The sequence below is a fragment of the Lactuca virosa genome, chromosome 3, assembly GCF_052849685.1.
Source record: "Lactuca virosa cultivar CGN04683 chromosome 3, Lactuca_virosa_CGN04683_v6, whole genome shotgun sequence".
Taxonomy (NCBI): Eukaryota; Viridiplantae; Streptophyta; class Magnoliopsida; order Asterales; family Asteraceae; genus Lactuca; species Lactuca virosa.
Window position 1 is genome coordinate 249,384,284 of NC_136428.1, and position 72,089 is coordinate 249,456,372.

General features: G+C 37.2%; 2 protein-coding genes, 1 non-coding gene and 1 pseudogene across 3 annotated transcripts; 2 read left to right on the plus strand and 2 right to left on the minus strand.

The window, feature by feature from the left end:
• Positions 1-20,625: 20,625 nt before the first annotated feature.
• On the plus strand, positions 20,626-22,775 carry LOC145162902 (elongation factor 2 pseudogene; annotated as a pseudogene).
• A 341-nt stretch (positions 22,776-23,116) lies between these two features.
• LOC145162903 (uncharacterized) lies at positions 23,117-23,686 on the plus strand. Its single transcript, XM_079081886.1, has 2 exons — positions 23,117-23,373; positions 23,458-23,686. Exons 1-2 carry the CDS (start codon positions 23,218-23,220, stop codon positions 23,680-23,682), a joined length of 381 nt encoding a protein of 126 aa, XP_078938012.1. The 5' UTR covers positions 23,117-23,217; the 3' UTR covers positions 23,683-23,686.
• A 619-nt stretch (positions 23,687-24,305) lies between these two features.
• On the minus strand, positions 24,306-26,146 carry LOC145164521 (uncharacterized). The gene is made up of 3 exons (XM_079083233.1): positions 25,455-26,146; positions 24,725-25,304; positions 24,306-24,653 (listed from the first exon to the last, which is right to left on the minus strand). The coding sequence occupies exons 1-3, from the start codon at positions 26,144-26,146 to the stop codon at positions 24,306-24,308; spliced, it is 1,620 nt and encodes a 539-aa protein (XP_078939359.1).
• A 24,247-nt stretch (positions 26,147-50,393) lies between these two features.
• Positions 50,394-50,500, minus strand: LOC145167934 (small nucleolar RNA R71). Its single transcript, XR_013741534.1, has one exon. It is a non-coding gene; the product is annotated as a small nucleolar RNA R71 (small nucleolar RNA).
• Between the last annotated feature and the right edge of the window lie 21,589 nt (positions 50,501-72,089).

The following is a 72,089-nucleotide window of genomic DNA, read 5'->3' on the forward strand; positions in this document are numbered from 1 at the left end:
CCGATCAACGACTACCCAAATCATGTCGGAACCGTTCTTCGTCCTGGGCAGTTTAGTCACAAAATCCATGATAATGTCTTCTCATTTACCCATGGGTACAGGTAAAGGTTCTAAACTCCCATACGGTTTCTGGTGTTGTGCCTTAACTCTCGCACATGACACACACTCGGCCACATACTTCGCAACATCGAGCTTCATCGTCGGCCACCAGTCGTAGGGTTTTAGATCCTTTTACATCTTAGTGTTGCCAGGATGAATCGAGTACATGGTCTTGTGAGCTCCTTCCATCAGAAGATCTCTTACTCCGCCCATTTTGGAATACCTTCACTTCTTGATTATTCATACCGAACACCAACGTTTTGCCTAAACGTCCTCCCTTTTGGTTATTCTTCTCTAAACTTCCTCATGAGCTTTCTTGATGCTTTCCACAATCGTTGCAACAACCTCTACCAATTGTTTCGGTTATATTTCACTTCAATCTTCTGGCCTAAGTCAGATGCTACATTGAACTTGGTTCTCTGGACCACGTAACATACTCATCCTAGTCGGACTCAATTGATATGACTACTAGGGTCAGAATAACAATTATCTTCTTAGTCATTACTGAAATGATGGTAACGATGGACATGAACAAAACAGAATCATTTACTAGCTTCTTGGTAACCTCGTGACCTTCCCTTATCCAAGTGTGAGTCCTGTGCTTCCGGTAGTATAGGCCTCGACTACCATTCACACCTACTCATACTTGTCCCAAGTATTGCCTCGTAGTTCTCCAAGTCACCATTCAAGAATTTCACACAATCATTTAACACATAAAACGACAAAAATCAAGGTTTTATATTATCTCTTGAAACGATTACATAGATGTTCACTTTCACCCTAGACTATGCCTTCTATATTAGGCTACATCACATGATCCTATTTATACGGATACTCTATAGATTCTTCCTCTTAATTCCTTGCATCGTCGCCTGCTTCATCAAGGATCATCTGAAATGCTCTTGCCTTTGGCGATGCATTTGGCTTCGTAGCTCCTTCCCTCTTTGGGCAGTCTTGCTTGTAGTGCCCTTCTTCATTACATCCATAACACACCCTTTTGTTGAATGTACACTCATTGGCGTAATGCCCATGCTTCCCACACTTGAAACATGTCACCTCATCGCCACATTTTCCAGAGTGTTTTTTTCTTGCACTTATCGCACCATCTCACTTCACCTTTTCTTCCTTTGAACTTCCTCAAACCAGACTTCGAGAATTTTCTCTTCTCGTTGGACCTTGAGGACCCATCTAACCTGCTTTTCTCACCGACTTCAGTTCCCTCCAGACCCCTTTCTCTTAACCGGGTCTCAACATTCTTGGCTGCTCTAACGGCTGCCTTCAACGTGCTTGCCATTTTGAATGTTGGGCCAAAGTCTGATGGTAATCCGTTAGCAAATTTCTCTATCTTGGCGAGTTCAGTCGGCACCAGGTATGGAAATAACTTCTTCTTTTCGGTGAATGCAACAACATAGTCATCAATTCTCATTCTCCCCTTCTTCGAGTTCTGGAACTCATTGTTTAGATATATCAGATCTATTTCGGAGCAGTACTGTATTTTCAACTGCTCAATGAACGCTTCCCAAGACATCTTCAGAGCTTCTCCTCGTGGCATCGTATATGCTAATAACTTCCACCAGCTTAAAACTCTGGTCTTCAGTTGTTTGACCGCAAAGACGGTTTTCTGCTTATCGCTACAGTTGCAGCTTTCAAATACCATCTCCATTTCGGAGATCCAGTCCATAATCTCTACTGGCTTTGGACTTCCGGAAAGACTCGGTGGTTTGGCACCCAAGAAGTTCTTATACATACATCCATCTTTGTCGATTTCCCTCTCCGGGTCATTCCTTCTCACCACTGGGGGTTCCACTACAGTGCGGCTGTAATTCCCTTCCTCTGACTGTCCGTCATTCAGTTCTGGTTGTTCAACAGGCATCGAAGGTTCGTCCCTGTTATTCAGCAATAGTTGTCTCATTTCTTCCCTCTGTTCAGCCATCATAGCCCGAATCATGGCTCGAATTCCAGCCATTGTGACTGGCTCAGGTGCAACTTCTACCATTGGCACCTGCTCAATCACTTGGGGTTGAGGTCGTTGATTCCTATTTTCATTCGCGTTTCCAGCTCCGCTTCGGGTTCCCACCATGTTGATCTATACACCAAAGTAGGTGAACTTAGATCTTTACTTACGATTGACGTTTAAATCCTCCCTATCACTCTGAAACGTTACATGCTAGTTCTAATATCGTAATCGAACGCTTAGAATCCTAAACACGTAAGGTTTCCAGATCCAGTCGGCAACAGACCATAGATCCGAACAAATAATAGCATATACGACAAACATAAAGCATTTAGCACATAAAAGCATTTTAGGCATCTTTCCTAAAATGAGCTAGTGCTTGTGTCTAAAATGTAGCAGACACTCATCTCACAATCATCGCTTAGCATTCTAAGTTTAAGTCTAGAAATCCTACAAATTCCTAGTTCGCTTAAACTAATGCTCTGATACCAACTGTGACATCCCCGTTTTCACGGCCAGAAAAGACCGATTTTTTTATGCTTCATTTTCAAAATCAGAGTATACTTTTAAAGAAAAGTGTTGCGGAATTTTTGTTCCCAGAAAAACATGATAAATCATTTCCGAAGAAATGTATTCTATTGATTTTAAACTTTGGGATGTCAACGTCAATACAGAAACATAAGCATAAACAAAACTTACATTCATTTACACTAGTGATCTACATCTCTTTAATCTCTTAGTGTAGTGCAACTTTATATCGACACCTGTGATACAAATAAACTGAGTGGGTCAGGTTGGGAAACCTGGTGAGTACATAGGGTTTTCAACCCACAATAATACAGTTATTATGTTTAAACATCAAACATTCAACCCAATTATCCATCCCCATTATCTTCTTTATTCGTAAGGATCTACCCTAAGAATCAGCTATCCTTCATTCATTCATTCCTAAGGTTTATCCTAGGGAATATGCGCGAAGTCCATTACTACTAATGTCATCTATTAGGCACAACTGCCAATATTATCCTTTAGGCGCAGCTGCCAGGATTGTGTTGTTATCACTTAGGCGCAACTGCCAATATCATTTATCTGGCGCAGCTGCCAGGGTTATGATGTTCTCTATTAGGCGCAACTGCCGATGTTATCAGTTTTGCGCAGCTGCTAGGATGTTTAGAGTGCATCGTAGTTCGAAAAACATCTATAGGATGTGGTGCAGCTACCAATATTCATCTATATCATCTTTCATACCTCATCATTTATCTACCCATGTTCTACCCAACGTATTTGTAGATATAAAATACATATATACTTTTAGATCTGAAGAAAAGGTTCAGATCTGGAAACAAAATACATCTACAGCCTTGATCTGAAGAAAAAGGTTCAGATCTGAAAACAAAATACATCTACAGCCTAGATCTGAAGAAAAGGGTTCAGATCTGGAAACAAAATGCATCTACAACTTAGATCTGAAGAAAAAGGTTCAGATCTGAAAACAAAATACATCTACATCCTAGATCTGAAGAAAAGGTTCAAATCTGAAAACAAAATACATATACGATTTAGATCTGAAAAACAAAGAAGTTTAAATCTTTCATTTAGCACAGATCTCAAGTAAATATGCACACATAGCACGTAATTTATATAAAAGACTTCATATCTATGTGTCAGATGAAAGTGACTATGCACTCACCTGATAAGGAGTGACTCGGACAACACTTTGCTTCTTCAAATAATTTCCTTCGACGAAACAGGGAAGTTTGCTTGAAAACCGGGCTCCGCGCGGGCACAGTTTCAAACCGAAAAACTCTTTTTCTTGGAGCCTTCGGGTTCTCCGAGGCTTTCCTCTAGTGTTAGGGAGGTTCCCTAGGCTTTGGGGGTGTTTTGGAAGGCTAGAGAGAGAGAGAGAGTAGATATTGAAAGAGAGTTGATAAAGTGTGAAAAATGGGGCTGCACCTCGCTCCCTTATATTGGCGCGAGGTCTCGCAGTACTCTGGGCGTACCCTCGGTGGTATGCTGCGCGTAAGGGGCAGGCATCAGAATTTCGGTGGAGTGACGAGGCTGGCTTCGGACCACATAAGTAAAGAGACCGTTGAGCATACTTCGGTCAATGCGGGGCGTACTCGTACGCGAGGCGTACTCGTACGCGAGGCGTCCGATGGTCTACGAGGGGCGTAGCCTCGCATCTAGCTTCGAAATTTACACCCCTGACTTCTAAAATTCGTAACTTTCGCATACGAGCTCCTTTTTTTAATGCTCTTTATATCCACGCGTAGGTAGGGACGTACTCTACAACTTTCATTTAGACTCTGTCGGCTAATTTTGAATCTATTTTTAAAGTTATATTTTTAACAGGCCGGGACAGGAAAAGTCTGTTAAAAATTCATAACTTCTTCACCCGACGTCCGTTTTCGTCTGTCTTTTTACCGTTGTGCTACTAATAATGAGATCTTCAATTCTCATTTAGGTTGCGTTGGCCAAAAACCGCTCGATCTAAAATTCGAATTCCGGGCTGTGCACTGCTATGTCAAATCTTAGAAAAATCATAACTTCCTCATACGAAGTCAGATTTGGGCGTTCTTTTTATGCATGCTCTCGGTTTAACGAACGCTACGACTTTCGTTTAGACTGCTAAGACTAAAAATCACTCTATTGTAAATTGACTATTTACGTCACGTAGTGTTGTGCCGGTGCTGTCGCGAAACTTCGACAAGCCATAACTTCTTTGTTATAACTCGGATTTCGGCGTTCTTCATATCGCTGAAATCCTTGTCACGACCACTACAACTTTCTTCATAGATATCAGGTCTATCTATATATTTATTTTTGGCGCTTATTTTTATTCTTGATTTATTATATCATAATAAACAAGCATAAAGCACATAAATTCACATAATTCACATAATACTCGAATAATTCCATTTTATTACTTCAAAATAAGTTATATTTATTGACCATAACTATTACATCAGCGCATTAATGCTTAGCCTCAAAACACGGGCGTTACAATTCTCTCCCCCTTAGGATGATTCCGTCCCGGAATCATGCATCAGCAAACAAATGCGGATAGCGACTCATCATGTCACTCTCCGTTTCCCAGGTGAGATTTGGCCCATTCGAATGTTTCCATCACACAAGCACTAAGTCGACCATCTTGCATCGCAACTTCTTAGTCTTACGGTCAACAATCGCCTCCGGTTCTTCAATTAGCCTCTTATTTTCATCCCTACTTAACTCAAAAATAAGAATTATGTCGGAAACTTCTCCCGTGAACTTCCTCAAATAACACACATGGATAGTGTTATGAACACCATCTAGTTCTTCTAGTGGTTCTAGCTTGTACGCTTGGTTCCCAATCCTCTGAAGAACTTTGAACGGTCCAATTGGACTCAACTTTCCTCTTTTCCTGACTCTTATAAGTCCCTTCCATGGTGAGACTTTAAGCAAAACCGAGTCCCCAAGTTCGAATGTCATCGGTTGTCTTTGCTTGTCAGCATAGCTCTTTTGACGATCCTGGGCTGCTAACATCCTTTCCCTAATTACCTTCAACTTTTCAGCAGTATGATTGACTATCTCAGGGCCCATAAACTGCTTTTCTCTAGCTTCAAGCCAACAAGACAGCGCACGACACTTTTGCCCATACAAGGCTTGATAAGGTGCCATCTTGATGCTCGAACGATAACTATTGTTGTAGGAAAATTCTACCAGAGGTAAATGTTTATCCCAGTTACCTTGATATTCCAGGGTACATGCTCTCAGCTTATCTTCAAGTGTTTGAATCGTCCTTTCACTCTGACCATCGGTTTGCGGATGGTAGGCTGTACTTAAACACAACTTTGTACCCAATTCCTCTTGTAGACTCCTCCAAAACCTTGTCGTGAAACGACTATCACGGTCTGATACAATCGTTAAAGGAACACCGTGAAGTCTTACTACTTCCTTTACGTAAGCATTTGCAAGCTTATCCATAGACCATCTTTCATTGGCTGCTATGAAGTGTGCACTTTTAGTGAACCGATCAACGACTACCCAAATCATGTCGGAACCGTTCTTCGTCCTGGGCAGTTTAGTCACAAAATCCATGATAATGTCTTCTCATTTACCCATGGGTACAGGTAAAGGTTCTAAACTCCCATACGGTTTCTGGTGTTGTGCCTTAACTCTCGCACATGACACACACTCGGCCACATACTTCGCAACATCGAGCTTCATCGTCGGCCACCAGTCGTAGGGTTTTAGATCCTTTTACATCTTAGTGTTGCCAGGATGAATCGAGTACATGGTCTTGTGAGCTCCTTCCATCAGAAGATCTCTTACTCCGCCCATTTTGGAATACCTTCACTTCTTGATTATTCATACCGAACACCAACGTTTTGCCTAAACGTCCTCCCTTTTGGTTATTCTTCTCTAAACTTCCTCATGAGCTTTCTTGATGCTTTCCACAATCGTTGCAACAACCTCTACCAATTGTTTCGATTATATTTCACTTCAATCTTCTGGCCTAAGTCAGATGCTACATTGAACTTGGTTCTCTGGACCACGTAACATACTCATCCTAGTCGGACTCAATTGATATGACCACTAGGGTCAGAATAACAATTATCTTCTTAGTCATTACTGAAATGATGGTAACGATGGACATGAACAAAACAGAATCATTTACTAGCTTCTTGGTAACCTCGTGACCTTCCCTTATCCAAGTGTGAGTCCTGTGCTTCCGGTAGTATAGGCCTCGACTACCATTCACACCTACTCATACTTGTCCCAAGTATTGCCTCGTAGTTCTCCAAGTCACCATTCAAGAATTTCACACAATCATTTAACACATAAAACGACAAAAATCAAGGTTTTATATTATCTCTTGAAACGATTACATAGATGTTCACTTTCACCCTAGACTATGCCTTCTATATTAGGCTACATCACATGATCCTATTTATACGGATACTCTATAGATTCTTCCTCTTAATTCCTTGCATCGTCGCCTGCTTCATCAAGGATCATCTGAAATGCTCTTGCCTTTGGCGATGCATTTGGCTTCGTAGCTCCTTCCCTCTTTGGGCAGTCTTGCTTGTAGTGCCCTTCTTCATTACATCCATAACACACCCTTTTGTTGAATGTACACTCATTGGCGTAATGCCCATGCTTCCCACACTTGAAACATGTCACCTCATTGCCACATTTTCCAGAGTGTTTTTTTCTTGCACTTATCGCACCATCTCACTTCACCTTTTCTTCCTTTGAACTTCCTCAAACCAGACTTCGAGAATTTTCTCTTCTCGTTGGACCTTGAGGACCCATCTAACCTGCTTTTCTCACCGACTTCAGTTCCCTCCAGACCCCTTTCTCTTAACCGGGTCTCAACATTCTTGGCTGCTCTAACGGCTGCCTTCAACGTGCTTGCCATTTTGAATGTTGGGCCAAAGTCTGATGGTAATCCGTTAGCAAATTTCTCTATCTTGGCGAGTTCAGTCGGCACCAGGTATGGAAATAACTTCTTCTTTTCGGTGAATGCAACAACATAGTCATCAATTCTCATTCTCCCCTTCTTCGAGTTCTGGAACTCATTGTTTAGATATATCAGATCTATTTCGGAGCAGTACTGTATTTTCAACTGCTCAATGAACGCTTCCCAAGACATCTTCAGAGCTTCTCCTCGTGGCATCGTATATGCTAATAACTTCCACCAGCTTAAAACTCTGGTCTTCAGTTGTTTGACCGCAAAGACGGTTTTCTGCTTATCGCTACAGTTGCAGCTTTCAAATACCATCTCCATTTCGGAGATCCAGTCCATAATCTCTACTGGCTTTGGACTTCCGGAAAGACTCGGTGGTTTGGCACCCAAGAAGTTCTTATACATACATCCATCTTTGTCGATTTCCCTCTCCGGGTCATTCCTTCTCACCACTGGGGGTTCCACTACAGTGCGGCTGTAATTCCCTTCCTCTGACTGTCCGTCATTCAGTTCTGGTTGTTCAACAGGCATCGAAGGTTCGTCCCTGTTATTCAGCAATAGTTGTCTCATTTCTTCCCTCTGTTCAGCCATCATAGCCCGAATCATGGCTCGAATTCCAGCCATTGTGACTGGCTCAGGTGCAACTTCTACCATTGGCACCTGCTCAATCACTTGGGGTTGAGGTCGTTGATTCCTATTTTCATTCGCGTTTCCAGCTCCGCTTCGGGTTCCCACCATGTTGATCTATACACCAAAGTAGGTGAACTTAGATCTTTACTTACGATTGACGTTTAAATCCTCCCTATCACTCTGAAACGTTACATGCTAGTTCTAATATCGTAATCGAACGCTTAGAATCCTAAACACGTAAGGTTTCCAGATCCGGTCGGCAACAGACCATAGATCCGAACAAATAATAGCATATACGACAAACATAAAGCATTTAGCACATAAATGCATTTTAGGCATCTTTCCTAAAATGAGCTAGTGCTTGTGTCTAAAATGTAGCAGACACTCATCTCACAATCATCGCTTAGCATTCTAAGTTTAAGTCTAGAAATCCTACAAATTCCTAGTTCGCTTAAACTAATGCTCTGATACCAACTGTGACATCCCCGTTTTCACGGCCAGAAAAGACCGATTTTTTTATGCTTCATTTTCAAAATCAGAGTATACTTTTAAAGAAAAGTGTTGCGGAATTTTTGTTCCCAGAAAAACATGATAAATCATTTCCGAAGAAATGTATTCTATTGATTTTAAACTTTGGGATGTCAACGTCAATACAGAAACATAAGCATAAACAAAACTTACATTCATTTACACTAGTGATCTACATCTCTTTAATCTCTTAGTGTAGTGCAACTTTATATCGACACCTGTGATACAAATAAACTGAGTGGGTCAGGTTGGGAAACCTGGTGAGTACATAGGGTTTTCAACCCATAATAATACAGTTATTATGTTTAAACATCAAACATTCAACCCAATTATCCATCCCCATTATCTTCTTTATTCTTAAGGATCTACCCTAAGAATCAGCTATCCTTCATTCATTCATTCCTAAGGTTTATCCTAGGGAATATGCGCGAAGTCCATTACTACTAATGTCATCTATTAGGCACAGCTGCCAATATTATCCTTTAGGCGCAGCTGCCAGGATTGTGTTGTTATCACTTAGGCGCAACTGCCAATATCATTTATCTGGCGCAGCTGGCAGGATTATGATGTTCTCTATTAGGCGCAACTGCCGATGTTATCAGTTTTGCGCAGCTGCTAGGATGTTTAGAGTGCATCGTAGTTCGAAAAACATCTATATGATGTGGTGCAGCTACCAATATTCATCTATATCATCTTTCATACCTCATCATTTATCTACCCATGTTCTACCCAACGTATTTATAGATATAAAATACATATATACTTTTAGATCTGAAGAAAAGGTTCAGATCTGGAAACAAAATACATCTACAGCCTTGATCTGAAGAAAAAGGTTCAGATCTGAAAACAAAATACATCTACAGCCTAGATCTGAAGAAAAGGGTTCAGATCTGGAAACAAAATGCATCTACAACTTAGATCTGAAGAAAAAGGTTCAGATCTGGAAACAAAATACATCTACAGCCTAGATGTGACGAAAAAAGGATCAGATCTGGAAACAAAATACATCTACAGCCTAGATTTGACGAAAAAGGTTCAGATCTGAAAACATAATACATCTACAGCCTTGATCTGAAGAAAAATGTTCAGATCTGAAAACAAAATACATCTACAGCCTAGATCTGAAGAAAAGGTTCAGATCAGAAAACAAAATAAATATACGGTTTAGATCTGAAAAACAAAGAAGTTTAAATCTTTCATCTAGCACAGATCTCAAGTAAATATACACATAGCACGCAATTTATATAAAATACTTCATATCTATGTGTAAGATGAAAGTGACTATGCACTCACCTGATAAGGAGTGACTTGGACAACACTTTGCTTCTTAAAATAATTTCCTTCGACGAAACCGGGAAGTTTGCTTGAAAACCGGGCTCCGCGCGGGCAGAGTTTTAAACCGAAAAACTCTTTTTCTTGGAGCCTTCGGATTCTCCGAGGCCTTCCTATAGTGTTAGGGAGGTTCCCTAGGCTTTGGGGGTGTTTTGGAAGGCTAGAGAGAGAGTAGAGAGTGAAAGAGAGTTGAAAAAGTGTGAAAAATGGGGTTGCACCTCGCACCCTTATATAGGCGCGAGGCCTCGGAGTACGCTGGGCGTACCCTCGGTGGTATGCTGCGCGTAAGGGGCAGGCGTCAGAGTTTCGGTGGAGCGACGTGGCTGGCTTCGGACCACAGAAGAAAAGAGATCGATGAGCGTACTTCGGTCAACGCGGGGCGTACTCGTACGCGACGCGTCCGAAGGTCTACGCAGGGCGTAGCCTCGCATCCAACTTCGCAATTTACACCTCCAACTTCTATAATTCGTAACTTTCGCATACGAGCGTTGTTTTCGACGTTCTTTATATCCATGTGTAGGTAGAGACGTACTCTACAACTTTCATTTAGATTCCGTCAGCTAATTTTGACTCTATTTTTAAAGTTATATTTTTAATAGGTCAGGACATGAAAAGTCTATTAAAAATTCATAACTTCTTCATCCAATGTCCGTTTTCGTCTGTCTTTTTACTGTTGCGCTACAATAATGAGATCTTCAAATCTCATTTAGGTTGCGTTGGCAAAAAACCGCTCGATCTAAAATTCGAATTCCGGGCTGTGCACTGTTATGCCAAATCTTAGAAAAACCATAACTTCTTCATACGAAGTCAGATTTGGGCGTTCTTTTTATGCATGCTCTCGGTTTAACGAACACTACGACTTTCGTTTAGATTGCTAAGGCTAAAAATCAGTCTATTGTAAATTCACTATTTACGTCACCCAGTGTCGTGTCGGTTCTGTCGCGAAACTTCGACATGCCATAACTTCTTCGTTATAACTCGAATTTCGGCGTTCTTCATATCTCCGGAATCCTTGTCACAACCACTACAACTTTCTTCATAGATATCAGGTCTATCTATATTTTTATTTTTGGCCCTTGTTTTCATTCTTGATTTATTATATCATAATAAACAAGCATAAAGCACATAAATTCACATAATTCACATAATACTCGATTAATTCCTTTTTATTACTTCAAAATGAGTTATATTTGTTGACCATAACTATTACATCAGCGCATAAATGCTTAGCCTCGAAACACGGACGTTACAATTAAGGTGGGTTGCACCTGATCCCACATCGGCTTGGAAAGAGAACAAAGCATTTCCTTATAAGGGTGTGGATACCTTCCTTGTCACAACGTGTTTTAAAGCCATGAGGGCAGCAGTTCCCATAAGAACTCTGCAGTTAAGCGTGCTCGGGCAAGAGCAATCCAGGGATGGGTGACCCCCTGGGAAGTTTTCGCGACGGGAGCCCAAAGCGGACAATATTGTGATATGTACTACAAGGGGATGCTACAAATGGTATCAGAGTTAGGGCACGGGTCGATATGTTCGACGGGGACATCAAACCCTATAGTGGGGGGTGAAGGTGGGTTGCACCTGATCCCGCATCGGCTTGGAAGGAGAACGAAACATTTCCTTATAAGGGTGTAGATACCTTTCTTGTCACAACGCGTTTTAAAGCCGTGAGGACAGAAGATCCCATAAGAACTTTTCAGTTAAGCGTGCTCATGCTATATCAATCCTGGGATGGGTGACCCCCGGGAAGTTTTCGCGCCAGGAGCCCAAAACGGACAATATTGTGATACGTGCCAGGGGATGTTACAATAACACTTTGCAGAAAAATATTGTTTTACAACTAACCACTCAACTCAACAGGTTTGCTTTTGTTTTATATTTTCAAGTTACTTTCACCATTTTACCAATCCATTCAACATACTTTTTTAACCATAAAATCTAATCAACTTAACATCTATTACCATTACAGAGCAAACTTTAATATTAGATGTATTAAAAGCTCTAAAAAGAAAATGTATGTTTTTTTTCGCTTTTTAATAATATGTTTTAGCCAAATTTCATGATATAGATGATGTTGCTTTTATTTTACAGGTGGATTTCATGGGATAAAATATATTTCACATGCAAGAGTCCCAATCTTGAAATGTGATAGTAGCAAGGACAATATCTCTTGTGCTATTTCCATCAACAATTTGACTGGTCAAATGAAGTCTAAACTATTATTTTGGACAAATGCATTGATGGGCATTTTTGTCATTTAGTTTTAATTGTATGTTTTTTTTTCTATTTTGTTGTACAATTGTAAACAAGAACTTTTTCAGATTTATTTTTGTAGCATTCATTTCACTTCTTTTACATATTTGTTTTTCATTTCAGACTTGTGAACCGACTTTAACTTTTAACATATATTGTGCACCGACTTTAACTTTTAACATATATTTGAAGGGCAAATTGCAGGAAATAGCAACCTACTTCACTATTGCTATTGTCCACAGTTTGCTCTATATTTTAAAAAATAAACCCATATTTTATCTTTCATCTTTATGTGACTTAAGACCAAAATTTTAATAGTAATAAGGTGTGAGAGCGGTTGCCGAAAAACACATTGAAGACGCATGTAGTTTGAGCATAAATAGGATTAAATCTAACAAGTCAAGAAAGGTTAACATAAGCTATTTCGCTGATCTTTTCCTTTCTTTTCTTGAAAAGGTGAGTTTGTTTTATTATTATTATTATTATTATTTATTATTCTGTTACAAGATTATAAATAATATATTAAATTGTCCCATATACTAACCCTATTTAACAATATATTTTATTTACTTAGGGGGTGTTTGGCTAAGCTTTTTAAAACAACTTATTAGTTTCCACACCACTATAAGTTAAAAAAGTGTTTGGATGAAAATAACTTATTCCGGTGGGGAACCTGTAATAAGTCATTTTTTCATAAGTTACCTTCTACTTCCTTATTAACTTATAAGCTAATAAGCTAATAAGTTATAAGCTAATAAGCAATAAGTTTTTTTGCCAAACACCCCCTCAATCAATATCATGTTTTACAATGGAATACCTTCTAACCCCCGCAACACCTTAATCAATATCATGTTTTACAATGGAATACCTTCTAACCCCCGCAACACGGATCCTTCTCTAGTTTTTAAATAAAAAAGTTTATTTATTTATTTATTATTATTATTTTAAATCACCTTTGATTTGAACTTTCGAGTTTCGACCCGTTATATATCCGCTTGCTCATTTTTCTCATTGATTTTTTGTGTGTTTTTTTTTCACGATTGGCGAGCTAGGGTTTTTATTCTGAGAGTTTATCTGATTTCAGGTACATTTGCAGATCTGTATTACTTTGTGTTCAAAAACGTAATGTTTGTTTTCGATAAAGAAGTTTTCGACGGATTTTAGAAACTTGTGTGATGTTTGTTTTTGGTTTTTCGATTTTTATAAGATGTCTTATATGAATCGTTAACATGTTATGATGTTATCCAAATGTTCAGTGATTTTCCTTTTTTGTTTTCACTGATCGACCTTCTCAAAGTTCCTAATTCCTTAATCACCATGGATGTTTGCATATAACTCCTCCAGTTTCCAATTTACGAAACCCAAAGTGAATTCCTACAGTATAAGAAAGTACGTAGCTTCTTCCTAAATTATGCATAAATTTGAAGGTTACACCAGTTCCAACCACCATTTGTCAACAATGAGAAAGTCTCAAGGAAAGTGGATCCAGACTATACTTTTAGGGAAAAGATCATCGAAATCTAATCTCTATCAAGTAAGAAAACGTTGTTTACACCCATCACTTATATGCCTTAAAATTCTTTTAAGTGATTGATGAACAATCAATTTGATCTTTATTTCTTCATTGTTGAAGGATACTACTTTAGGAAACAAGACCTCCATTACTGCTAAAGCAACATCAAACGATTTTGTTAATAATTCCATGATTTCAAGCTCAGTTCCTCTTGTTACGCATGCCAGTGAAGAACATACAGAGTTAGCGAAGACTTCCAGTGTGAACCTAACGAATAGTACAAGTGAAGTTGCAAGAAGTACCACTGGGCTAAATACTGAAAATGAAGATGAGTTCATCAGACTAGAGCAAGCTGCTATCAAAGCACAGGCAGCTGTCAGGGGCTATTCGGTAATATTTTTTGGTTATTGTGAAAGGAAAATGCTTCTTTATTTTATAATAATTTCAATTTGTTTCCTAGTTATGTGATATACAGTAGTCAAATAGGGAATGGAATGAAATATTCTAAAAAAACAATTTCTTTAAACCCATTATCTTGTTCATTCCATTCCATCTATACTAACGTGAATAAACTACATGTGAAGGCTCGTAGGACATTTTTGTCCCTCAACGGCATCATACTTCTTCAAGCTTACATTCGCGGTCATTTGGCTAGGAAACAACTTCAACCCCAAGTCCGCACACCAAATCTCGATGGCAATTTAGTCATTTCCGCCAAAACTAAAGAATCTAAACAAAGTCTACGCAAAATATCTATATCAATGGCTGTAGCTTCTGAACAGGGTCCACCTCAGCCCCAACCCGCGTCCAAGCCTAACTCCGAGCCTGAGCCTGAGGATGAACTGCCTATGAATGTTGAGTCAAATTGGAAAGAAAATTTAAAAACAAGTGGTGCTACAAAACAATCAAAAACATCCGACTTAAACTATACAATATCTTCGGATGCTTGTGTTGGATTTGACCTCAACGAGGATGAAATTGAAGAAAAAACAAAAAAGAAAGCTTCTTCGGTTGGTTTAACGGGATACAACACCTATTTAGAAAAAATGGCGGAGGAGTTTCATGTTTTTAATTCGAATTTTAATGTGTATATGGAGTACAAAAAAGAAAAATTACGTAAAAAGGAAAAAGCACGTGAAGAAAAGCAACGAACGGAAGATTTAAAAGTGTTGACAATGTGCGCCAATCATCTATCGAGAATTGAGCTTGAAACGGCGTTAGCGTTAAAAACAGAAATATTAAAAAAGTATAGGATGTCATAGTCTTATTATTATTATTATTATTTTTAAATTAAGAGTAAATTAGACTATTTGGTTTGGTTTTGTTTTGAGTTCAGTCCATGCCATCATAAAATGAGTACGTAGTTGTAGTTTTGATTAGTGATTTAATTTGCTGAAAAAAAAATATAATTTACTAGAAAAAATGCTACGTTCCAATTTATTTCCTTATTTTTATGAAAATATTGATCCTATCTTCCTTGATTTTCGATTGCTTCTTGATTTTCGATTGCTTCTGTGATCATCATTGTTTTGAAAAAAAAAGTTTGTTATACGGCTGCTTCTTGAATCGGATTCCTCATAAATCACGGAACAAAAAAAGGTTCAAGAATTGGATTTTTTTCATTTGGCTTCTAATTCAAGAAATCAAATTTCACAGATTTCACTAAAAAAAGCTTCAAGAAATTAGATTTCACAAGATTCGTTCAAGAAACCGCATTAAAGAAATGGGTTCATGAAATTGACCTCCTTCAAAAACTACAAATTCTTTGTTTTTTGGTTAAGAACACTTCCAAATATTTTTCTAAAACTTAAATAGTAGACATTGATTTCGTTTTTCAATTTTTCTGAATTTTAATCTTTGAGATTGTTTTTCCAGAGTTCGGAATTGGTTGTTTAGTCTTATTTGTTTCGAGATTTTATAGTTGCATTGTTGCTTTTTAGAGCTCAACATTGTTGGTGGTTTTGATTTTTCTAACTAATAGTAAACAAAATGGTGTTAATCTTTTATTTGGAAACATGGATCGTGGTTTTTAGCAGACCATAATGTTTGAAACTGAAGCAACTAATCAAACTATTGAACTACATATAACTTAAGATATTGACACAAATAATTTCATGGAAGCATCATATGAATTTGAAAAAAAAATCAAGATGTCGATGTGAACATTGAATGTGACAAACATGAAGTTAATGATGAAAGTATATTGGGAAAGGTTTTCGATATACCTAATGATGCATATACCGATTATTTGTTTTTACATGGCTTTGGTATACGTAAAGATGATATATTTAGAAACACGATAACAAATGAGCCTTATCGGAAGACATATGTATACAACAAAAAAGGTTTCAAATAGTTGGAAAAAATGCTTCAAGTGGAAATGAGAAAAAAAACGTTGTATAGATGTTAGAACCGAATGCCACACAATGCTTCTAATTACAAGACAGAAGGATAGGAAATGGTTGGTGGACGCATTTAATGACACGCACAATCACGAATTGAGCATGACACCAACGAAGGTGATGAAGCATCGGTCTCATAGCAAGTTCCATCGTTTAATGGAATGTAAATCTCTTATAATGGAACTTGGACAACCAGGGTTGAAACCTTGTTAGTTAAAAAAAGCTATTAATGCAATGAAAACCTCAAATGAAGCTGATGTTACTTCAAAGCAATGTGTTGATGTCTTATCTGAGCAACAAAAACAACATACAGGAAATGAGTTTTATGGACTTATAAAACATTTTCAAGATAAATCATTAGTAGATAATGACCAATATATTTTCTTGGATTGTATGATGATTGTTGTCCTAAAAATATTTTTTGGGCTAATGGAAGATCAAGAGACGCCTATAAGAAATTTGGAGATGTTGTTTTTTATGTCATTTATATAACAAACAAATTCAAGATGATTTTTTTCCCTTTATTGGGGTGAATCATCATGGGCAGTCTATACTTTATTGTGGGACATTACTAGAAAACGTAAAATGAAGAAACATTTGAATGGTTATTTGAGTATTTCCTCAAATGTATGTTTAACAAGTATCTAAAGGCACTTATCATTGATCAAGAAACATCTATGGGCAATGCAATGAAAAAAGAGTGTTTCCAAACACTCGACATCGTTTTTGTGCATAACATATCAAGAAGCATGAACCGGAACACCTTTGACCGTATGTTTCCCACTATGGTGATTTTCAAGAATCATATAGACAATGGGTAGAAAGTGACACCATTAAAGAATTTGAATCCACATGGGAAGTTATATGTGGTAAGTATAAACTAGAAAGTAATTATTGGATAAGTGGCATGTATAACCAATGAATACATTGGGCTAAAGCTTACGTGGGGGATATTTTCTTGGCTTGTATGACCACAAGTGGATGGAGTGAGAGTATTAATTCATTTTTTTGATGGATTTGTTAACTTAATAACCATTTTGAATGAACTTGTAGTACAATATGACAAAGCAGTTGCGTCATGAAGGGTCGCCAAAGAAGATGAAGATTTCAAGACTATAAAATCGAGGCTGGTTCTTTCCTTAGTACATCTAATCGAAGCAAAAGTAGGTGAGTGTTATACCAGAAAGTTATTTATATTTTCAAAAAGGAATGGACAGAAGCTATTAATAATTTAACTCATGAGACTCTAAGAAAAAGTACAGAAGAAGGCAAATATTGAGTTGGGCAACTCGATATTGATAAAACAGATTGGCACATTGTTACATTTTGTTCTTTGAGCTTCACATGTTTGTGTGCTAAGTATGTGTCATATGGAATTTTATGCAATAATAGTCTACATGTGATGAAGAAGAGGCATGTTGAAACACTCCTAAGTCATTATATTTTACCTCAATGAACCTTTAATGCTAGGTACAAGGTAGGTAATGATAGTATCAGACTCAAAGATATGAATATCGAAAATGGAGTTAGTTTCTTCAAATTATGGTGTGTCCGTTCAAATTTTACTAAACTAATTGAACAAACAAGAGACTCCCCTTTGGTGATACAAAATATTGCTTTAGATTATTTAGCCATTAATTATTCGATCCTTTTTGTGGGATTATTTGATATAAAGTTAACTTTATGCTTTATTCTGTTTTTTATGCATGTATTTTTTATGCACGTAGAGAACGCGCCACAAACATTCTCTAGATGCGGTTCAGGGTGTTGAAAAAATGTTATTTCTTAAGGGGTTGAGGGTTCAAGTCCCGCGGTGGACAAGAATAATAGTTTAGAAGGAGTAGAATTTAGAAAGTGTATGTTAGGTGTTATTTGTTTTTTAAAAAGTAAAATGTCTGTAGTCTGTGAAGCACATCTGCAGAGAAGATGTGGACCAAATGTCTACAGTCAGGAATAAAAAGACTGTTTGTTTTTTAGTGTCCGCAGGATGCTAAAATAAACTGAAATATATATAAATTGATTTTTAAACTTAAAAGATTTTTTCAACATTCAAATGTAAATAATTCTAATTTTACAACACTTAAATATAATTCATACAACCATAATAACAATTTTTTTAAAAAATAATATTCATTCCATATATTTCAAAATAACACATTGGGTTGTTCATATTAAGTAAATAACTCATCACTCCAACAAAACTGATGTCCTCATCTTCAATATAGTGATATTTTTGAATTTCAGAAACAAAAGAATTATTTTATAATTACCAAAAAAACACTAGAGTAATTTGTGTCTATTATAATCTCCATATAACTTTTTACAAATTCAAAACCTCTTATATTAAAAGCAAGATACAAAAAAAACAATCTAATATATAAATCTTATTGAAAAACCCCTAAAAAGGCAATTCAACAATTTTAGAAAAGATATTGTTTTTTTAATTTGCACAAAATTAATATAGTCTCTTTTTTTTTTAAATTGACATATAATATATTATGGTTTTATGATATTTACACACATTATATGATAAATAGATGTTTGATTCGTACAATGTCAATAAGTTACTGTTTCTTGTTTATACTATTGAGAAATCTAAAGAAAAATCCCAAACTTTTGAGAAAAGTTTCAATAAAATCCTAAAAGTTTTTTTTAAACAGAAAAGACCTGATTATATTTGAACAACAAATGACAGATTATATGATTTTCTCAAAATAATAGGACTTTACTGTTAAATTTTTTTTTAGGACTCTATTAAAACCTTTTTCCCAAAAATTTAAGACTTTTCTATAGATTTTCTTATACTATTCTATATTTGGATCATAAAAAAATATTATTTTATATAAAAGTCAATTAAAATATAGCCTTTCAAAAAATATAAAAGGAAAAAAAAAGTAAAACATCTTTAATTATATATAAAAAAATTTAATCATTATTTATTGTCTAAAAAATATCTGCGGAAAATATATTTCCGTCCATAAACTTTGATCTATGTCTTTTTAGAGAAGACGACATATAGATGTTTTAACTTTTGTAATTTTTAAAAAAACAAACAATTTGTAAGATTGCACAATGTAAATGTGTTTTCACCAAGATACATAAATACTCAAAAAAAAATATAAAAAAATAAATCAAAAAAAAAAAAAAAAAAAAACAAACAAACAAACAAACAAACACATCTTTAATGGTTTAAAACAAAAATGAAAAAAACGGGATTTGAGAGAATGCTAATCCCGGATGGTAACCGAACAACATAAATCCAAGGGAGTGGAACGATGCTTTTTCATTCTTGCTTCATTCATGCATACCAAACTTCACTCAAACTCTTCACCATTTTAGCTCTACTACAGTAGATGGTTCTCTACGTCTCAAACAAGCGTAAACAAAAATCAAGCAATAATTCACATCAAGCACCTACAAAATCTTGCGGATTCTCCAGTAATTTCACTTCAATGACAATTTTTTATCGAAATTGAAGGGGCGTTATTCTATTACCTAATGTTTTTTTTTTTTTTTTTTTTTTTTTTTTTTTTTTTTCAAGCTCCCTGATTCATCGCTGATGACATAGGGAGATGATGATTATCATTTATCACTGCATGAAATTTGATGACGATGGATCAGGATTGATGAAGTATAGTTATATCACGTCAAAAATTTTCACGAAATTAAATGAGAAGATTCTGATTGTTTGAGTTTGAACCTTGAGGAGCCTTTGTTTGATCACAAAGAAATCAATCTCGCCATTCTTATTTGTTTCCTTCAATCGTTTCTGAATTAACTGCTATAATCATCACCTTTTTTTCTATAGTTAGGTTTTATATTCATATGATTGATGTTTCTAAACTAAAAACGTTGTTGTTAATTAGTAACACGTTGGATTATCTCTTGTGTATTTGAAGCCCTAGGTTTGAGGCAAAAAGTTTCAAAATATAACTCAGGAAGAATTGCTTGAAAGGCATGATGTGTATTTGAGCTCATTCTTTCTAGAAGGTAAGGTAGTACAGCCATGCTTATTATATAACGGCAGATGAAGGTTGATTTAGTCACAATATCTTATAACCATTTTAGATTGTTCTACATTAATTCATTTCTCTGTTAAAGCACTTATCTGATCATGTCCTTCATATCTCTGAGTCATTTCCTAGAAACTATAAATAGTTGTTTAGCATTCATAGACATGCTTGACAAAATGGCTTAATGGGTTTAGACATGTTTGTATTTATGTGTCAACATTACTTATTGAGTACAATTTTGATGGATTATATGTCTAAGGTAAAGAATCTAATTCACTGTTTGCTATTTTCTTGCAGGATTTTTGATAGAAGCATTCCAACTACACACCAACAAAAACTAGGCAAAATGGTAACAATCATTATCAACATCAATTTCTTTTTACTTTTTCTTACGTTGTTACCAAGATAGCTTACCTTATAAAATGACCTGGTGAAGTTTACAGCTGAAGAACTTACCTTATAAAATGACCGAAAGCGTCCTTCACCGAGCAATTGCTGAAAGAGTCCGACCCATGTTAACCATTAATAAAATGGATCGCGTTTTCCTTGGAGGCCAAGTTGATGGTGAAAAACTGTATCAAACTCTCAAAAGTGTTATTGAAGAAGTAAATGGCATCATGGCTCCTTATACAGATACGATTGATATCGAGTTGTACCCCGAAAAAGGTGTTGTTGCTTTTTCATGTGGGCTCCATGGCTGGGGATTTACTCTGAGAAGTTTTGCGAAAAAGTACGCGAGTAAATTCCATGTTGACGAGTCAAAGATGATGGAGAGGCTTTGGGGTGAAAACTATTATGACCCGGTAATCAAAAAATGGACCACAAAGAGTACCTGGTCTCCGACTTGCAAACGTGGGTTTGTTCAATTTTGTTATGAACCCATTAAGCAGATAATTGATACTTGTATGAATGACAAGAAGGATCTGTTATGGCCCCTATGCTGACTAAACTCGGTGTCACCTTGAATTATGAAGAGAAAGAGTTGATGGGTGAGGCATTGGTGATATGTGTCATGAAGAAATGGCTTCCAGCTGCTGATGAGTTACTTGAAATGATCATCTTTCATCTGCCTTCACCCCACATTGCTCAAACATACCGTGTGGACATTCTTTACAAAGGGGATTTAGATGATGAATACGCAAATGCCATCAGAAACTGTGACCCCGATGGCCCTCTCATGCTATATGTATCCAAGATGATTCCTGCATCCAATGACAAGAGGAGATTCTTTGCTTTTGGTCGGGTTTTCTCGGGTCGGATTTGAACTGGTTTGAAAGTCCGGATCATGGGTCCGCAATATATCCCGGGTGAAAAAAAAGATTTGTTTCTAAAAACGGTTGAGAAAACCGTTATTTGGATAGGGAAAACACAAGAAATCGATGATGAGGTCCCATGTGGAAACATAGTTGCGTTGTTCGGTTTGGATCAATCCATCAACAAAAGTGTAACGCTAACAAATGAAAAAGAAACCGAGGCGCGTCCAATTCGTGCCATGAAGTTTTCTGCAGTCCAAGTTGTTCATGTTACGGTCCAGAGTAAGGTCGAATCCGATCTACCCCACTTGCTTGACGGTTTGAGGCTTCTAGCCCAATCCGATTCTATGGTTGTTTGGACAGGGGAAGAGTCTGGTGAACATATTATTGGTGCTTTGGGTGAGTTGCATTTGGAAACCTGTTTGAAGGATTTGCAGGATGATTTCATGGGTGGAGTGGAAATCAACGTGTCCGGTCCGTTTGTTTCTTTCGGCGAAACAGTTTCAAACAAATATTCGCGTGCAGTTATGAGTAAGTCTCCAAACGGACATAACAATCTCTACATGAGAGCTACACCCATGGACATCAGAATTGCTGACGCCATAGAGGTTGGTCGAATTGATGCGTGTGACGATCCGGAAGTCCATGGAAAAATTATGTGTGAAGAATTCGATTATGACAAAAATCTCGTGAAGAAGATCTGGTGTTTCGGTCCTGAAGGAACCGGGCCAAACATGGTTGTGGATAGGTGTAAGGGAGTTGAGTATTTGAACGAAATAAAGGATTTTGTTGTTGCTGGTTTCCAGTGGGTTTCAGAGGTAGGTGCTTTAGCAGAAGAGAACATGAGGAGTATTTGTTTTGAAGTCTGTGATGCGGTGGTTCATGCTGATGCAAACCACCGTGGTGGCGCACAGGTGATCCCAACTGCCCGGCGTGTGATGTACGCATCTCAACTGAGCGCAGAACCAAGGTTGGTGGAACCAGTTTATTGGGTGGAAATCCAAGCAGTGCCTAAAGAGGCTATTAGTGGGATCGAAAGTGTGATGAAACAGAAGCGTGGATATGAGAGTGAAAAGAGGTTGAGGCCGGAGACCCGGTTGTATGACATGAAAGCACATCTTTCGGTGGTGGAGTCGTTTGGACTTTCTGGTGATTTGAAGGCTTCTGCTTCAGGGCAGGTTTTCCCACAACTACAACTACAATGTATATTTAGTTATTGGGATACGATGGATTCAGACCCACTGGAAGATGGTTCATAGGCTAATACGTTTGTGTGCCAGATCCGTGAGAGGAAGGGGTTGGGGGACCTGATAACATCGCTCTCTAACTTTGAGTAGGAGCTGTAAGCAATATTTAGACATCTATATTTGCCTCTTCTTTTTTGTTGAATTAATGAGTTTAAATAGCCAACCACCGACTCTCAACAGCTATATTTGGTTGTCTTTTTGACTTATCATGACATGATGACTTAATGACTTAATAGGTCAAGCCAAAAAAACTTGGTTTGATGTAGATGAAAAAAAAACCTTTATATATTTGTAAGCGGGATAATGAATTGAGAGGGTAACATATTTTTGCTATTGGTCACATGTGGTCACTAAACTTTTTTCTGTGCTCTAATAGCCATTTAACTTGTTGATTTGTGTAAAATTTCCCCCTGCAACTGCTTTTTTCCGGTTGCAATGGATTGACCGATCCTACGTGTCAGTTTGATCCTACGTGGCATGTTGGGCTAATGTTATTAAAAGAGGGGTGTATGTGGTTCCTTTATTGTGCCCTAATACCCCGATGGCTTCCTCCTACAGCTTCTCATCGTCCCTCAATCGATCAAGCAAGAAATCAACAGTGAACGATCCAAAAACTTGTGATTGTGGGTTCCCTGCACGTATTCTAACGTCAACAACACCAAAGAATCCAGGGAGGCGTTTCATGGTATGCAATGAGGTAAGCTATTTCACTTGAATCTTCCCCCTTTTCTGATTCTTTTTTCCTAATTTGAAATCTCATTATGAGTTATTTGTGTTGAAGGGTAAATGCAAATATTGGAAATGGTTGGATGTAGAACCTGTAATGGAAGTGGTGGAGGGAATGGAAGCTGAAATAGTAGCATTGAAGACTGAAGTAGAGAAGGTGAAGGAAGACATGGAACAAATGAAGAAGGAAAAGTACTCTGATGCCATTGCAATGAAGGAAAAAATATATAAGTTTACCATAGGATTTCTTTTTTTGATCATCGTGTATATGATGAAATGATGTATTGAAATATGTTGTTTGAATGGAATGAAGGCATTATCTTAACTTCTTGTTGGAATGGAATGAAGTAATTTTGACTAGAATGGAATCACAAACTAGTAATTTTCACTGGAATGGAATCACAAACTAGTAATTTTGACTTGAGTGGAATCACAAAGAAGTAATTTTGACTGGAATTAGAAAGAAGTATTTTTGATTGGAATCACAATGTAGTAATTTTGGAATGGAATCACAAAGAAGTATATGTTCATGTTCAAAAGATTGATTTGAGAGAAAAGGATGATTGAAAAGAAACTTCTTCTTATTTCACTCCATATTCTACATGTACAAGTCTTTGTAATTAGATCCACTCCATATGCTGCATCATTGAACCTAACTTCATACTTTTGATAACCACAAGGAGTAACCCCCCACAATCTGTATAAGGCAATAATGACTACAAATTAATAACTAATAACACAAACTAATAAAAACCATTTGTTGAATTGTAAAACTACATGTTACCTCTGTTTAACCTTCAAATCTTATATAAGCTTACTAATACTTGGACAGATAGTTAAATCTCATTCATTTCCTTCTACTCTTTGACTGTATATCCTCTCCATCACAAATATCCTAATCTCCTATAGCATAGTGATGATTGGTTTCCTTCTAGCATGCCTAATAGCAGAATTGAAACTCTCACTCACCCCATTCTCAACTTCATCGCAATCTCTTCCCTCTTTAAAAAATGCCTTAGACCAGGTAGTAGGATCTCTGTCTATAAGGTAGTCATATGCTTGACTATCAACAAATTTGATCTTTTCCATAACATGTTTGAACTTCTGTTCAGTACTATCTTTGACAGCCCTCCAAAAAAGCTTCCTGAAATGTTGACCAGTAAACCTTTTACCAAAATTAGCCACAATGTGTCTGGCATATTGTCTGTGTTCAGCTTCTGGACACCTTTCTTTTACTGCTTCTAGCAACCCCTACAAATAACAACAACAAAATTAGTGAAACATGCATAAAAACAAATGTAAAAAAATTAACCAATGCTCACCTTGTGTCCATCAGAAAGAAGGGTAATGCTTGCACCAAGACCACCATCAATGCCATCCATGAGGAGATCTATGAACCACTTCCATGTGGCCTTGTTCTCAACCCCAACTACAGCCCATGCTATAGGGTAGATGTGGTTGTTTGCATCCCTCCTTACAGCTGAAAAAACTTCTCCCCTAACAATACCCTTTAAGAAGCAACCATCAAGGCCAATCACAGGCCTGCACCCTTCCTTCCAACCATCACTTACAGCTTTAAAGCAGACATAGTATTTAGAAAACAAAGTTGTGGAATCTGGCATGATGTCTACATCCATCCTCACAGTAGACCCAGGGTTTGTCCTCAGAATTTCATGACCATATGACCATAATCTCCCATAATGTTCAATTAGTCTTCCTTCAATTTCTTGTAATGCAAATTTCTTTGCATTTCTGCATTGCCCCACACTCACATTTATATTGAATGTTGTTGAAACTTTAGATTTCATCTTCCTAACACTCATTTTTGGCTTCTCTATAATTTCACTCATAAACTGTTTGCCTAACCACTTATAAGTTACTATGGATCCAAACTTTAACACCCTGATACAATTATGTTCACTAACTAGAGATTTTATCTGAAAAGTCTTCTCTTTAGTCATCCAAGAGGCCCAAAGTCTAAATGGACAAGTAGGTGACTTGTTTTTTTTGCAACACTTAACTAACAACCTTTGGGAGTCATTTTTTTCAAACCAAAGATCATATCCATTGGCAACTGCATAGTTGCTCAACATGTTTTTAAGCTCAACAAGGTTAGAAAATCGCATACCTAACAGTGGTTTCATCTGATTCCATGGTTGTTTATTATCATGCACATGGTATTGAAGTTCAACATAGTCAGCATCTTCATATAGATCATCTACATTTACTGTATGTAGACAAAGTTTGTTTAAGAACCTGTCACCCATGGTTTTGTTGGCTGGGAATGGATATTCGACATCATCTTCTTCATGGTCAACATAATAAGTGTCCAACAAGACTGAGTCTTCATCCTCTTCACAGCTGTAGTCTTGATCTTCATTTTCCTCTTCCTCAATCCATTCGAAGATTGGTTCATTATATTGGTCCACATACACATTCATTCTCCTCTCATTTGCATAAGCCAAATCCAAAAATTCTTTGTAATCACCGTCATTCACCAGTGTATGAATTCCCTGACTTAAAGACTCTTGTGGAAGGCAGAAGTAGATGTCTTTGCTTCTACTTCTGGTGAGCTTTTGAAGGAATTCCATGAACTCCTCGTAGTCAAAAGCACTGAAGTCAACATCTCGCACTGATTGTCTGTCGGGATCAAAGTATACTAATGGGTTGGGTGTAAACGTTCCATTGTAGTGGAAATCCACTATAATGAAGTTTTGATCAGTGGGACATTGTGATGAAGCCATTATAGAGACCGATTGAAGATTAAAGTAGACAAAATCGGGGGTTAATGAGACATCGTGCCCTAACCGAATTTAAGGACCAAATGAGACTTCACTCTTAACTTTAATGAGGAGGGGAGGCAAAATCGGGGCCTACATGCCACCTCATTGGCCACCTAGGATAAAAAAGCCACATCAGACCGATTCAACCATTGAAACCGACTATAATCGGTCATAGGGGGAAAATTTACACGAATCAACAAGTTAAATGGCTATTAGAGCACGAAAAAATATTTAGTGACCAAATGTGACCAATAGCAAAAGTATGTTACCCTCTCAAGTCATTATCCCATTTGTAAGCACTATTTGTATGGCTATATTTTCCTCTTCACTTTTTTTTTGGTTGAATTAATGATTTTAAATAGCTAAGCACTGAATCTATAACCGTATCTTTTTGACTTATCTTAATTAAGCCAAAAAAAACTTAATTTAACGTAAAAAAAACCAACTTTTTACCTATTTGTTTTTATTCATTTTCCATCCTAGTTTCAATCGGTTTTAAACTGATAAATATTGTGAAAATTGTTTGTTTGGATATACGGTTAAAAGAGTCGATAAGTCATGCATATTACTCATACCGAATTTAACGGGGCAATCCACAACATCAAAAAGGTTGGGAATACTAGAATAATTATTGACCAATCAAATATATAACATATTAGTACCACATGGTGCACCGTTTACCGCATACCATGGTAACGTGCGATATGCGGTAAACACCCTACCGAGCCCCCCAAAAAATACGGTAAGTGTTGTTCGTGGTATGGATTTTCCGCATGGAAAATGGAGAAGTAGCCATTGCCAACGGCTACAATTTCGTAATTTTTTCCCAAAAAATCACTATAAATACAATCTATCTATTTTATATTTTTCACACACAAACCACTTTCATTTTATACAACCTTTGAAACCTTTGTATTCTAAATATGAATCGAAACAAACCTCAATTTTCCTTTCGTAGCAAATCACACGCAAGTGTTCGTCCAATTGAGTTGTCAGTTTACCGACCACAAATGGACCCGTTTTAAATCTTGCCCCGACCCCAACAATTTTTCTATCAACAAATACCAGAACAATTTTACATGATGCAACCTCTTAGCCCAACCACATTTCAGAATCTTTCCCCGCTCTCCGAATACGTTCACCCACCGGAAGTAGAATTTGTTCGATAAACTCAATCTGATCCCGAAATTGTTCGGGAAACCCAACCCGGATCATCCAAACCCAAAAAATGCGGAAAAGCAAAAGCAGTGGTTCGAAAAGAGAAGATGACGTCTCAACAATGGCAACCAGACGAATAGTTGGTTTTAGCGCAATCATGGGTCAATATTTCGGAGGATTCCAAAAAAGGAAATGCGCAAAAAGATAACCATTTTTGGCGACAGATAAATGAGCGTTTTCTTAACGTCGTGGATCGTTGAGAGTATCACACTAAAGATCAATGTACTAGCAAGTTTCACGAGATGAACAAATTCGTCCTTAAGTTTAATGGCATTTACAACAATTTGTTAACACAACGGAAAAGCGGGGAAGGCGATGAACAAATCTTAGAGACGACCCTTAAAATTTATCTTGTTAATAGTAATAAGATATAACATCCCAAAAATACCGAGTAAAAATTTCATTTTAAGTATGTCAAAAAGATTCATTCATTATCCCAAAAAGTATTATTAAAACATCAGCATAAAATTATAAACAGTCAATGCGGAATAAATCTTCAGGGGATGCAGTGCGATCAAGTTAGACCCTTCCTTTTGAACCAGAAGTATCTGAAAACATTTTAAACATAAACTGTAAGCACAAAGCTTAGTGATTTCCATTCAAAATACCACATACAACAAATATAACTACACATAGTTGTATCGGGTCTATATAAACCCCGAGTCCATGATGACTCCGAGCCCATATCGGCTCCATCGAGTCTGTATCATCCTCGGGTTTGTAGTGAATCTGAGCCCAGATCGGCTCCACGCATACAATCATACCAACAATAGTCACATAGACACATGCATCCTACATACTCAATTCAGTAGGCCGTCATTGGTGCCTTCGACCCAAGAGTTATAATGAGAAGACCCACCTAACTATTCAACAGAAGCCCAACAGCTACCTCAACAACGGAATAGCTAACCTAAGATTCCTACAGCAAAACCGAGACCAAACCTTAGTCAAATACTCAATTATACCCAAGTTTGACAAAAAGTCAAACTTGTCAAAAAGTCAACTCCAGCTGATGTCCACATCATGGCCTTCCTTGGCCACATCGTGGTCTTCAGTCTGAAAGGGTTTTCTTCAATAAAGGCTTAATCCATAAGGATCAAAGCTAAAATCATCAGATCTAATTCCTAATAGCTTCATAATGGATAAAGTTTCCAACTTTATCCATTAGGATGGTCCACAAAGATCTAGACTTTAAGTCTCAAAGGGACCCAAAAAAGCATCTTTCTCAACTTAATTCATTAAGTCCAAGTCTCCCACTTTCAGTTCTGAATCAACAAGATGTCTAGATGGATAAAGTTTCCAACTTTATCCATAATAACATCACAATCTTTCAAGATCTAAACTTTAATACACCAAAATGGTCTAAAGGACCAAGATAACTTACATGACTAAAAGGGAAGGCAAAAGATCATAATTTTCCTAGTCCATGTGGTCCAAGAAGCATTCCAAACTGATCAAAAGATCTTGGACTCCACAAAACTCCAAGATCACTCATAAAATGGACCAAAAGTGCCAAAAACCAAAAATGAAGAGATCTAAAGAACTAAAGAGCAATATTGGAACTTTATACTCACAATAGTCCAAAAATGTAGTGCCTTTGATGGTATCAAGCTTGAAACATCATTCCTTTCAACCAAAAGAACCTTCTTGATATTTAAGCTTCATCAAAATATCATAAAAAAACATCCAAAAGAGGAGATATGAGAGGGGAGGAGCTCAAATCTTGAAGATGGAGGCAAGGATTTCTCCCAAGGGGTTCTAGATATGATGAAGGCTACTAAAATACCCAAAAATACAGAACCTTATGCTTAAATACGTTCAAAACCCGAAATGTATTGACGAGCCGCACAACTCTATCTAATTATTTTTGACTTAAAACATACCGAACTAAAATCCTTAATTCATGAAAGAAGTCTGAAACATCATTTTACCATTTTACCCTTTGACTCCAAAACACAAACCAATGGCTTAGATCACATAACCAATATTATCAACATCCAATAGGGTCTAAACCATATTCCCTTGAAGCCCAATGCCTTTACTTGATCCATTTATTGTCCACAATCCCGAAAAAAGAAACTTCTTGAAACAGGATGTCACAACTCTCCCCCACTTAAACTGGATAAATTGGATTTCGTACTCAAAATCCGTCTTAGTTAGGATCTTTAAAACAATGCCAGCATATTCCATAGGCTTCCTCTAACCACTTCGAAATCAAGGCATCTTATAAAGAAAACTCCAGAGACCACTCAGAAACCCACAGTTGTCAATAAACAACCCAATCCCAAATCTGAAAATTGTGACCAAAAACCTTAAATATACACTTGACTTCCTAACACGTCATCACCAACCCGCTGCTCCCACGAGCATAATGATAGTCAATCCAAGAATCTCATGTTGCATCCAAATCCCTTATCAACTCAGGTGTACATCCACTTGACAATTTCACTCGACACATTTACAACGAACTTCATGACCCGAGATTTCAGAACCAATACCTAACATTGGTAACCAAGCTCATAATAAACAACCCACAAGAAAACAGGGTCCACAATTGCAACATCCATCAAGAGAATTCTGATGCACAACTAATACATCAACCAAAAGAAACTTTTACTATCCCCATGATCCAACACAGGTGGTCACTGAGTCTCCTAACTCCCAAAGATGCATTAACACCCAACCATGACAAAAAAAACTAATGATCCGAGACCTAAGTGTCTCAATCAAATGACTACCGGGTTCCATCCATATGAGTCATATAAACATTGGTCCACAATACATTGTGACACCCTCTAACTACCAGAATGATAAGCTTATGGTGTTACACCGATCTTGCCTTCATTCCATCACTGACCCGAAGACTTGCGGCAAGCACCACAGGGGCCTAAAGGTACTCAACCATCAATCCACATACTTTCAGGGACCCAATCAACATCCCTCTCAACGCTTAACCAAACACAAAACGAGCCATAACCTTCCATAATCCGCAATTACTTTCACAGTACAGGCTGCTACCAACGCAAAATCAGACAAAAACATGGTTGCACACAACCAAAGAATGCGATAGGTGGTCGTATATTTGTTCCAATTCAAGGCTATAAACCAAATAAGAACCATACCAATAAATTCTGACAAAGTGTTCTCGTACTATCTTATTCAGCCCACATACACCCCTCATGACAATATCTAATAAACTTACCATAATACAAACCCTCAAGGTAACCCATAACCAACCCTATATCTACTGGATTCCTTCTTCTTCACAACCTTAAGCAAAGGGTGAAGTACTAGTAGATCTAACGAAATGAAGAACCTCAACCGTTAACCGAAATATTCTCGTGAACAACTGAAACATGATCACACACCTTAATTGAAACTGAACAGACCCCTCCAGTATGTAACTAGCTTGATAAAACTTCCAAAGTTATCCAGAAATGTTGTTAAAATCCTGGTCGGATCAATCCAAATACCAACCTTGCCGACACGACATGCCAAAATATACCACATACAGAACTTGACGATAGGTTGACATATCCATTGAACTTCAACTGATACAGTCCAAAACTTTCGAAGAACCTTAGTTATTGACGATGAATGAAAAGATCAAGATCGAGAATGCATTGACAACTAATCCAATTATCCATGACTCTACTAAACATAACCCATGAGGAACTAAACATACCAAACTCTGAAGCTGATTTACCGATCAACAACTGCCTAGCCTAGACTATAAATAAAAATATGTACAACGAGATGAAAAATCCCTCAACAAATGATACTCAACATGAGCAACCCAAACACCTCTTGCTCTATTCATCGGCATTCCCGAAAGGAACCACTGACTATAATGAAATCCTTGTCCAAAAACTTCCTGCCGCGACGACAACTCATGCATTTCTGAGTGTATACCTTTGATGGCAACTTGCTTTGCACCCACGTCTTGACCAAATCTTGAACCAAAGTCTCGCATACCCGAACCGCAGATCCCTATGACCCATTCTTCCAAAACCATAAACTCGAACAAATCGATGATACTCCTAGTAAAATACCCAATTCTCCCCCACTTAGGGTTCAAACTACCACCAATTGACATTGCAAACAAACCAAATCTCAAACCGGATCAACCAAATGATGGGTTTTATAGGTTATAAATCTATGCATGAAGCAGAAAAATACTAAACTCTTAAGTTCTCATGCAACCTATTTTGTGACACCCCCATTTTTTAGAACCAATTAAAACATTTTTCTTTACACTTTAATATTTGAGATGTGTAAATTCCCAGTAAAACCAAACATTTTTTAGATAACAAAATTTATTTCATTTATTTAAAACCTTGAGGATGCCATCGTTCATATCAAAACATACATCACAACGTAAATATTAAAAGGTCCTGAAACTACTTATTGCAAGCACGTCTCTTTATTCTACTAAGCATCCTAACTAGACTTCGGCAACCTTACATCCGCTACCTGTGATGCATAAAATGAGTGGGTCAGGTTTAGGAAAACCTGGTGAGATGCATAGACTTTTGAAGCCCATAATAATTTAATGATAATAAATAATATCATTCATGCAAACAACTTTATCAGATAATATAAAATCTGACCTAAGACCAACTACCCAACCCAAACAATCCTCACAAATCCTAAAGCAACGATTATTTGGAGGAATCACCCAACCTGATGAATCTATTGAGTAACTGTTTGACTGCACATCTAGGGGAGTCCATGGCCATTGTAAGTCATATAAGGTAACCAATGTTAAGAGATTTGATAAATATGGTATCCCATTTTATCTACGACCATGGGTTATAAGTTCATGCTAGCAACGTAATTCACTAGACCGCCTAGAATAGTCAAGTGTTGTCATGTACTCTGGTCGATGACCCATAGATACTTGCTAGTTGTCTGATTTTGACTCGCCATTTCTGGTCATCCAAGAAAGAGGAGAAACACTCTGCTCTGATCTCACACACTCTACCCCAATCATGAGACCTATTCGATGTCAAGCTTAATTTGAACTAAGCAACCTTTACAAGTCTTATTCTTAAACCTAAGGTAAGACTTATAACTAAGGGCAATCGATTTCTGCTACGGTTTCTAATCCAATAGTATTATCCTAATTACACAAATAGCATATAGCACAGATAGTACAGAAAATCATTTAATGTTTCATATAAATAATTCTTTTATTTTAGATTATGATCTTGATAATAACTACACACTCACCGGACAATGTGTCCGGTGATTGGTGAATCGGGCAGAGCTTCGCCTTACACCTTTCCAAAAGACCTAGATGTACATAACTCTAAGTCTTAGTCTAGTTTCATGATTTATGAACTACTTGATGGGTTTTATGCAAAACAAACAAACTTAAACTCTTAAGTGTGCATGCAACCCTAATAAAGATCTATGTTTTCACTATTGAATCTATAACTATGAACATATAAAGGAAACCCTAAGAACACTAGGCTATTTTCGAAAATACCAAATTATGGTTAAGTATTACATACCTTGATTGTTATTGTAGCAAATAACAAAGAAACCTTCTTGTTGATCTCTTGGAAGCAAGCACCATAATTGTCGTGCCTCTAATGGAATCACACCTAAGCTAGAAGGAGGATGAGTATAGAAAGAGGAGAAGGGGTAGCCAAATTTCATCCAAGGTTTCTTGAAGGAAGGAGTGCCAAAATTGTGAAGGGATATGGCCTTTATATAGCCGAGGTAGCTTGGTGCCAAATCTAGGGTTTAAGGATGAAAACTATTGGGCTTGCCCAAGTGATTTTCAAGGGGCTTGGACAAAAACTATTGGGCTTGCCCAAGTGATTTTCGTCCACCTCGTCCAATGAGGTCCTTGGGCCTTCTTTCTTCAACTTTCAATAAATAACCAAACAGTCCCTGCACTTTTAATTAATCCAAAAATTAATTCCAATTAATTCCTGATTAATTATTAATTAAACAATATGATTTCTAATTAATATATTATTTTAATAATATACTAATAAATTAAATATTTCAGATTATTACTCAAATAATAAATCAACCTCTCTCTCTCTGTAAGGGTCGAAGACTTGTTGTAATATGTCGAAGACTTAATGTTATTTTACAAGGCATATTTGTAACGAAGCTTAGATGTTTAGTCCTTGTAATTTTTTGTGTGCTTTCATGTTTCTTATAAATAGGGACACTACTTAGAGTTAGATAAGAGTCTTTGTATGAACTTGTCTACATACTCTCTGTAACATTTAGAAGCATAATAGAGCTGAAACCAGATCATATTTACATCGTGTGTTCAACCTGCATTCGTTTAACTCTGATTTGATTCATACTTGATTCTACACTTCTTCAATTGGTATCAAAGCAGGAATCATAATCTGCAATCTGATTTTCACTCTGATTCAAAAGGTTTTTGAATCAAAATTCTGGTTCAAAAAGTTCCGCACCTTTTGACGTTAAAAAGCGTTCTAGATCTTCAGTTGTGATTTGATTCTGCAACTGATTTGTTGAATCGAGTATTTTACTTGATAGTTCTGTTCAATTCAGCAATTTGCTTTCAAATTCTCTTTGATTTCTCAAAAATTCTCAAAAAACTTTGTTCCGTACATCAATGGCGAACTTCAATCTCAACTTGATGACTTCATACTCTCATCTGCTAGGATCTTCAACTAAGATTCATATGCTCATTCCGGAATACTATGATCAATGGTCTGATCGTATGCAAGATTACTTGAATGGACTCAATGAAGAGCTTTGGTCTTGCATCTCAGGGAATGTTACTCTTCCGACGAATCTTCAACCAATTGGATCGTCGTCTGGTACTACGAGTGTGGATGCTCAAACTGATCGAATGAAGAAACTTGAAAAACGATGCATAAGAGAGTTACGTGGTGTATTGCCTCCAGTTGTGTATAACTATATCAGAAGTTGTACAACTGCAAAAGACATCTGGAATAATCTCAAAGAAAAGTTTCAAGGTAGCGAGAAGACGAAAATCAATTCAGTTAAGCACTGTTTGATTGAATTGAAGGATTTCAAGCAAAAAGATGGTGAAACAATTGAAAGTTACTATGATAGGCTGAACGAGCTGATTTACAAATGCAATCGTTATGGAATCACGAGGTCAGCCATGGAATTCAATCTCACCTTTTTTATGGGACTCCGTAAAGAATGGAGGAGTGTTAGCATGATGGTGAAAAATCAACAGAGTTTCGACACATCTTCTTTGAATGATTTGTACAATCAACTGAAAACTCATGAAAGTGAAGTGAACGAAATGGCATAAGAGTCGAACCTTAGTCTGAGAGGTCCATTAGCACTTGTCTCTAAAGTGTCTGAAAAGGAAGCAGTCGAAAAAGATGATTCTGATGATGAAGAGGGGTTTATTATGAATTCGGATGATGAGACAATAACTTTTTACTCAAACAACCGAGTCAAAAAGTTTTTCAAGAAACCGTTTAATCCAAAGGTGAAGCAAAGTGAGGGAAAAGGAAGTTTCGTGAACAAGGCTGTTGGAGAGGAGAAGAAGAAGTATGAGAAGAATGATGGGTCTGAGGAGAAGAAAGAGAAGAAACTGAAAGGAGATTCTGGTATGGATTGTCATTATTGCAATGGAGCAAATCATCTCGCAAATGATTGCATGCTTCGAAAGAAGGATGAGAAAAAGAATAGAGTAAAGGACGAAGCGTATTATGTGGAGAGATTGGAAGAGGTGCGTACGAAGGCGAAAAATTTGTCTTTGGTGGCTCAAGGTGAACAGGAGAATGATGGCACATATCAAATTTGGTCTTCGGGCTCCGATGATGAAGAAATGTGTAATCCTATGCATGGAGCCATGTATGCGAAGCTGGAGGAAGATTCGGATGAAGAGGTGACGGGCCGATGCTTTGTGTCAAAGTCTGCTGATAAGTCTCCAATGACAACTAAGGTACGTAATATTCTTCAATCTTTTAATATTCATTTGAGTGCATATGATTCTGAAATTGTTGCTTTTGATGATACTGTTGCTTATTTTGATAATTTGGTTGTTTCTGCTAGCAATGAAGCTAAGAAATTAAGCAATCAATTGTTAGAGACTCAGAAGAAGTTAGATTCGAAATTTGTCTAGATAGAATGTTTAGAATTACAAATAACAAACATTATGTGTGATCGAGATTTGTTGTCTAGTAATGTAAAACTCTTATTAGCTCAACGAAATATCTACTGCAATTCTGCTAAAGGTCTATATGGCAAGTTAACCGTATTGCATCATTCGTGTTAAATTAGCAAGGAACAACATAGTAAATTATTACCGTTTCTAGCATATGAGAGAGCGAAGGTTGATAATATTTCGTATGATTGTGAGAAAAATATTGCTGAGTTTGAAAAAATTCCTGATGATAGATATGCTTATGGAATTGTCAAAATTGACGAATGTCTTGATTCAAGTGAATTAGTTAACATTGTGAATGATACTTTGACAAAATCAGAACAAATCAAAATTTTGAAAAAGACTGAGAATTCGACATCTGATTCTCAGTCTAATTTTGCTGATATTGAAGATAACTCTGACAATATTAGTGAAATTAGTGATATTGAGGATGTTGATTGTTCTCAGTTGTCTGTCATTAATGTTGCATCAAAATCTAAAGGAAAAGAAAAATGTAATGATTCGTTGGTTCAGAATGACACTGGCAAACCCTCAAGTTCGAAAGTTTATGATTTCGACAATGTGAGTGTCAGAGATAGTCAAACAGATAGTAGTGATGATGAGGATGAAGCCCAAGTTTCAAATGTATCTAAACCTGACAAACCTGTTTCAAACGAACCAATCGTTCCACGTGTTGTTGTTGATCAAGTGATCGGTGACACTGAAAATTTCGACAAAGTTCTGTCTAAAAAAGAGCACATTATTTGGAAACAAATCAAGTGGTGTATCCAAATTTTAAGTGTACAGATGATGTTTTTTTCCAAATCAGGTGTTTGTCACTACTGGAAATGTTGATAACATTAAACCAGAATTCACCAAAATGGTCGAAAATGACAACAAGAAAACAACAGATGAAGGATTCTTCTCAAATCAAAGCACTGTCGAAAATAATCTTACAAAGAATTCGTATGTTTTTTAAAGACAAAAACCACAACGCAAATGGGTTGAAAAATCGAAAGTTGTGAAAGAAGTTACAAAAGAGGTTGTTGTGGAAAATGAATTTGTTGTCAAATTAAATTCCAAAGAATTTAAAGAACAAATTGACAAGTTTTCAAAAGAAAATACAATTTCAAAAAGACAAGCTCGAATGAAGATTTTTTGGCAAACCATGGAGTCTCGAAAGAAACAAAATGGTTTGACATTGAAAACGAATGAAAAACAAAGACTAAGGTGTTGTTTGTTTTTTAAAAAAAAAATTCTTCAAACCACTTTCTGCGGCGCGGCGCAGCACTTTCCCTCTCGCAGCAGTTTGTTTTTTGGAAGACTTCAGACTGCAAAACCTCTGCGCGTGTGCTGCGTGGCGCATCACTTGACTTGCCTCTTCAAACCTCTTCAGCTTTTAATTTTTTGAAGTATTTTTTTTAGAATTTTAGTATAACTTATTTTTTTAAACTTTTTTTTAAAAAAAACTTTTATTTACGGATTTGATACAATTTCTTATTATAGTTTCCACAATTTTTTTAACTTGATTTTAAAAATAAAAAAAAAACTTTGATTTTTTTAATTTTTTTACCTTTTCTGTTAATAATATTTTCAGTTTCAGTTTCATCTTTTTTAACGTGTATAATTTTTTTACTGTAGACATCGTTTGCAATACTTTCTTAATTTTTTTATTATTTTCTTTTTTATGTTTTTAAAATTAGTTTTTTTCTAGAATAAAGTTGTTAGCTTCTTTTTTATTTTTGTAAGTTTTTTTTTAAAAAGTTTTATATTTTTGTTTTTTTATATGTTCTTTTTCGTACTCTTTCAATGTTTTAAGACTAGAATTATTAAAATTTCGGTGTTGAGAACTATTTTTCAGTTTATAAAATTAGTTTATTTAAATTTCAGTTTACTGCAGCAGTCTGCAGATGTTAAAAAACGAACATGCTTCTTATTATGGACTGCAGCCGTTTGTTCCACCTCTTCTGCTACAGAGGATTGCAGAGGTGGTCCGCAGACTTCATGAACTTTCGCTTCGAAAAAACAAACAACACCTAAATCTGTTGAGAACAAGTCTTCACATTCAACAATTCATTCAGATCAAAAGAAAAATCCCGCTCAAACAAATAAAACTAAAACTGAATTTTATCCAAAAACAAATTCTTCGAAAGTTCCAAAAACAACATTTTCCAAAGATAACAAAAATACATCAAAGAGTGTTCAAAATCAACCATCAACGCAACGATTTTCTTCTAATCAACAAACAATGTTTTGTCAAAAACAAAAATTTCAAAAGCGATTTTCTCAAAATATAAGCGTTGGAAACAATGATGGAAGTCGATACGCCATGGCATTTCAACCTAAATCAAATGTTGATTTTGTTCCACAAAAACCAAAATTTCCAAATCCATCTAGAAAGAAACATTTGAAAGTATCATACACAAAGGGTTTGACAAGTGTGAAGAATATAGATCATTGGCTTGAAGGACAAGGGAAAATGTTTCAATCTCGAAAATATTCCCAACAACAGATTCACAAAGCATATGAGCAATATTTGAATGATTCTTCAAATAGTAGTTCTTCTTCCAAAGAATCAAATGTTCCTGTGAAAACATGGAAACCAGTTTCGAAAGACAAACAAGTTGGAAAACAAACTGAGAACAAAAAGGCGAATGTTAGTGACAACTCTAAACCTTCGAAAACTTATATTTCTGCTCCTTTACCTAGTGATGTGGACTTAATTGATAGTCTCAAAACTAAAGTTTGTGATTGGGTTAAAAGTTCTGCATTTCATTCTGTTTTTAATGCTAATTTCCAAGGACCCAAACAGCCTTGGGTACCTAAATTCTTTCATTGATTGCAGGTGTTATGTGACGAGCAATATGATGAGAAATGGTATATCGATAGTGGTTGCTCACGTCACATGACTGGACGAAAGGAAAATCTGAGAGATTTTTGAAGCTTGGAAAATGCAGGTGTTGTGAAGTTCGGCAACAATCACAAGTGCCAGGTGAAAGGATATGACAAAGTCACGAATGGAAAGTTCACTGTTAATCGTGTTGCTTATGTAGAAGGTCTTCAACATAACTTGATAAGTGTTTCACAACTTGTTGTGGGCACTGGCAATCAAGTGGTGTTTAACGAAGAAGGCAACATCATTTCGAATGTTGAAACTAACGAAGTTTTGCTCAAGTCCAAACGACATGGTGACATGTTTACTCTTGATATCAAACCGATCATCGGCAAACCCTCAGTGTGCTTACTTTCGAAAGCTTCCTCCGACATTAGCTGGCTATGGCATCGACGTTTATCACATTTAAACTTTCGAAATTTGAATAAATTGGTTGTTGATGATCTTGTTCGAGGTTTACCTGTACTAAAGTTTGACAATTATACCTTATGTGCAGCTTGTGAACAAGGGAAACAACATAGGAAAGGACATCCAACTGTGATAGATTCGAAAATTGTGGAACCGTTGGAACTTCTTCACATTGACCTTTGTGGACCATCAACTGTTGAAACTCTCAACAAGAAACGGTAAATTTTGGTTATTGTTGATGATTTTTCACGATTTACTTGGGTATATTTTCTCAGGTTAAAATCTGAGGTTTCTCAAACAATGATCGAGTTTATAAAGAAAATTGAGATAAGTCTGAAGAAAAATGTTCGAAAGATCAAAAGCGATAATGGGTCTGAGTTTAAGAACAAAGTGCTGGATTCGTACTTAACCGAAAAAGGAATTTCGCATAACTTCTCTTCGCCTTATACACCTCAGCAAAATGGTGTGGTTGAAAGAAGAAATAGGTCACTTTGTGAAGCAGCAAGAACTATGTTGACATATGCGAATCTTCCTCAATATCTATGGGCTGAAGCAGTTTCGACAGCATGTTTCACTCAAAATCGATCTTTCATTCATCGCCGATTCAATATCACTCCATATGAAATCATCAACAACAGAAAACCTAATGTCAAATTCTTTCATGTTTTTGGTTGCAGGTGTTTTGTAATGAATCTTAAAGATAGCCTTTCAAAATTTCAAGCTAAGGCTGACGAAGGCATATTTTTGGGATATTCGCACAATTCGGTTGCATACAGAGTGTTAAATAGGGGCACACGAAAAGTCGAAGAGACATTCAATCTTACTTTTGATGAATATTATGTCAAACAAGTTGAAAATCAATTTGAACAAAAACCAATTATTAATGAGTCATCTGATGAAACTGAAGAATCAACTTCATCTGACTTTGATTATGATTTAATTTTTGGTATTTCTGACAGGGCTGTGGATGCTGAAGTTCATGCGAATGATAATCATCACTCTGAATCTTCGAAGCATACTGATGACTTGGAAATCCCTCAAACAATTGTAGATGTTAATTTAACAACGAATTCTCCAGGAGTTGTCGAAAGTATGCATAATAATCCAGTGGAGGGGGAGCACTTGGATTCGAATACTCTGGATGAGGGGGAGCATTCTTTTGAGGGGGAGAATGGGAGAATGGATGAAGTTGTTGAGGGGGAGCATCTAGTTGAGGGGGAGGATGAAGAAACTGATGCAATAAATCTTAATCAAAATAATGAGTTTCATGATCTAAATGATAATGTTTCTGTGGCAGGATCTGAAAATGAAGAGATGTACGAAGATGCACCTTTGGAATTTGATCCGGCATATCCACCGTTAGAGAAATGGACAAGGACTCATCCGAAAGATCAAGTCATTGGGAATCCTCAAGATGGAGTATTAACAAGAGCTCAAATTCGTACAAAGAATGAGGTATTAAATACTCATCAAGAATTTTGCATGTTCAATGTTTTCATCTCGAAAATTGAACCAAAAATAGTTAAGGTTGCAATGGAACACTCAGATTGGGTTGTTGCAATGCAATCTGAACTGGCTGAATTCGATAGAAACAAGGTATGGAGATTAATTCCTAAACCTGAAAATGTTTCGATTGTCGGGTTAAAATGGATTTTCAAAAACAAAACCGACAAGGATGGAAATATTGTACGAAATAAAGCACGACTAGTTGTAAAAGGATATTCGCAACAAGAAAGGATTGATTATGAAGAAACCTTTGCCCCTGTCGCAAGACTCGAGGCTGTTCGAATATTTTTAGCTTATGCAGCTCATAAGGATTTCGATGTCTATCAAATGGATGTGAAATGTGCTTTTCTCAATGGTGAACTTGAAGAAACTGTTTATGTTGAACAACCTCCAGGTTTTGTAAATGAAATACATCCTGATCATGTGTATATTTTAGATAAAGTTGTATATGGGTTAAAACAAGCACCAAGAGCATGGTATGCAACTCTTACCAGTTTCTTAAAACAGTCGAAATTTAAACAAGGATCAGTTGACCCCACATTATTTCGAAAGAAAGTTGGGAATCATCTAATGCTTGTTCAAATTTATTTCGACGGTATTATTTTTGGCTCTACTGACCCTGTTTTGTCTAGTGAATTTGAAAATTTGATGAAAAGCCAGTTCGAAATGAGCACGATGGGTAAAATCAATAATTTTCTTGGCTTAAACATTTATCAAAGCAGAGAAGGCATTTTCATCAATCAGGAAAAGTATACAAGGAATTTGCTCGAAAAATTTCGAATGACAAATAGCACGAAGCTAAGAGTACCAATGGTGGTTGGAACAAGGCTATCACATTTGTTAGAAACGCCTGCGGCTGATCTTACCATATACAGGAGCATGATAGGTTCATTGCTTTATCTTACTGCAAGTAGACCTGATATCATGTTTTCCGTGTGTAATTGTGCTAGGTATCAAGCAAATCCACGAGAACCACATTTAACTGTTGTGAAGAATATCTTTCGTTATCTCAAGGGAACAATTTCGTTAGGATTGTGGTATCCTTCGAAATCAGGATTCTTCATTCAGGCATTTTCAGATGCAGATCTTGGAGGGTGCACTTTGGATCGAAAAAGCACAAGTGGTGGTTGTCAATTTCTTGATGGGAAGTTGGTTAGTTGGCAGTCGAAGAAGCAAACGTGTGTTTCGATTTCTACTGCTGAAGCTGAATATGTTGCAGCTGCTGCTTGTACATCACAAATTATTTGGATCCAGAGTCAGTTGAGAGATTATGCCATTAATATGAAAAAGATTCCATTGTACTGTGATTCACAAAGTGCTATACGCATTTGTGATAATCCAGTACAACATTCGAAAACAAAACATATAGCTCTTCGTTATCATTTTATCAAAGATCATGTGGAAGATGGCAACATAGAAGTCCATTTTGTAAAAACAACTGATCAGCTTGCTGATATTTTTACAAAAGCTTTGGATGAAAAATCATTTGTTCGAATTTTGACAGGATTGGGGATGATCGAAGCATGTTCAGTTCCAGGAATGATTTCGAATGTATAACAACGAAGTGTTATATAAATATAACGATTCAGAGGTCATCATGATTCATTCAAAGGCTGATAGTATTAACTATTCAGATGTTACTGTTCATAGTCAACGCATCGACATGCTTCGTCTTTGTTACATTGAGCATTTTGGTTTGGGGTAAAACTTTTCGTTAGTTTGTCAAATTTTTGTCTGACTGTCAAAGTTTCGTTTGTTTAACAAATTTTTATAAGTTTTTCAAATATTCGTTAGATTTCCAAATTTTAGTTAGTATCTTAGTTTCATTTTCGAAAAATCAAAAACTACAAAAAGATTTTATTTTGTTTTGTCATTTTATTTTCTAAAAATCAAAAACTACAAAAAGATTTTATTTTTGTTTTGTCATTTTATTTTCGAAAAATCACAAAATCCAAAAAGATTTTCTTTTGTTAATTGTCTTCTTTTTCGAAAAAAAAAACTTACAAAAACACAAAAATATTTTTTTTTTCGAAAAATCAAAAATATCAAAAAGATTTTTGTTATTTTGTTCTTTGTCTTTTATGTGTACAGATTTCACGAAAGTTATACAAGGGTCATGATTGTGTTTCTCTGGGAAGGTACAATTTCGACAACTTTGTACTAGTTAGACTGTCCCTAGAAGCATGCTGTAGCATGTCGACCCAAGCCTCCATAGACTCAATGTGTGTTTATGAAAGCCTTAATGAAATCTTTCATAAGAAAATTTCTTCCCAAGTCAGGCTTATATTCACATTAGTCAACTGAGCTACCTTACTCTTCTCAAATGAGTTAAGAGTTGTCTGTTTGGTCCAATCATAACAGAGGTACAATTGTTTTTGTGAGCCAATCTTTTTCATCACCAAATTTCTTACACTTTCACACACGAAGACATATGTCCAAGAGATCTTTGATTCAACTCATCAAGATTTAGACATGTCAAAACTCTGTGTTAATGATCTGACATCTTGAGGCCGTGATGAAAGTGAAACCCAAAATTCTATATTCGTAAGGAATTGACGGGGAACTATGTTCCAGTTTTGATGAAACATTTGTTTCAGTACCACTTTTCGAAACTCCAAATCATATTCATTTCATATGAGTGGTTTTAATCAAACTATCGAAGCCCACGATGTTTGTTACCCAACAGGATCCAGTATAAATTTTGTCATGAATATGATTTCCGTGTGAGTTTCATTTGCTTTCGAAGTCACTTTCAAAATAATTCAAAGCATACTTGTCACTGACTACACTGGTCAAACAGGTAATTTCGGTTACAATTACTCACCTTTTGTTTAAGTTGATATGTAACGAAATTGTAAACCACCCATGAAGCCTTATAAAAGAAGCCCTTCGATACTTCTCTATAAGTATTCGATTGTAATTCACGGGAACATACACAAGCAGTTGATTATCTCTCTTGATAATTAACGAAGTAACCTTTGCCTGGGGTTTATCTGCTTTTGTGTTGAACATTTATTTGTTTGACATCACATATCTAAATTTTCGTTAATTTGCTTCTTATCTTATCTTTGGAACACTGCACTCACGAAATCCTTGAGGTTCTGAGTAATACCAACTCAGGTTGATGATTTCAAACATCTGGCACATGACTTCGCTTTTTATCCCAAAAGTGAAGGAGCCTTACCTCCATCCGAAGGTTGGTGACGGTTACAATTCAATTGGGATAAACGATCAGACTTTTTGAAAAGACATTTTGTATTCAGTCTGGGTTTCAAGGTGATGTGACAGCTCCTTTTTGACGCATGGCTACTTTATCGGCAGAGTGGTGCGAGATTCCAGGTGCCACGTTGGATCTCATTTAATGCCAGTCCTGCTTCAAATTCAAACACTAGGGTTACATATAAAAGGGGAATCAAAGGGTTTTATCAGTTTACGCTTTCAAACGTAAAATTCCCAAATTCTATCTGAAAATTTCCGATTGTTCTTCAAAGCTTCAACAAACCCTAATCATGGCCAATTCTGTTGATGTTATTGTTCACTCACAAAACACTGAAGATGTTACTTCACAACCGATAATGAAGATTCAAGGCACGAACTATCAAGTCGAAGAGGATGTTTCTCTTTATCCAGATGATTTGAAGATGTTGGTAGTCGCATTGAAAAGTTCTGTTCTTTCGACTGCCATGTTCAATTCCTTTGTTGTTCCACTTTCATGGCTTTCACAAGCAGGATCCACTGCTACTTACAACAAAGCAATGGATATCATCACTTTCCAACTGGTGAATGAAAGGAAGATCTGATTGTCCAAGAAGATTTTTTGTCAGATTCTTGATATCCCTAATTCTCCAATATATACTGATCTTTCTTCTGCTCAAGTCATCCACATGTTTAATGAGATGGGTCATCAACCCCCACTCACCAAGATCAGTGATTTCAAGAAATCAGGACTTCCAACTGTTTGGAATTTTCTATTGGGAATCCTTCTACGCTGCTTGGTTGGTCGCAGTGTTGGCTTGGATAAAGGTCGAATGGAGGTGTATGCTATGGTCGCTGGCGTGTACTATGATATTACAGTGGATTATTCTACACAGCTGTGGAAGGAATTTCAGAAGAGTGTAGAAAACACAAATGTTGTTCAAGGAATTTCGTGTGCAAGGTATTGGAGTTTAATTCTTTGTTATTTCTATGCTAAACAAGGAATTGAGGTGCCTGCTGGTGAGCAGACTGCTGAATATATAAAGTATCAATTTCCGAAGGAGGTTACTGATGATGTGGAAATTTTTACGCACATTGCAAGGATTCCTGATGTAATGTTACAGCGTGTTGATCCAACAAACTTGGTTCTTATGGAGTATTTGGAAACAATCAATCCTGATGATGAGTCTGGGAAGTTGTTGCCAAAAGAAACAGCTGGTCCTTCGAAGAAGTCACGCAAATCAAAGAAGGATGCAACAATTACTCCTGAAAAACCTGTTTAGGAGCCAAAGAAAAAGAAATCACCACCGAAAAAGATGAAGCCAGAAGCACAAGTTTCGACTGTTGTGGTTGAGCCGGTCGAGCCTGTTATTGATGACCAAGCAAAGGAAAGCATCCCATCAAAATCAGGTATTTTCCGAAGAATTAAAAAGAAATCTCGTGGATCACGAAAGCTTTCATATGGTTCGTTTAAGTCTTCTTCTACTATGGTTCGTAAACCATATCTGAATCACCAAGGAATTCTTATTCGTGAGGTTCCAGCTCCGGTTTCTCCTTCCTCGAAGAAACGAAGAGCTGAAGATGTGGCTACACGAATTTACTAGAAGAAGTTCAAGAAAAGAAAGATGGTTTTTCAAGAGGAATCATCCGAAGGAGAGAAAGTTCCTGAAACTCCTGAGGCCACTATTCTCCAATCCACATCTACTCCCGAGAAGACTGAGGTCATACCACCCGAAGTTTTGCTAACCGAGTCAGTTACTAAGGAGGTTCGAACTTCAGACATTCTTACACACGTATCTGATACGGTTGTAAATGTCAACATGGGTGAAGGAGAGTCTAATAAAGACATTTGTGTTACAACTCAAGGTATTCCTGCACCTTCGGATACTTTCGTTTCCTTACCTCCTTTCATTGTTCCTATTTCGAACACTACCAATTCACTCATATTTGAAACCATTCTTACTCAACCAATCACTATGTTGTTCTCATCACAAACCACTGATCCACTTCAATCTACTGAGGACACTGATGTTGACGAAGGGGGATTTGGAGGAACATTTGACGAGATGGAGTTTGATGAAGAAGAAGAAACTTTCCCCGACAATATGTTAATGACAATGAAGCAGTTTAAGATTCTGAATAAGAAGATGAATTCGATTATTCAGTCTCAAGTTGACATGGGGGGAAGTCAATCTATTTCAAGTTTGGAACTTGATGTTATGCTCAAAGCATTCGAAGCCAGGATGGTTAGTAAAGTTTCTAGAATGATTCGAGATTCTGAATCTAGAATTTTGGAGAAATTGGACCAAAATGATAAGTGTAATGAATTACGAGTGAAGTCTCAATCTTCGAATTTTGTGGGCGAAGTTCAAGATTTACGAAGGATGGCTAAAGAACGACATGTCTTGTTTATTAAAGATGTGAAACAAGTACGCGAAGATGTCAACTTTAAGCTTCAAGAACTTCTTAAAGATATGCTCAAAGAGATTGCTAGTGCTCAGCAAGACTATGCATCTCTCAATCAAAAGGTGGATATTATTTGTGATGCTGTCACAAAGTATGTCAAGCTGTATGAAAGCTTGAGTCCTCAAGTAACTCAACTTTCTACGGATAACAGTCGAAGCTTTATGGAGCTTACTTCTTTGTTAAAGGAGTTGAAAGACTTATCTACCACACCTGTTTCCTCTTCGATCATTACCCCAGAATTTTTATCTCAAAAGTTTTCTCAATTCGAAGTTGTTCTGCATAAACAGTTGGCCCCGTTGTCCAAATTTTCAAGTCTTCTACCAACAGATGCCCCACCTGTTGTCACAGGGGTGCAAGGGGGAGAAAAGAAGGTTGGTAATGCGAAAGAAGGTGAGGTTTCGCATGAAGCTGTTAAGACTGTTGGGAAAATTTTTCATACGAAGATTCCATCATCAAAGCCAATAGTCTCAACTGTTGGGCCTGTTACTTCAACAGTTGTTACCACAATGCCAATTTCCATGATGCCAATTCCAAGGCCAATTTCTAAAGGAATTATGATTGGGGAAGGTGGTAGTAGTTCGAAGCCCAAAGAAGTTGTTGATAGCTCTTCGATCAAAGACAAAGGAAAAACAATTTTGGTCGAAAAGTCGAAAGAGGAGAAGAAAGCTGAAACTGAAGCTGAGTTAGAGAAGTTAAGAGTCGTTCAAAGTATTTTGAGTCTTCGTGCAAATGATCCACCTGGAATGAACAAGGGTGATCCTGCGAAGCATTACAACTACGAAACAATCGAAGCAAGAGTTGCATATAATCATATGTATGCTTTTGAGAAGAAGCCGAAGCAAACCTATGATGTTGTTAATTCTGATATGAAGCAACTGGATTTCCTGACGAATGAAATGATGTTCATCATGGCTCAGTACAAGATTGCTGAGAAATTTGATAATGATGATGATTACACATACATGAAGCTCAGGTTTCATGTTGTTCTAGGGAAACTTCCAGAGGAAATATGGTCACTTGTGAAGATAAAGAAGGTGATCAGCATTAAGAAGGATGTTCTATTCGAGAACATGATACAGAACCTTCGTTTTCATGTTACAAGGGCGAATGGTCAGGAATGTGATTTCTTTATAGCTGATTTTCCATTGATGAACTTGTATGATCTTATACAAGTTGCATTAATTTTGAAAGACAAAGATGCTTCGTATCTTTGAGAAACTGATCCAGAAATTTTTTGTCTTAGTCTTGCCCACATCAAAATTTTCATAGATAACTACTATGAGTATTTGGCCCTAACTGATGTGGAGTTGGCGACTGGGAATGGATTGGAAGTGAAAGTACCCATGGAACCAACGAAGACTCAACCTGAGTTAAAGAAGAATGCAGATGGGGAGATTTGCTTGAAGCCATTAGGTTTGGTATTCGCAGGGAAGGATAAAATGGAAAAGCCAAGAGATTCTTATTCCAAGCATGCAAAGTAGAAAGATATACAACGTCCCAGTATACGAACTTTATTGTTCGTATGAATAGCTGCAAGAAGAATAACGAAGGGGACAAGAAAGAGTTGAAGAAGATTATTTCTTGGTACTCTGAAATCCGAAGGTGATGCTGTATGCTATACAGATTGTTTTGAACTAAATGTTGTAATATGTCGAAGACTTAATGTTATTTTACAAGGCATATTTGTAACAAAGACTTGATGTTATTTTACAAGGCATATTTGTAACGAAGCTTAAATGTTTAGTCCTTGTAATTTTTTGTGTGCTTTCATGTTTCCTATAAATAGGGACATTACTTAGAGTTAGATAAGAGTCTTTGTATGAACTTGTGTACATACTCTCTGTAACATTTGGAAGCATAATAGAGCTGAAACCAGATCATATTTACATCGTTTGTTCAACCTGTATTTGTTTAACTCTGATTTGATTCATACTTGATTCTACACTTCTTCACTCTCCAAAATCATCCTGTCCAGTTGCTAGGTTTGAGGGCAACCCAAAAGGACTATGCTACAATCAATTCAAGTATATATGATATTGGCATATTTAGCTATATTTTTATGTTGGATTTTATCATTTATTGGCTAATTAATCGCATATTATGGTAAAAAGGTACTTAATAATGTTTGAATTATATTTTCAGTCCAGAAGTCGTGCTCGGAAGCAAAAGGAAGCAGGAGTCACGATCGAAAGCTCGGGAATGGAAGAAAGAAGAAAAAGGCTTAATTCTGAAGCTACTCGGCGAGTAGGGTCGTCTACTCGACGAGTAGACATGAAGGTTCGCGAAGAAATACGAGAAGTCCTTGCCGCATACGGATTCAACAAAGGGACTCATCGAGTCAGTTGTCTACTCGACGAGTAGCCCCTGTTTTGAGAAAACTATAAATAGACTTCACAAACCCGAATTGAGGACTCTCTGGCTTTTTGGAGAACTTACTTGGCGACTAAGGAACTTGCTGGAGATCAGAAGAACGTTTGAAGAACCCTAATCCTTCATTCTTAAGAGATTAAGGCACTTTAGGTTTAATTTTCCACTTTACCTTTGAATAGAATTATGTTAGTTTTATTTGAATTCGTTTTTAAGCTTTTATACACTGAAATCATGAACTAATTTCGTTAGTTTCTGTTTGGGGTAGACAATTCTGCTCCTATGGTTTAATTTACTCTTTTGATTAATTGTTAGTTGGTGATATTGTTAAATTAAGCTTGTTAAAGACCCTTATGCATTAACCATAACTATTTTTTGTTAATTGCTAAGTGATTAAGCTGCATGAACATCTCTTAATTGCTTATCTCATATAATTTATGTGAACACAATACTATATGCCTAGGAATAATGAACATGAAACTATGATTAATTAGAGAATGGGTAAATTAATGTGTGAGCTTGTATGATACACCATCAACAAGAGGTTAATTGAATCACCAAATTTAATTAGCTAGCTATAAGTCTTATTTAACCCGAATAATTAACCTAGGAAATCTATTAGTTTAATCAACTGGCCATTGCTTGAATTGGTATGTTTTCTAAGGATTAGTAATAGCGAATGCGAATCTAATCACCAGAGTCGGTAACCAATAACAATTAATCTATTATATTATCATAAAAATTAACCATAGGAGTAAATAAGTTGAACCTAAACATAAACCCTTTTTGATCATTGAATTTAGTGTGTTTTTACGTGTTTTCAGCTTTTAATTGAGTAGTTAAGTTTTAGTTAAGTTTCTAGTCTTGCAAAACTAGAGAAACCCCTATTTGCTATTACTTGTTTTTAGTTAATTCTAGTTTTTAGTTTTAATTTTCCGTTCCCTGAGTTTGATACCCTATTTATTTAACTACACCACAATTGATAGGTCCACTGCCTTTGTGTGTCAATTTTATAATTAAAAGTAGGATTAAAACTAGTTGAGTTTACACACATCAAGTTTTTGGCGCCGTTGCCGGGGAACGGTTCAAAAATTAGCACTAATTTCTAGTTTTATCGATCCTTTGTGTGAGATTTATCTTGCACAAAGTTATTTTTAGGTAATTTAGTTATTAGGATTAGTTTTAATAGTTTTCTGTTTTAGAAATTTAATTAGAATTTTGTTTTCAGTTTCTGCCTTGAACTCGCCGAGTGCAGTCGACGCTACTCGGCGAGCCCATCGCTGTTTCACAGTTTTTATTTTTATTTTCTTTTTGTTCTTTTTACGCATTTTTCTTACTTTGGTTACAGTTGTTACATGACCCGAGGATCCAATACGTCTTTAGTTCCTCCACTTGAAGACCCGGAGTCCGCTCTAAAGAAGAACAAAGGAAAAGTCGTTGGAGAATCCGCTTCTTCAAAGAACTCACCTTTGAAGAATCTCAAATCCGTTTTTAGTAAGAAAAAGAGCAGCAAATCAGGAGCATCCAACACCTCTTGCTTGGCAAACGAAGACCCAATCAAGGAAGAGATCGTGAACGAGTCCGAAAGGGAAGAAAGCGAATTTGAAGAAGGTAGCGATCTAGAAGGTGACTTTGACAACACCATGGCGAACATCAATGAAGTTCCCATGGGCGAATGGAAGAAGAGGATACGAGATGATACCGGCCTGGGACTTGTGCAACCCGTAATTCCCGCGACTGCCACTTTTGAGCTTAAGGGTCACATACTTGCTCAACTCAAGGAGATCCCCTTCTACGGAAAAGACCACGAAGATGCCTATAAACACTTGGATGAAGTCAATGATGTAGCTGATTATTTGAATGTTCCAAATGTGCCTCGCGAAACCCAGCTGCTTCGTATGCTTCCAGTTACATTCAAAGGTGCTGCAAAGGATTGGCTCAAATCACTCCCTCCCGGATCCATCACTACATGGGCTAAGATGAAGGAAGAATTTATTGACCAGTTTTGCCCACCTTCGAAAATAGCCAAGTTGAAGCAAGCTATTGCCAACTTTGAACAACAAGCTGGAGAGTCCCTTTATGAGGCATGGGAGAGATACAAAAGTCTATTAAGGAATTGCCCACATCATGATCTTAATAGCCAACAAGAAGTCTCCTTTTTCTATGATGGAGTCAATGTAACAACTAGGCAGCTCCTTGACTCGCAAGGACCCCTCACAAAGAAGGCACCCCCGGTGATCAAAGAACTAATTGAAGAATTCTCTAAGCATTCTAGAGAATACCACAATCCAAGGAATGATATGACAAAGGGATCGGCTTATGCAGCTTCTGAAGATTTGTCGGCAGTTATGGCAATGTTGAAAACCATGGATAGGAGGATGGATAAAATGGATCAAACAATCCATGCTATTCGGGTAGGATGTGAGAATTAGAATGGGCCTCATCTAACTAGAGATTGTGATTTGGACGAGAACGGGAATAAGAAAGTGCAAGTATATTATTCTAGTGGTGATAGATTTGATGACGATTGGCGAAAACCTAAGAAGGAATGGCTTCCTTATGATGAGTACAAGAAAGCGAGGGAGGAGAAATATAGACAAAAGGCAAGGGGTTTTTACCAAAAGGAGGAGCCGATACAAGAAAAGAAACCAAATCTAGAAGAAATGCTCACTAAATTTGTAGGTGCATCTGAGAAAAGACACAATGACCACGATGCTGCAATACAAGATACAAGAACAATATTAAGGAATCAGCAAGCATCAATTCACAACATTGAGAAGCAGCTAGGGCAACTTGCCCAACAAATGAATCAAAGAGCATCGGGAGAACTTCCTAGTAACACCGAAAACAATCCAAAAGGCGCACATATAAATATTATGACAACTAGGAGTGGAAAGATAATTACTCCTCTGGCCCCTATTCAGAACGAAGACCCAAAGCTGGTACAAGAGAAGGAGGCAGAAGGGCAGAACCAAAATCAGACCCAACTGAACCCAGACTCTACTCGCCGAGTCCAGGATATGGACTCGACGAGTCCGTCACCTGATCAGAAAATTAAGCCTCCTGTTAAGCCATATCAGCCTCCACTGCCATATCCAGCCCGAGCTAGACAAGAAAAGAATGAAGAAGACTACCAGAAGTTTCTAAAACACATAAAGGCTCTTCAAATTAATTTACCATTCATAGAAGCAGTTGCTCAAATGCCAAAATACGCCAAATTTCTCAAGGATCTTCTAACTAATAGAAGGAAGATGGAAGAAGTGAAGAAGGTGGTCCTAAACGAGAACTGTTCAGCTGCTATGTTGAACAAACTTCCTAAAAAGAAAGGGGATCTGGGAAGTTTAACATTGCCCTGCCAATTTGGAAACTTAGCTACCATTTATGCATTAGCTGATTCAGGGGCAAGTGTAAATCTCATGCCTTACTCGTTTTTCAAAAAGTTAGATCTTCCCGAGCCAAGACCCATTCGTATGGCAATACACCTAGCAAACAAGACGGTTACATTTCCTAGGGGAATTTGTGAAGATCTTTTAGTGAAGGTGGACAAGTTCGTGTTCCCCGCAGACTTTTTAGTTTTACACATGGAAGCGGATCCCAAGTCCCGATCATATTAGGAAGACCTTTTCTTAATACAACAACTGCTATCGTCAACATGCGAGATTCTAAACTTACCCTTCGGGTAGGAGACGAATCAGTCACGTTCGGAGTTGATCAAGCCATGAAGCATGCAAGGAGTAGCGATGACACGGCATTTTCGATTGACATGTTGGAAGAATTGTTGGAAGATTGGAATGAAGAAAAACCGGGCAAGTCCACCGTCTCATTTGAAGAAGAGTTTGATGCTGAAAGGGACCTACTGGAATTAGAAAGACTGCTCGAGGAAGCTGAGTATAACAATCTGATCGGAAGTGCAGAAAGCTTGACTCGCCGAGTAGCCTCGACCGACTCGGCGAGTCCATTCGAAGAACCCCGAACAGTCGCGAATATTACACCAGACTCGACGAGTCCCCTTACTGGACTCGACGTGTTCAGCATTCAGAACACAAAAACTGAGCTCAAGGCACTACCAGATCACTTGGAGTACGCATTTCTTGAAGATGGCCAGCAAAAACCTGTAATTATAGCTGCTGATTTGGCCGAACATGAGAAGGAGAGCCTTGTGGGTGTACTAAAGAAGAGGCAAGGTGCTATAGCATGGAAGATAACCGACATAAAGGGAATTAGTCCGGCCTATTGTTCCCACAAAATCAACTTAGAAGATGGATCAAAACCTGTAGTACAACGCCAAAGAAGACTCAACCCGAACATGCAAGAAGTTGTGAAAAAGGAGGTGGTAAAATTACTAGATGCCAGAATCATTTATTCAATCTTCGATAGCCCATGGGTGAGTCCGGTCCAAGTGGTTCCGAAGAAAGGAGGTATGACAATAGTGGCTAATGAAAACAACGAATTAATTCCAACAAGGACGGTAACCGGGTGGCGAGTTTGCATCGACTATAGCAAGCTAAATGAGGCCACATGCAAGGATCACTTTCCATTGTCTTTTATCGATCAAATGCTTGAGAGGCTTTCCGGTGATCTTTATTATTGTTTTCTCGATCGGTTTTCGGGGTACTTCCAAATTCCAATCGACCCACAAGACCAAGAGAAGACCACTTTTACATGCCCGAGTGGAACATTTGCATATAGACGCATGCCTTTTGGGTTATGCAATGCACCAGCTACTTTCCAAAGGTACATGATGGCTATCTTTCATGATATGATCGAAAAGTTTATGGAGGTTTTTATGGATGACTTCTCGGTTTTTGGGTCCTCTTTTGAAGATTGCTTGTCCAACTTGGATCTAATGCTAGCAAGATGTGAGAAGACCAACCTTGTTCTCAATTGGGAGAAGTGTCATTTTATGGTGAAGGAAGGCATTATGTTGGGTCACAAGATCTCTAAGAAGGGGATAGAGGTGGATAGAGCAAAGGTTGATATGATAGCCAATTTACCACATCCAACAAATGTCAAGGGAGTAAGAAGCTTTCTAGGCCATGCGGGATTTTATCGCCGATTTATTAAAGATTTTTCAAAGATTGCTAGGCCCTTGACTCAATTACTCTTGAAGGACGCCCCATTTGATTTTTCCAAGGAATGTCATGAGGCATTTCATTTGCTAAAGGAAAAAATAACCACTACTCCTATCATGATAGCACCAAATTGGAATTTTCCTTTCGAGCTAATGTGTGATGCTAGTGATTATGCTGTGGGTGCTGTTTTAGGGCAAAGGGTTGATAAACATTTTCAACCAATCTACTACGCAAGCAAGACATTGAATCCTACCCAAGAGAACTACACTACTACCGAGAAAGAGCTGTTAGCAGTGGTATACACTTTTGACAAGTTCAGGCCATACTTAGTTTTATCCAAGACAATCGTTTTTACCGATCACTCCGCGTTGAAGTATCTATTTGCCAAACAAGATGCGAAGCCTAGATTGATACGTTGGGTTCTACTTCTACAAGAGTTTGATATCAAAATACGCGATAAAAAGGGGATGGAAAACGTAGCTGTCGATCACTTATCAAGACTAGAGAACCCACTTTTGGAGAAGTTAGAAGAAGATAAAATTGGGGATGATTTTCCCGATGAGTATATCTTGGTAGTAGCGGGAGAAGTGCCATGGTTTGCGGATATAGCAAATTATTTAGCAACCAAATACATCCCAAAAGATTTGACTGACCAACAAAAGAAGAAATTCTTTTCGGAAATTAAATACTACTTTTGGGACGAGCCATACCTTTTCCGAAGCTGCGCGGATGGAATGATACGAAGATGTGTATTCGGGAAGGAAAGTCAAGAAATTCTGACACACTGCCATAGTGGACCCGCCGGAGGACATCATGGAGCACATTACACCGCGAAGAAGATTTTTGATATTGGATTCTATTAGCCTACAATTTTTAAGGATGCTGCTCAATATGTCAAGGAATGTGACTCGTGCCAAAGAGCGGGGAATATATCATCCCGAAATGAAATGCCCCAACATAGCATCCAAGTGTGTGAAATATTTGATGTGTGGGGGATTGACTTCATGGGACCCTTTCCCATGTCTAAAGGAAATAAATATATCTTGGTGGCAGTTGATTACGTGTCTAAATGGGCGGAGGCACAAGCATTACCCACTAATGATGCTCGGGTGGTGGTACGATTTTTAAAGAAATTATTCTCAAGATTTGGAGTTCCTAAAGCTCTCATTAGTGACCGGGGCTCTCATTTTGCAAATGATCAATTAGCCAAAGTATTAAAGAGATATGGGGTGCAACATAGGTTCTCAACATCATATCATCCACAAACAAGTGGCCAAACCGAAGTAACAAATAGGGCGTTAAAAAGAATTTTAGAGAGATCGGTTGGAGGTAATCGGAAGGAATGGTCGGATAAGCTTGATGATGCATTATGGGCTTTCCGAACAGCTTTTAAGACACCTATTGGTACTACACCATATAGGCTAGTCTATGGAAAAAATTGTCACTTACCGGTTGAAATAGAGCACAAGGCTTATTGGGCATTAAAGGTGTGCAATTTTGATTTGGCTGAACTTAGAACTAACCGGTTAATGCAAATGAATGCCTTGGAAGAGCTTAGGAATGAAGCTTACACTAGTTCCTTAATTTACAAAGAAAAGACCAAGAGTTGGCATGATAGGAGATTGAAAGGTAATAAAGACTTTAAAGAGGGACAAAAGGTGTTACTCTTCAATTCAAGGCTCAAACTATTTCCGGGCAAGCTTAAGACACGATGGGATGGTCCATTTATAGTAAAGAAATTTTTTCCACATGGAGCTATTAAGCTAATATCAAGAGATGGAACTTCTTTCAAGGTCAATGGTCATAGGGTGAAAAGATATGAAGAAGGAATTCCGAGAAATGAAGAACTTGAAGAAGGGCTGCTGATGGAAGGGATTATAGAAACGTAAGCGGGAAGGAGTCCAGCTAATGACTCCTTAAAAAGAAGCGCTTCCGGGAGGCAACCCGCGTTTAGAGTTTGCTTTCTTTTTCTTCTCTTTTTCATTTTTTATTTTCATTTTGCTTAGGATTTGTTTTTATCAATCTTCTTCTGTGTTTAAAATGATTGCTTGAGGGCAAGCAATGCTCAAGTGTGGGGTGGCATACATTTTATTTTGCAAACTAAAATTTTTCACAGAATAAAAAACTCGACGAGTCTTTAAGTCTACTCGGCGAGTCCATTTCAGAAAACCCAAAAAATCGTTGAATCACGCATCTACTCGCCGAGTAGCTCCGCCTACTCGACGAGTCCATATATTAACCAGAAAAAGAATTTTATTTTACATTCTGTAAAAGAGGGGTTTTTACCCTAAATTGCAAACACTTTCAGCCATTCATACGAGCCGCCACCCCCATACTCGACGTGCACTCTCTCAAGCCTTCATCTTGAATCTTCTTTTCTTTTGCGAATTCAACCAAAAAGGTAACAACTTTAGCTCTTAATCCTTTACAAGTTTCGATCTTTGGTGAAATATCACCCTTAATTTCTGGAAAAAACCCGATTTTGGGAAGACTTGGATTTTAGGGTTTTTATCTTTGACAAATTAGGACGTTTTAGACGTAATTTTTTACAATCATATGCTCGTGGAACATTCCGAAGCAAACCCCAACAATAATTTATGGATTTGGCTGGTTAATTTTATCAGAACAAATTTTGGACTCGAGCAGTTCGTCCTACTCGCCGAGTAGTTCGTGGACTCGGCGAGTCCATGCTGCTGATGCCCAGTATTTTGCCATTTTTAATATTTTCGGTATTTTGCTTGTGGTTTTCTTGTTTCTCTGCTGTGCAGGAACCATGTCTAGGAGAGGTCAGAGCTCACGAGGAGGCGGTTATGGGGACATCCCATGGTTGACTTTTCCAAGCATCACCAACAAGTCTTCACTCACACGAACAAAAAGCAAGCTGGAGGCTTTGAAGCGGAAGGAAATATATGTTCCTAATGAGTTGGACTGGTCCTGGATAAGGCAAACTGGGTTGGAAGAAGCGTTGAACCATTATTTGGTCAAGTCTTGTGAAGTTAATGGGGTGCAAATAATCTGTGACGGGTGGAGTCGGTTGTTCAAGCTTCAAGAACCCGTGTATCAAGAGCTTTGTTGGGAGTTATCTGCCACCATCTCTTTCCGGGGTGGTGATGACTATTATAATCCGAATATTATTTCATTCTGCCTTGGAGGAGAGTTTCGCCAGTGCAGCATGGCAGAGCTGGCATGGAGGCTTGGTATTTATGATCAGAATGAGATCATGTCCGAGACTTTTGAGTCATTCTTGGAGCAGTGCCACAAAGACTTGCCCGAGGGTGTGGTTGCCTCTACTTGGTGGACCACCATTGCCAACCGGGTTTACATTCCCTCATCCGCCCAAGAGGGGAGCATCCGTTCCCCAATTCATCGCTTAATACATCGTCTGATCGCGAGCTCTATAAACATGCGGAAGGATGACGATAAAGTCCCCACTCTCGACATCTTTTACATGTGGAGTATTATCACTCCTAATGTATTTTGCAATTTGCCATATTGCATGGAAAAATACTTGGCAGAGGGGGCAGTGAAAGAGCGGGTGACTTCAAAAATCAATGGTGGCATGTTTTTTACAAGGCTTGCGAGAACTTATGGTATTTTGGACCGACAAGAGGCACAGGCATTGACTATGATTCCTAGTCCTCCCTTCAGCACAACATTATTCAGGAGGGCTATGATCATTGAGGATTATGGAGGGGGGCATGTTAGTATTCCAAATGATGATGAACCGTTAGTGCCGGAAGAACCGAGAAGGAGGGTAAGGCAAAGGAGAGAGCAGGTGCCACAAGACCCACCGGTTATTCCGATGGATGAGGAGCTACCTATGGATTGGTATAATGTTGAGCAGCGAAGGTACCAAGACGACCTCGGGCGGGGCGTGAACTATGTCAATGAGTCGTTTACTTATTTATTTGAGCAAATGCATTTTGCGCCAAGGCCCGGATTCCCGTATGTGTCCAGTTGGGATGAAAGGGTGCAAGCGAGAAGAAACCAAGCGGGCGGAAGTGGAGCCGGAGGAGATGAAGACGAGGAGGAAGATTGATGCTTTATTGTGTTTTTGATGTTTAAGACTATTTACTTTTCTTTGTTTTGGGTGTTGAACTTGTAGGATGTTTAAGTAGGAATTTGTTTTCTTTTATCACTTGTGGTTGTTTTCTTTTCAGATTGAAGGATTGGATGCATGCAAGAGTCTCAATTGTCAAGGTTAGAGTGAGGATCGGGTCTAGATGAGAATGTGCATGAGTTTAGGGTCGAGTCCGTTCTCAAGGAAGGTCTTAGAGTGTTATTTGTTGAAGAAAAATGAAGAGAACACTCTGAGTTATCATACCCAGCCATATCAGAAACGGAACCCAAAAGCAGAATATTTATATTTCTCACTCAGCGATGGACTCGCCGAGTGCACATTACCTACTCGACGAGTCCGAGTCCAATTCCACGATTTTTCTGCTTGATACGTTGCTACTCGTCGAGCTTCCGTATAGACTCGACGAGTCTATCACTTTTTCATTCTCAAGGCTTATTTTCTGCTCATATTCACTACGGGTCTCGCTCATATTCCTTAGAGTTTGATTTCTGAAGATTTTCGAGTATCTTTCCTGCATTTTTGGAGCTTTCCCACACGAGATAATGACATCCAAGACATGGATGAGTTGTTCCCATGTCTAAAGCCAGCTGAAGATGGAGCTTTAAATGAAGAAGATCAACCTCGCAACTTCTATCCCAGGGGAGTTTGTTCCAATTCTCTCTTTAGTTTCTTATTATATTTATCATGCATAATATGCAATGGGGACATTGCATAAATTAAGTGTGGGGTAGGGGGTTGGTTACATTAGTTAGAATTTTAGTTAAATTTTGAAAATTTTGAAATTTTGCATAAAAATTGCTAGGATTAATTTAGAAAATTTTGGTAAAGCAATTAGGAATCATGCTAGTGTTATGTTTGATGATTGCATGAAGACTCAAATGTTTAGTTGAGCCTATATACGTTCTAGTGCATTTGTGGCCTCCTTTATTCTAGTGAAATCATGGGACAAAAACATAACCTCGCTTAGTTTGAGGGATGCAATATGTTTAGCATCGTGTACCAGAAATGTATCCAGGAAATTTTTTATCTTTAATCAATAAAGGTTGAAGTTGAGCGCCCCTGCTTAAGCATGTAGGTATTGAGTGAAAAAAAAAGTGAGTTACATGTTAAAAAAGAGAGAGAATTACAAGAAAAGTTGTAAGAATTTTGGAGCAGTTAAAGTGAAGATCAAAAGATCAAAGTTCTAAAGAAATTCAAAAAGTTGAAGATACCAAAAATCAAAGAAGATCAAAAATGTGGCAAATTTGAAGAATTCAAATAAATCAAAGTTCAAATTATCAAGAAAGTGAAGAATTCCAAAAAGCTCCATATTGGTACCGAAGATTGTAATTTTTAGAATATGTATGCTTGGGTTGCTCAACCAAAAACACCTTGAGACTAGGAGGTTTTATGCGGATAGATTCGGAGGGATGCATAAAATGAGCATTGTTCAAAAGAAGTGGGCGAGTGTTTATGAGGATTGTGAGTATTTAGGATGAGGGGGTCGTTTAGGAAAAATTTAGACACAAATGCATGCGTTGCAGTCTTGGCATAATGGATGGGTTGGATTGGGATTGTCTATGTAATATTAGTGTGCTTAATTTCAGTTTTGCTTGGGGGCAAGCAAAAGTCAAGTGTGGGGTATTTTGATATTGGCATATTTAGCTATATTTTTATGTTGGATTTTTATCATTTATTGGCAAATTAATCGCATATTATGGACAAAAGGTACTTAATAATGTTTGAATTATATTTTCAGTCCAGAAGTCGTGCTCAGAAGCAAAAGGAAGCAGGAGTCACGATCGAAAGCTCGGGAATGGAAGAAAGAAGAAAAAGGCTTAATTCTGAAGTTACTCGGCGAGTAGGGTCATCTACTCGACGAGTAGACACGAAGGTTCGCGAAGAAATACGAGAAGTCCTTGCCGCATACGGATTCAACAAAGGGACTCGTCGAGTCAGTTGTCTACTCGACGAGTAGCCCCTGTTTTGAGAAAACTATAAATAGACTTCACAAACCCGAATTGAGGACTCTCTGGCTTTTTGGAGAACTTACTTGGCGACTAAGGAACTTGCTGGAGATCAGAAGAACGTTTGAAGAACCCTAATTCTTCATTCTTAAGAGATTAAGGCACTTTAGGTTTAATTTTCCACTTTACCTTTGAATAGAATTATGTTAGTTTTATTTGAATTCATTTTTAAGCTTTCATACACTGAAATCATGAACTAATTTTGTTAGTTTCTGTTTGGGGAAGACAATTTTGCTCCTATGGTTTAATTTACTCTTTTGATTAATTGTTAGTTGGTGATATTGTTAAATTAAGCTTGTTCAAGACCCTTATGCATTAACCATAACTATTTTCTGTTAATTGCTAAGTGATTAAGCTGCATGAACATCTCTTAATTGTTTATCTCATATAATTTATGTGAACACAATACTATATGCCTAGGAATAATGAACATGAAACTAGGATTAATTAGAGAATGGGTAAATTAATGTGTGAGCTTGTATGATACACCATCAACAAGAGGTTAATTGAATCACCAAATTTAATTAGCTAGCTACAAGTCTTATTTAACCCGAATAATTAACCTTGGAAATCTATTAGTTTAATCAACTGGCCATTGCTTGAATTGGTATGTTTTCTAAGGATTAGTAATAGCGAATGCGAATCTAATCACCAGAGTCGGTAACCAATAACAATTAATCTATTATATTATCATAAAAATTAACGATAGGAGTAAATAAGTTGAACCTAAACAGAAACCCTTTTTGATCATTGAATTTAGTGTGTTTTTACGTGTTTTCAGCTTTTAATTGAGTAGTTAAGTTTTAGTTAAGTTTCTAGTCTTGCAAAACTAGAGAAACCCCTATTTGCTATTACTTGTTTTTAGTTAATTCTAGTTTTTAGTTTTAATTTTCCATTCCCTGAGTTCGATACCCTATTTATTTAACTACACCACAATTGATAGGTCCACTGCCTTTGTGTGTCAAATTTATAATTAAAAGTAGGATTAAAACTAGTTGAGTTTACACAAATCAATATACCAATTATAGTTATGGGCTTAGGCACCTAATACAACAGTATCACACTTGGATAAGTCTAATAACTATAATTGCTAGTATAACTTCTAAACTAATCAGCAAATTGTAGCTTCCAAAAGCCGTTGTCGAACTCTGACCCAATCAATTGCATGTCCTAAGATAAGTGATCATATAATCCTTCGTTCTGCAAGATATAATTCAGATATGAGACATGGAACAAAATCAATCTCATTGTCCAATACTTTGTTTCCCAATTTCTGATTTGTAATGACATAGAAGTTCTAATCGAACACATCAATTTAGTCATGGTCGGGCCCGACACTATAAGTCAACACCAAATCACTGATGGGCCCAAAGATATCGCTTTTTCCCGTTAAGGCAAAAGGAACAAATAAACGTTGACTTATATTCTTGCACCATTTACTCATCAAAGAATGCACAACAATACGTTTTATAAAATCAAGTTACTGATGCATTTACGTATCATCAACGCACAACTGATTTGCAAACCAAAACTCATATATATGCGTTTCAAGATTATAAGATGGTATCGTCTCAGAATTACTCATGATAAATTCCATGAAGTAGTTCTCTGAGCGTGGGTTAATCCAATACTTAAATCTCCATTTCAAAGTACTCATGAATATTACAGCAATACCATTGTTATGTCTAAAACCTTTTATACAATCTACAATCTAATTCATGAAAGTCTTAATTCACTACTTACTTCTAAAAGTACGAACAATTGTGGAATTTGAATAATCGAATTATTTGGGAAGTAAAACATGCAAAATGAAACACAACAATTAAAAATTGACAAAAGGTAGTAAACAAACTCATAAACAGTTCTCTATTATTTAATCACCAATAGTCAATTCCATTTACTTTGTTACAAGTTTCAAACTAACTATCTAATTACTAAAACTAATATCATCTTTCAGACCAATGCTCTTGGTATGTTGAATGTGTTTGACCCTACTCAGACCCTTTGTGAGGGGATCTACAGGATTCTCTTCTGATGATACCCTTCTTCACTACGAGGCGGCCTTCTTCTACTCTATAAATGATGAAATGGTATTTTCTCTCAATATATATTAATCTACCATGATCTCTTGGTTCCTTTGTCAATGAAACCGCTCCTTTATTATCACAAAAAAATTTCATTGGCTCCTTAAAGGCTGGAACAACTCCAAGGTCTCCGATGAAGTTCTTCAACCAAATTGCTTCCTTTGATGCTTCGCTCGCTGCTATGTACTCTGATTCACATGTAGAATCAACCCTTGTCTCTTGCTTGGAACTTTTACAGGTTACCGCTCCTCCATTTAAGGTAAATACCCAGCTAGATTGAGAATGTAAGTTGTCTATGTCTGTTTGAAATTTTGCGTCACTATACCCAGTTACTCTCAACGTATCACTGCCGCCAAATACTAGGACCCGGTCCTTAGTCCTTCGCAGATACTTGAGAATATTCTTAACTGCTATCCAATGAGCTATACCTGGATTTCCCTGATAACGACTGCTCAAAGCAAAGGACACATCAGGGTGAGTACATGTCATAGCATACATGATATATCCAAATACGGGAGCATATGGAACTCTACTCATTTTTGCTATCTCAGCATCGGTACTCGGGTTCTGAGCTGTAACGCCCGTAGATCCGGGCTAGTCAATTTAGAGACAATAACCATAAAAAATGAGTTTTTGATGGAAGATTATTTAGAAGTAGTAATCTTAACCAAGTTGTAGTATATGTTACAAGGGTTCTGTACATATAAAGAACGCCGAAATCCAAGTTATAACGAAGAAGTTATGGTCCGTCGAAGTTTTACGGCAAAACCAGAACGGCACCGGGAGACGTAAATAGTGAATTTACGATAGAGGACATTTTGGCTTCAGTGATCTAAACAAAAGTTGTAGTATACGTTAAACCGATTAAATACAAAAAAGAACGCCCAAATCTGACTTCGTATGAGGAAGTTATGAATTTTCTAAGATTTGGCATAGCAGTGCACGACCCGAAACTCGAATTTTAGTTCGAGCGGTTTTTGGCCTACACGACCTACATGAGAATTGAATATCTCATTAATAGGAACTCAACGGTAAAAAGACAGACGAAAACGAAGTCCGTATGAAGGAGTTACGAATTTTTCGCAGTCATTTAACAGTATAATCTCCTCCTACTGTTAAATTTAAGACAGTCGAGAATTAGCCGACGGAGTCAAAATGAAAGTTGTATATCTTGTTTTTACCTACACGTGGATATAAAGAACGTCGAAAACGGAGCTTGTATGCGAAAATTACGGGGTTTAGAAGTCGGCAGGGTGTTGCTGCAAAAGGGGTGATGTGGCACAATGTAGGCCACACACGTTTTGCCACCAGAATGCTGACACCTGGCCATGGACTCGACGAGTTGGAGGTTGACTCGGCGAGTTAAGCAGTCTGGCAGCCTATAAATAGAGGTGTCGGATTACCCTCATTCTTCACACCATTCCAACCTCTTCTTTCTCTCTCTAGACTCTCTCTCTCTCTAGCCCCCTAACCCCCCCCCCCCCCTAAAGTCTAGGTAAACCCCCTAGCACCCGAAGGAATCCCCGAGGCTCCCGAAGCCCCAAGAAAAGAGCCTTTCGGCTCAGAAACTCTGCTCCGACGGAGCCCGGTTTTGAGAAAAAACAGTTGTAAGTGAGCTACGCCTACCATACTTTAAATATAACTTATATATAAATATAATATCTTTATTATGAACCTATAAGTAGGATTTATCAGTGATTCAAAGTCGTTATGCTGATTGATCTACTTACGTGAATTATGTCTAGGCTTTGATTTAGTGAGGTGTTTAAAGTGGGATTTCCAAACAGTATACTTCGTATACCAAACAGACCCTACCTCTGATATGATCCTACCTGGTTGTTCCTTACTTGATAGATCATGAAGTAGACTCTGAGTTAATGGCGAATCTAGACAAATAATTAATCGCAATAAATATTAGACTAAAATCTAGTGGTAATAATACTAGGTTCGTCGAAGGAAATTATATTGTTAAGAAGCGAAGCGCTGTCCGAGTTTGGAATCATCACTTTAACAAGTGAGTGCATAATTACTTTCATCTTACACATAGATATGAAGTATTTTATATAAATTACGTGCTATGTGTGCATATTATTTAAATACTTGCTTTCTATGCTGGATGAATGATTTTATACATGTTTTAAATGATTTAAACTGTATATGTATTGTATATCTACCAATATGTTGGGTAAAACATGGGTAGATGAAAGATGAGAGAGAAAAATGGTATGAGTAAACATTGGCCGCTATAGACTTAGTGCCTAATAAATAACATCGACAACTATGGACTTAGTGCCTATTGGATAAACGCTGGTGGCTATGGACTTAGTACCTGTTAGATAAACGCTGGTAGCTATGGACTTAATACCTGTTAGATAAACGTTGGTAGCTATGGACTTAGTACCTATTAGATAAACACTGGTAGCTATGGATTTAGTACCCGATGAATGAACTTTAGCAGCTATGGAGTTAGTGCTTTACGAACGAGCATTGGCAGCTATGGACTTAGTGCCTGTCGTATAAACCCTGGAAGCAATGGACTTCGGATTGAAGGAATGTAGGATAAATAATTCTTAGGGTAGACCCTTAAGAATAAAGAAGATATTGGGGATGGGTAATTGGGTTAATTGTTTGATGATTAAACATAATAATTATATTATTGTGGGTTGAAAACCCTATGTACTCACTAGGTTTCCCAACCTGACCCACTCAAGCTTATTTGAATCACAGGTGCCGATACGAAGTTACATTACACTGAGAGATTAAAGATGTGTAGATCACTAGTGTAAATGAATGTAAGTTCTGTTTATGCTTATGTTTTTGTATTGACAATGACATCCCAAATGTTTTAAAATGAATAAAAATACATTTCTTTGGAAATGCTTTGATAACGTATTTATCATGTTTTACTGGGCACAAAGTCATCAACATTTTTATTAAAAGGAGTACTCTGATTTTTATAAAGCATAAACAAAATCGGTCTTTTCTGGCCGTGAAAATGGGGATGTCACATGAGTCTTACTCAATTTGGTATTACTCTGTATAGGCAGTTCTCCTTTCTTGGAATTTTCCATACTAAAACATTTGAGTACCTTTTTCAAGTATGTACTTTGACTAAGTCCAATTAGTCTTTTACTCCTGTCTCTTAAAATTCTTATCCCTAGAATATAAGCAGCCTCTCCTAGATCCTTCATAGAAAAACACTTTCCAAGCCAAGACTTAACCTCTTGCAAAGTTGGAATGTCGTTTCCTATAAGAAGTATGTCATCAACATATAAAATTAGGAAGGTCACTAGACTCCCACTAGCTTTGACATATACACAGGAATCATCTTTACTTCTTGAGAAGCCAAATTCCTTAACCTTCTCATCAAAGCAAAGATTCCATCTGCGAGAAGCTTGCTTCAATCCATAGATTGATTTCTCAAGCTTACACACTCTATTGGGAAACTTTGCATCAACAAAACCCTCTGGTTGACTCATGTAAACAAATTCAGCCAACTTCCCATTAAGGAAAGTGGTTTGGACATCCATCTTCCAAATTTAATAGTCATGAAATGCAGCTATGGCGAGCATTATCCTAATAGATTTTATCTTAGCCACTGGTGAGAATGTCTCATCATAGTCAACCCCTAGGGTTTGCGTAAAGCCGTTCGCAACCAGTCGACCCTTGAAAGTGTGTACCTTTCCATCCATGTCAGTCCTCTTCTTGAAGATCCATTTGCACCCAACTGTCTTACGACCTGGTACATTATCAACCAAATTCCAAACTTGGTTGTCATACATGGACTTGATCTCGCTGTCCATTGCCTCTTGCCATTTGGCTACCTCAGGGCCTGCCATTGCTTCCTTATACTTAGCCGGTTCATCCAAATTTACAAGTGTACTATCACTGATAAATGTATCACCATCTGTAGTAATATGGAAACCATATAAATCAGGTTGCATTCTAACTCTAGTGGAACGCCAAAGAGATAATGATTCGTCAACCGCTTCAACTGTAATTTCTTCCTCTGATTGAACCCTAGCATCTTCAGAGGTTCCTTCATCGTTTGATTCTTGAATCTCTTCAAGATCAATGGTATTTCCACTGCCCTTTTTGCATATGAGTTCTATCTGTCAAAAGACTCCCCTTCGTGCTACAAATACCAAGTTCTCACTAGGTCTGTAGAACAAATATCCAAAGGACTTCTTTGGATAGCCGATGAAAATACATCTCTCACTTCGAGGTTCAAGCTTGTCGTGAATCTCTCGTCTAACGAAAGCTTCACAACCCCAAACCTTGATATGTGCAAACGAGGGAACCTTCCCTATCTACATCTCATGAGGTGTTTTGGCAACCTTTTTAGTTGGGACAAGATTAAGAATGTGGAAGGCAGTCTCAAAGGAATACCTCCAGAATGAAGTTGGAAGATAAGCTCGACTCATCATGGAACGAACCATGTCCAACAAGGTTCGATTGAGCCTCTCAGCCACACCATTAAGTTGTGGTGTCCAAGGAGGTGTCAATTGTGAAAATATTCTACATTACTTGAGATAGTCGTGGAACTTGATACTAAGATACTCACCGCCTCTGTCGGATCTAAGCATCTTTATCTTACTGACCAGTTGATTCTCGACTTCATGTTTAAACTCTTTTAACTTTTCAAAGGCTTCCGAATTATCCATAATTAAGTAGATATAACCATATCTGCTATGCCCACACACATCTGTGTGTATGAGGTCCAACAAACCTTCACCTCTTTCACAAGATCCAGTGAAATGTGATTTTGTCATCTTACCCAAAAGACAAGATTCACATTCATTATCTGACCTTATGTCAAATGATTCCAACACTCTATCCTTTTGGAGTTGGGCAATGCGTTTCTTGTTAATGTGTCCAAGACGACAATGCCACAAGCACACTTTGTCTATACCATTAGACGAATCAATTTGAAACACATTGTTGCCTAAATTGTCTACATGTATCACAGTTTCATAGACACCATCACAAGGTAAAGCTTCAAAATAAAAAATTTACCATTTTTATAAGCAGAAATAGAACCATTCTCATCATTAAAAGAATATCTAAAACCCTGTTTAAATAATGCATGAAAATGTTTCGTATCATTTCTTACGAGTAGCAACAATTCAATAAATCTAAACTAACTCCATCACTAAGCACTTGACTATAAACTCCAATCTTGGTGACAGGTGAAGATCGCCTATTCCCCATGATCAAGTTTATTCTACCATTCTCCACGTCCTCACTTTTACTTAGCCCCTGCAAATCAGAACAAATGTGAATACCACATCCTATATCAAGGACCCAAGAATGAGAAGATCATGAGTTATTAGATAGGGTAGTCTATATACCTATAGAAGTTGGCTTCACCTTGCCGTCTTTGATGTCTTACATATATTTTGGGCAGCTTTGTTTCCAATTCCCTTTGTCATTGCAGTAGAAGCAAGTGGCCTCTTTGGGATCAGATAAAGGGGGAGCATCAGAACTGGATTTTCCTTTGGGTCCATTGCTTGATGAACCTGATTGATACTTTCCCTTCCAGATTTGCTTAGGAGGACCTTTCCTCTTTTTCCCTTTCCCTTAACCAATTGCCAGAACAGGAGCACTAGCAGGAGTAGAGGTAACACCTTTTCCCTTTATCCCCGCTTCAACTGTTCGCGGGAGGTTGTGAAGTTGAGACAAAGTGGTCTCATTGTTGTTCAAATAATAAGTCAATATAAACTGATCATAACAACTTGGTAAGGATTTCAAGACTTTGTCGATAGCCAACTCCTCATCAAAAATCACATTAAGCTTGACAAGCCGGTCCACGTATCGTTTCATTCTTTGCACGTGGCTGCTAACAGATTCTCCCTCTTTCATCTTGCTTGGTATGAGGGACTTTACCACCTCATACTTTTCCTGATGATCTCGCTTATGGTACTTCTCCATAAGGTCCTTGTTCATCTCGTACGGCCAATAATCCACATAGTATCTCTGCAATTCAGGAGTCATCGTGGCCACCATGATGCAAGCAACTTTTGTTGCATCATTGTAGTGTTTCTTGTAGGCGATCATTTCTTCAGGATTGACCTTCTCTTCGTCAATTTCATCTAATTGTTTCTCAAGGACATATTCATTTTCCTCGAAACGAAGGGTCATCTTTATGTTGCCCATCCAGTCATTGTAGTTGTTGCTATCCAATTTCACCTTGGAGCAGATGTTCAACAAGGAAAAGTTATGGATGGAGGAGGAGGAGGAACCAAAAGCATCATTTGGAGTAGACATTTGTAAAATAAAGGTAGTTTTAGTTAGATAAGAACAATCCTTAATATAACAACCCAAATGAAATATTAAGTCTAGGACCCAACTAAAAATCCACAACTTAGAAAAGGGATGACGTAATCTAACTGTAAATTTTATAAAGGTAGGTAAATGACGATTTACCAATTTCACCATCGAAAAACAAAATTTGAAGGAAATTAAGTTAAGTGAAATTCCTAGATCTTTTGAGACTCATTGAAACTATTCAATGGCATGTTTAATCTCAGATTATGCTCTTCCATTTGTGACTGGGATACCGAGGATCACAAACAAGATGTGAGTAACCATGCAAATTAGCTTGGAACTCCCGATGTCATTTATCATCTCATTTTAATGTGCCGGTTAACCACACACACTCCATTAATCAACGATAATTTTCGAGATACCCATTATTACTCTTTATAGTCACTATTAGTATGTCAGTTAACCACATGCGCTCCACTAACTACGATAAAGTATAATGTGCAATTTCATGGTTTAGCATACAATTCACATTTTTCCTAAAGTAACTAAGATTGGGATTTAAATAAAATAGTTTAGTTACTTTTTAATCGCATTATACTTATTAATGAGAATTAATTGTCTTATCAAACCCATTCGGCTAACGACCCTCCACTAATCAAGGAAGCGGTGGATGAGAGTGGACACCCATTCAACTACCATTTTATAGGCAATTTCCTTATACCCCTTATAGACTAGCTTCGAGAATGAGGTGTAATAGCGGTTTGACTGACTTGGTCTTATACATATAATAATAATTAAACTTTTAATTTTATATATAGTATAACGTATATTTTAAAAATTTTTCAAAATACTAGGTTTATATTTAAATTTCTAAATTAAATAATTAATTTAAATTCAAAAAATAAACCAAATAATTATCTATTAATTAAACATTTAGTTAATCATGTAGGATTATCTAATTAAATTAATCAGATAGTTCAATTTAATCCTCACCCCTAATTTTCGAAAAAATGGGTGTAGGATTTATCTAATTTTATAATTATCCTATTTAATCAGATAAACTTGAAAGATCTAGTATGCTCAAGAATCATATTAAAGTGATATTGCTAATTAACATATGATACTAATGGGTGACACTAACAACAACTTGATATGATTGATTATTTATTAGAAATTGATTTTAATAAATATTCAATAAACTCTTATAATTAATTCGGAAATTATTTATTTCTAGGAAATAATAATTTCCATTAGCAAGTAACATTATATATAATTCATATGGTATGAATTAATAAGTCATGCACAACATTTTGGACTAGATAAATTCTTTTTTCTTTTACCAAAAAGTTAAACTTTATATTTTATAAACTTGGTTTATAAAATATAAAGCTTTTGTCTTCTTCCTTTTATTATTTTTTATAAAATAAGAGTCAAAAGACAAGAGTATGGCTTTCATGTTTTCTTAATCAAAAGTAATAAGAATCATGGGATACATGTAAGATTTAGGGACATGCTTGTCTAAAGTGGAAGGACCTAATGGTTAAATACTTCACCTTAAGACAATATAAATATGTGGCTTCCACTCTTGAATTGGGTGCTTCATTCTTGCTTCCCAAAATCGTAACCTCCTTAGAGGAGGTTACTCTCTCTCTCTCTCTCTCTCTCTCTCTCTCTCTCTCTCTCTTTTCTTCATCTCTTCTTGAAGATTACTTGCATTTTCATGCCCTCTTTAAGGTCACACTGGTTATGAACTTAAAACTTAATGGATTAAGTGTTTATGGACTAGCATCTACATCAAGTTGAGTCATTGTTGGTGTCTCAAAGGTTCCACATTCTTCATCAACTTCCAAGCCTCCCAAGAGGACCTAAAGAACAACAAAGGTTGTTATTTCTTCATCCTTTCTATGGTTGGTGTTTAATATTTCTATAACTTGCAAGAAGATCATTTGTAAGGGTCGAAGACCTATTGTAATATGTCGAAGTCATAAGTTTATTTTACTAGGCATTTATGTAACGAAGCGTAATGTTTAGTCCTTGTAACTTTTTGTGTGCTTTCATGTTTCCTATAAATAGGGACATTACTTAGAGTTAGAGAAGGGTCGTAATATGAACTTGTCTACATTCTCTCTATAACAGTGAAAGCATAATAGAGCTGAAACTAGATCATATTTACATCGTGTGTTCAATCTACTTTTTTTTAACTCTGATTTGATTCATACTTGATTCCACACTTCATCAATTGGTATCAGAGCAGGAATCATGATCTGAGATCTAATTTTCACTCTGATTCAAATGGTTTTTGAATCAAATTTCTGGTTCGAAAGTTCAGCACCTTTTGACATGAAAAAGTGTTCTAGATCTTCAGTTGTGATTTGATTCTGCAACTGATTTGTTGAATCGAGTATTCTACTTCATATTTCTGATCAATTCAGCAATTTGCTTTCAAATTCTCTTTGATTTCTAAAAAATTCTCAAAAATCTTCTTCCGTACATCAATGGCGAACTTCAATCTCAACTCGATGACTTCATACTCTCATCTGCTAGGATCTTCAACTAAGATTCATATGCTCATTCTGGAATACTATGATCAGTGGTCTGATCGTATGCAAGATTACTTGAATGGAATCGATGAAGAGCTTTGGTCTTGCATCTCAGGGAATGTTACTCTTCCAACGAATCTTCAACCAATTGGATCGTCGTCTGGTACTACGAGTGTGGAAAATCAAATGTTCGTATGAAGAAACTTGAAAAACGATGCATAAGGGAGTTACATGGTGCATTGCCTCCAGTTGTGTATAACTATGTCAGAAGTTGTACAACTGCAAAAGACATCTGGAATAATCTCAAAGAAAAGTTTCAAGGTAGCGTGAAGACGAAAATCAATTCAGTTAAGCAATGTTTGATTGAATTGAAGGATTTCAAGCAAAAATACGGTGAAACGATTGAAAGTTACTATGATAGGCTGAACGAGCTGATTTACAAATGCAATCGTTATGGAATCACGAGGTCTTCCATGGAATTCAATCTCACCTTTGTTATGGGACTCCGTAAAGAATGGAGGAGTGTTAACATGATGGTGAAAAATCAACAGAGTTTCGACACATCTTCTTTGAATGAGTTGTACAATCAACTGAAAACTCACGAAAGTGAAGTGAACGAAATGGCAGAAGAGTCGAAGCTTAGTCTGGGAGGTCCATTAGCACTTGTCTCTAAAGTGACTGAAAAGGAAGCAGTCGAAAAAGGTGATTCTGATGATGAAGAGGGGTTTCTCATGAATTCGGATGATGAGGCAATTGCTTTTTACTCAAACAACCGAGTCAAAAAGTTTTTCAAGAAACCATTTAATTCAAAGGTAAAGCAAAGTGAGGGAAAATGAAGTTTCGTGAACAAGGCTGTAGGAGAAGAGAAGAAAAAATATGAGAAGAATGATGGCAAGGGTGCTGAGGAGAAGAAAGAGAAGAAATTGAAAGGAGATTCTGGTATGGATTGTCATTATTGCAATGGAGCCAATCATCTAGCAAATGATTGCATGCTTCGAAAGAAGGATGAGAAAAAGAATAGAGTGAAGTATGAGGCATATTATGTGGAGCGGTTGGAAGAGGTGCGTACGAAGGCGAAAAATTTGTCTTTAGTGGCTCAAGGTGAACAGGAGAACGATGGCACATATCAAATTTGGTCTTCGGGCTCCGATGATGAGGAAATGCGTAGTCCTACGCATGGGGCCATGTATGCGAAGCTGGAGGAAGATTAGGACGAAGAGGTAACGGGCCGATGCTTTGTTTCAAAGTTTGCTGATAAGTCTCCAATGACAACGAAGGTACGTAATATTCTTCAATCTTTCAATATTCCTTTAAGTGCATATGATTATGAAATTGTTGCTTTTGATGAGACTGTTGCTTATTTTGATAATTTGGTTGTTTCTGCTAGCAATGAAGCTAAGAAATTAAGCAATCAGTTGCTAGAGACACAGAAGAAGTTAGATTCGAAAGTTGTCAATATAGAATGTTTAGAATTGCAAATAACAAACATTATGTGTGATCGAGATTCGTTGTCTAGTGATGTAAAACTCTTGTTAGCTCAACAAAATATCTACTGCAATTCTGCTAAACGTCTATATGGCAAATTAACTGCATTGCATCATTCGTGTGATATTAGCAAGGAACAACATAGGAAATTATCACCTTTTCTAGCATATGAGAGAGCGAGGGTTGAT

Excerpts from the sequence above, each read along its gene's own strand:
- LOC145162903 (XM_079081886.1), top strand. The coding sequence starts at position 23,218 with ATGGCTTCCTCCTACAGCTTCTCATCGTCCCTCAATCGATCAAGCAAG. Across the intron at positions 23,374-23,457 it reads GTTTCATGGTATGCAATGAG|GGTAAATGCAAATATTGGAA; the intron begins GTAAGCTATTTC and ends TTTGTGTTGAAG.
- LOC145164521 (XM_079083233.1), bottom strand. The coding sequence starts at position 26,146 with ATGGCTTCATCACAATGTCCCACTGATCAAAACTTCATTATAGTGGAT. Across the intron at positions 25,305-25,454 it reads GCCAATGGATATGATCTTTG|GGTGTTAAAGTTTGGATCCA; the intron begins GTTTGAAAAAAA and ends TAATTGTATCAG. Across the intron at positions 24,654-24,724 it reads TTCTTTCTGATGGACACAAG|GGGTTGCTAGAAGCAGTAAA; the intron begins GTGAGCATTGGT and ends TGTTATTTGTAG.